The following is a 71,236-nucleotide window of genomic DNA, read 5'->3' as shown; positions in this document are numbered from 1 at the left end:
TTAAAGTTGGAGAATACCTGGAGTCCTGAGCACAGGGTTTGGCACAGAATAGGGCCTCAGGAAGGGAAAACTCACTCTCTGGCTCACCCCCGGTCCAGTCCTGGACCTGGGTCATCAGGCTCCAGAAACCTTGCCTGACCCGAGGAGGGGCTGGGCCCCGTGGGCCTTGTCTGGAATTTGAGGAACCAGGAGGCGGCCCACACAGTAGTTGTGGGTCCTTGTGTCCCAGGGCAACCTGGGGGCTGGCCAAGCCTCCAGAGCCATACAGGCTTAGGAAGAGCAGCTGGAACCCATAGCATCTTTTTGGCACTTTCCCTGTGGGGAGAAGTTTCCATCCCTTAGATCCTACTCTGTGCCTGGGCTGGGCCTTGAGCTACAGGCAAGTTTTGTTTGGTCCACATGAGATTAAAAATAAGCCAGTCCTTAAGAGTGAAGATATTTCACATGAAAATGTGGGTTTTCAATTTCTCTTGAATAATCAGGAGATTTGGCCACATTGGGCTCATATTACTAGGTGGCAACTGTGGGCTGTTGCTGAGCAGCACAGGCCCCTTTGGGCAGGACATGTGCTCTCCAGTTTACCACAGTCTCCACCACACCCTATTGCCCCGGTCCTCAAACTTTTGCATGCAGGAGAATCACATGGAGGCTTGTTAAGCACAGCCTGCTGGGCCCTACACCAGGTGCTGCTGTTACAGTAGGTCTGGGTTGGGCCCATGAACTTGCATTTCTGACCAGTTCCCAGGTGCTGCTGCTACTGGTCGAGGGACCACGCTTTGAGAACGTCTTGTCTCCCCGATGCTGAGCTCAACTGCCTGTTGCCATATATTCTCATTCCTGACCTGTTGTTTATTCGCATAGTAGGGAAATATTTCTCTTTAGGAACATCAAAAAGGACATTGAGTATCATCTGTTCTAGTAAAATGGAGATGTGTACATTTCTTTGGGGATATGAAGAATATTCCCCCATGTTACCATGGGAACAATTTGCATTTATGTCAAATAAACACAACTTAAGGTGCCATCGTTATGTCACCAGGAACACAGCATGGGGAACGTGCCATGTGGTGGTTGTCTTACACCTGCCACCTCATTTATTTACTTTATCTGCTTGACCCTGGTGTGTGGCCCAGCCCACTATGGCTTACCCCTTAATTAAACAGTGTTTGAGCAGGTTGTATTACAGCCATAGATCAGGATTTGGAGAATAAGAGAGTCATAGTGTCTTCTCTCATGGACCAGTGGGACAGACGGATAAAACAAATTGAACAGATATGTAAGTGAAGGCATTTCAAATTGCAATAACAGTCAGGGTGCTGAGACGGGATAATAGATATGTAGGGATGTCTTTTAGTCTGGGTGGTCAGGGAGGCCTTTCTGGGCTCCCCAGACTGTTGGATGAGGGATTGGGAAGCAACAGGGATCCTGGACCCAGTCAGCCAGAAACTCTGCTCCATGAGATGGAGTGTCGACTATGTAGGGAAACATCTCGAAGATCCTGTGGTAGGCAATGGTTTCTTAGACTTTACACCTAAACACAAGCAATGAAAGAAAAAATAGATAAATGGGACCTCCTCCAAATTAAAAACTTCTGCACTTCAAAGGAACTTTGTCAAGAAAGAGAAAAGGCAGCATATGCACTGGGAGAAGATATTTGGAAACCACATATCCAATAAGGGTTTAGTATCCAGAATATATCAAGATAGCCTACAGTTCAACAACAAAAAGGCAAACAACCCAATTAAAAAATGGGCAAAAGACTTGAATAGACATTTTACTAAAGAGGAAATACAAATGACCAAAAAGCACATGAAAAGATGCTCGGTATCACTAGCTACTAGGGAAATGCAAATCAAAACCGCAATGAGATATCATTTCACACCTCGTAAATGGCCACTATTAAGAAACCAGCAAACTACAAGTGTTGGAGAGGATGTGGAGAAATAGAATACTCGTTCACTGTTGGTGGGAATGTGAAATGGTGCAGCTGCTGTGGGAGACAGTTTGGCCTTTCCTCAGGAAGCTAAGTAGAGAATTGCCATATGATCCGGCAATCCCATTACCAGGTTACCCAGAAGAACTGAAAGCAGGGACTTGAACAGACATTTGCACACCTATGTTCATAGCAGCATTATTCACAATTGACAAAAGATGGAAACAACCCAAGTGTCCACCAACTGATGAATGGATAAACAAAATGTGACACATACACACAATGGAATATTATTCAGCTGTAAGAAGGAACAAAGTCCTGATGAATGTGACAACATGGATGAACCTGGAGGACACTATGTTGAATGAAATAAGCCAGACATAAAAGGACAAATGTTGTATGATCTCACTAATATGAACTAAGCATAATGAGCAAACTCATAATTAGAATCTTAGAATATAGGTTACCAGGAGACAGATTGGGGGTAGAGAGTGGAGAGCAGATGCTTAATTTGTGCAGAATTTCTATTTAGGTTGAATGTAAATGTTTGGACTTGGATGGAGGTGATGGTAGCACATAACTGTGAGTATAATTAACAGTACAGAAGTGTGTGTGTGTGAATGAGATTGAAAGGGGAAGTTTAAGTTCACGTGTGTCACTACAAGGAAAGCTAGAGGATAAAACATGGGACTGTATAACACAGGGACCCCTGTTGCAGACAATGCATATGGTTAATAGTACACATTTAAGAATATTCTTTCAGGAACTATAACAAATGTACATCACTATTACAAGGTATTAATAATAGAGGGGTATATTGAACAAATATACCTAATGCAAACTATCGACTATGGTTAACAATAATATTTTAATAATCTTTAAATATAAATAAATCTATAGAGACAGGATTAGATCGGAGGTCATGTAGAGGTGGGGAAGGATGGAGGGATTGAGAGGTGACTGCTAAGGGGTAAGGGGTTTTTCTTTATGGAGAGTAATGAAAATGTTCTAAAATTGATTGTGGTGATGAATGCACAACTGTGATTGTACCAAAAGCCATTGAATGGATAGTATGGCATGTAAATACATATCTCAGTCAAACTGCTTAAATCCAAAAAAAAAAAAAAAAAAAAATGATGGTGCCTAGGCTGAAGGTCAGGAAGCAGGAAGTCTGGGTTCTAATCCTGACTGCATGGTCACTGTTTCCAGGCTTTCCCCAACTCTACAGATTGTACTCCCTTGAAAGCCAGGGCCAAGGAGCCTTCCCGACCCTTTGGACATAGCCCCCTTTGCTCTCTCTCACTCGCCTTCTCCTGCCCTCTGACCTCCAGCTCTGACTGTCGTCTCCTGCTTCAGGGGCCCACACAGGGGCTTGCATGGGTGCTTTGTGGCTTCCTGAAGACCCACGAATGTCTCCAAGAGGCCGTGCAGGCCCTGGTGAGTCACTAGGCCCCCTGGACTTCAGAGCCTTTGCGACCATTTTGTCCCACCCTCATTTGCAGATGAGGAAACTCAATAAAGGGCCCTCCACTTCTCAGTTGGTCAGCAGACATCATGGGTCACTGAGGCAGGGCCTTTCCTTCCTCTTGGCCTTCCTAACAGAGTCTAGTCCAAGGCCGAGCACAGAGCAGGGGTTCTGCATATGCTAACTGAACTGATACTTCTCATATCTGCGGCTCCTAGAACGGCTAACGAATCTTGCACGGACATAGCAAACCAGTAGCCAACTCCTCCCTATCGTGCTCATGGCAGACATCACTAATCATTCAGGACACTTTCCCATTGAGCCCACACATAGCATCAGAATCCTTCTCAACACAGTACTCCAGGAAGTGGATGCCAATGAACTAAAGTGACTTGTGGGATGAAGCTCATGAGCTGCCCCTGTGGTAGGAACAGGTATGACATCATGTGCACCTCACTTGACTTCTTGCAGAAGCAGAAACCTGCTATATGGACTTCAGATGGGGTTGTAGGTTTCTGAGCTGGGCACACACAGTGGCTGGGGCAGAACTGGTCTGTTGGCTAATGAAAAGGGAGCTAGGGAAAGTGGACAGGCAGTGGGCAGGGTGACATCGAACTCAAGTCATCCCAGAGTCCTGCAGAAGTGTCCATCAGAAGAAGAAAGCCTGGGTATGAGGTATGGGGCCAAAGTAATGTGTAGGGAATGCAGAGTGGGCAGTGGGTTCTGCTGGGGGGCTCCCAGGGGCTGGCAAAGGGCTACTTCTGCCCCTGGAGCATGAGGACATGAGGAAGCAGAGCCAGCTGAGCCCTTCTCTTCTGCCCCACCCAGGCTGATGGGGGCTGGTGTCTGTCACAGCTCCCATTGGGGTCCACGAGGAATCACTGGGGCAGCTTGTAGCCCTGCTCTTAGTGAAGTCCCGTGCTGTGGAATGGGCTGGGGCCCTGCTCCCAGGGCTCTGCACCCCGGGGTGGAAGTCAGCACAGTGCAACGGCAAAGGCCTCTGCTTCCTTCCAGCTTCCCACGTTCCCAGCCCCCAGCTCTGGGCTGGCCTGCAAGGGCACGTGTGCAACTTTGCAGAGACTGTAAGCTCCAGGAGGACAGCTGGCACCATGTCACTTTCCCCCGTGAATCGCAGCACCTGGCCCTTGAACGAATGAACGGCTGAGTGGCCAACTGAGTGAATGGCACTTCCCCTTTTGCAAGCTTGCCTTGCTTGGATGCTTGTTGGACATTTGTCATCTCTGCTACACCGTCCACTTCCTGAAGGCAGGGGCTGAGTCGGGTTGGTTCACAGGTGTATCCCGGAGCCAAACACCATTCCCCCTTGTAGTAGGAAGCCATCAATGACTGTGGGGTTACGCTGAGCCTAAGCAAAGGCCATGTATTACTGCACCCTTGGGGCTTTGTTAAGTTCTGGGTCTGGGATGCTAGCAGCCTTAAGCCATCTGGAGCTAGGGGTCCTGGCGGTCCCTGACACTCTGGCTGCTTGGCACAGCTCACCATTCCCCAAATGCTGCTGACACCCCTCTGCTGCCCTGTCTCTGCTCACCCCCTTCTCCACGCCTGGAGTTCCCCTTTCCGCCCCATTGCGGCCCATTTGAAATCCTCTCTTTTATTCAAGGCGCAACTCCAGGGCCACCTCCTCCAGGAAGCCTTGCCTGGAGAATACCTGTAATTCTGCATGTCCCCAGCTCTCTCCACTGCTCTCCCCGAAGCAGTGGAGACATCGCAGTGTCTGTGAGAGCCGGCAGCCACCACTTGGGGAGATGCCTGGCCCACTCTGCTCTGAGGGGCTGCTCTCCCCAAGGGCAAGGGAACACACCTGGGACCTTACCTCTGCAAGGAGGCACCTCGCAAACAGACCCTCACTGCCACCACAACCTTTGCCTCTTAGCAGCACGGCTCAGGTGCCAGGCTTTGGGGACTGCACATGTGCAGCGGGTGGTGTAGAGTCTGGGTCAGACACTCCCTGGATGTGTGGGGTCTTGGGTGACTTGGTTTCTCAGAGTCCCATTTCCCTCAACTCTAAAATGTGGTGCCTCTACCAGACTCACGAGGCTGTTGTGGGAACTGGATGTGCCCATGTGATCCACTCCATCCTGCCTCAGCTTCTCCCTGCCTAAAGTGGTTCTCCCTTCCTCATTGCCCAGCTAGCTCCTATTTATCCTTTAGAAATCTGGGCCCAAGGCCACCTCCTGCAGGAGGCCTTCCTTGATTACCACTAGTGGTCTGCTTCCCTCATCTGGGTCTTGTTCAGCAGCTCCTACCTGCCTAGAGTCTGCCTCCTCGCTAGACTGTGAGATCCCTGAGGGAAAGACCTCGTATCCTTGCTTCTCCAAAGCAGCCCTGGCACCCAGCCTGGTGCCTGGCACTTCCAAGGCACTCAGTGAATATTGGCAAAGTAGCTAAGTTTAAAGAGCCTGGTACCTAGAGAGGACCCCACAAATTGCAGTTTTTCTTGTGGTTCCCACAGGCCACATAACTGCACCTCACTTCATGCTGCCAGGGGGCGGTTACATTGCCAGAAAGCTCTGTGTCTGGCTGGCACCAGCCTGGCCTCCCTGGGAGCTGCATGTCCACGCTGGGCTTTGCCAGGTGAGCAAGGGTGGGGCGGGGCCCTGTGAGGGGTTCCTGAGCCCCCACATCGGTCACTGCCTGAAATGAAGCCCTGTGGGCCAGGGCCTCCTGGGATCCAGCTGGGCTTGGAGGGAGGGTGGGAAACCTGTGTCTGCACACAAGCTGGCTGGTTTACTCGGCTTGATAACAGGGCGTTGTCTGTCCCCAAGTCCACAGCTCCAAGAGAGGGTCTATGCTCAGTTTCGGCCACTGTGCTCAGTCTGGTTTCTGGAATCCTCATCCATAAACCCCAAACCATGTCTGGCTCTTGAGCCCACTTCTCTTGCCCTTAGCCTGGTGCTCGTGTCTGCGTTTCAAGCCACCAGGTCCTGAATCTTCTATTTCAGTCGTCTGAGCCTCTGTGTCTTCATCTGTCAAATGGGAATAGGAACCTTGAGAGATGTGTGCATTTTGAGAATCCAAGTGAATAATAACCAGCATTCCCAGCACTTTGCAGTTTGCTAAAGCCTTTCATATAGGCGTCCCTGACAGAATGCAGAGTGTCTTCTTTGGGGGAAATGAAGACAAATGGGTGCTGGGGAGATGAGATGCACAATGGGGAAGCCCTGGTGTGGATACAAGTCTGAGGGTACCAATCATGCTGACGTAATGTACATCGTGCCCTGAGAGAGCCTGCTGTGGGACTGTGACCTGGGACAGACAGACAGCGACAGTGAGTCCTTCCCGGGGTTGGCAGAGAAGTGTCTGCAGCAGCTGGCTTGCCTGCAGGGCCACGGCTTACCTGCCTCTCTCAAATCAGAGTGTCAACATGCACGGAGGGTAACAGCCTTGGAAGCCCTTTGCCCTGGGCCTGCTGGGTCCACAGCCTGGTCAGCTGGAGGGATGGACATTCCTGGGAACATGCACGCAGGCAGGCACGCGCTCATGTACACACACTCACACATGCACACAGGCACACAGGGCTCTGAGCTGACTCCCTGACTTGTGTAAACCTGGGTGTCTCATGTCTCTATGTAGGACACATGGAAAAATGATTCCCGAGCAACTTCTGGACAGAATATTCTATCTAGTTCCCTCTTGCCTCCCACCACATTTTACAAACTGGGAGACTGAGACCAGAGAGGGTAAGCTGTCTGCCCAGGGCCTCACAGCAGGACAGTGGCTGAGCCAGTGGCAGCAGGTGATATAGTAGGATGCCCTTACCTGTGAGTGGGGCTCGTCAGGGAGGTTTCTGCTGCCCTGCCAGGAGGTGGGATTACTGCAAACTCTCCTTGCCTCAGTATCCCTATTTTACAGACAAGGAAAGTTGCCTTGGCAACCGTCTTGCTCAAAGGGCTTTCCCATCCCAGATCACTTAGAGACTCCGAGGCTCTGAGTTGGAGGCCTGCACTGTGGGTTTTGCTCCACATTGCGGGGAAATTCCAGGTCTGCAGCTGCTGCTACCAGACTCATTCAGGCTGGAACTTAAAAATAAAAAAGGGAACTTTCCAAACAGCGTTCTGTGCAGAGGCCCATGGTACGGCCTCTCCCCGTGGCCACCCACTTGGGGCCGCCCACTCTGCTCACCGTATGTATGTGGGGCTGTGGCCTGCTTGGCTGGACACCCCTCCCCCTGTCTGCCCCCCAGTCCTGCTCACACAGGCTCCCACCTGGCCTCTCACCTCCCCAGCCCTCCCCTGCCTGCTGGAAGGCTGCGGTAACAAGATGCCCTTTGTGTGTTCTGGGCAGGGGAGGGCCTGCCCGTTCTCCTGGCCACTGCTTCTTGCTGCTGAGTCACAGCTCCCCACCAGGCTCTGAGGACAGAGAGCCGCAGGTGACTGGCCAGGCAGCACAGAGCCCAAGACCTTGGAGATGACCTCAGGCAACCCCTTCCTTGTACCGGTGGGGAAACTGAGGCTCAGGGAGGGGAAGGGGCTGCCTCATGCCTTCCTGGGGACAAACGTCAAGACTGGGCACCTCATCCTGTGGTCTGTGGGTTTCCAGGCTTGTCACAAGGCTCTAATGGTGTTCTTCTCCCTCCCCAGCATGTCTTGGATGTGTCTGTGTGTCCATCTGTGTGTGCACATGTGCTCGAGTATGTGTCTGAGTGTTCATGTTCCCATGCATGCGAGAATGTGACTGTGTATGTGTGTTTGTGTGAGTCAGTGTGTGAGTGTGTTTGCTTTTCTAGGGCCCCTCAGGCCTCCTCCAGAGGCATCCCCAGGCCTGTCCTCGGTGGCATTGACTTTTTTACCTCCCTCTTTGGGCTTACCTGGACATGGCCTTGCCCACTGCAGGAGGCCGGTGGCTCCTCCAGCCTGAGCAGGTGAGTGCCTGTGACAGGCAGCTCACTACCTGCCAGGTCATGCCCTGAACCTAAGGTAGGGTGTCTCCCTGCCTGCCTGCCCTGTGCTGTGTGGGACTTATTGGTGGGGGCCCAGCCAGGACTGTGGGGTGCTTGAGCATGTGGACTCTGGAACCAGGCTGCCTGGGTCTGAATCCTGCCTTTCCATCTCCTCTCTGTGTGACTTGGTCAAGTTACTTCCCCTCTCTGAGCCTCCATTTCGCACCTTTAAAGTGGGGATAATAATAGCCCTGCCGCACAGAGTTATGATGGGGTTAAACGAGTTAGGATGTCTAAAACTCCTCTTGTGCAGTGCCTCGTATGTAGTGCCTTGTATGTCCGCCATAAATATTAGGTACTGTCATTACTGTTTCAACTCCTATTTGTTCTTCTCGATCCCAAGAGTGCTATAGGAGATCCAAAGGCCTGAGGGCGATTCCGAAATCTGCAGCCTGAAGCTGCCAGCAGCAGGAGAGGCCCAGGGCCTCAGGTCACTGATGATTAGGCCGTGAGGGGCAGGGGACTCTCGCCACTGAGTGGTGCCACCCTGAGCGCTGGCCCCAAACCAGGAGGGGTCTGGGCAGTGCAGGGCTGAGCCAGGCCCCAGGAGGCAGGGCAGGGCGGGCCGTGGGGCTGGAGCCGGCACTCCTCCCTCTCCCGGCAGCCTTGGCGGGCAGTGGGGGCTTCCTGTTGCTGCAGTCATGAAGCACCCCCCTAGAGCCTTGGACAGCCATCTGGGCTGCGGGCTCGGCGAGGAGGCCCCGCTGGCCACCTGCCTGCTTGGCGTGGGCTGCTTCCGAGAGGCAGCAGGGGCATCTGCGGGGAGCTGCGGCTGTGGGAGGAGGGCTGAGCGGCCGGTTCTCTGGCCTGGGCAGCCTGGCAGCCCCAGACGGCCGTGGGGAGGCCCGGTCAGACAGCAGCTTCCTGCCCTGATTCTCCCTGCACGTACCACACCCAAGCCCAGAGTCGGAACACCCGGCTGCTCCTCCCAGCCACTGCAAGCACTACTGTGTGACCTTGGGGAGGTCGCTGTGCCCCTGGCTTCAAGTTTTCTGTCTATACAGTGAGCAGGCTGGACGCTCGGGCCCAGACCTCTGTCCAGTCAGTGCTGCTGTTGCTAGGCCCAGGGTTTGCCTGGGAGAAACGCTGGGTCCTGGGAGGGTTTCTTCCTTGCCTGGTGGGCGAGACTCCCAGAGTGGCAAGGTCCTGAGAGACTGTCTCTCCAGAGAGTTGGAGGCTGGCTAGGCCCGAGGTGGCAGCTTCTTATTCATTCGTTTGTTCATTTTGTTCATTCATTCATTCATTCATTCAACAGTTTACTGAGCATTGTCGTCAGGCCTGACACTGTTCTAGGCTCTGTGGAGACAATGGAAATCAGAGTCAGAGATAAACCTGCAGCCCATCAATTATAATACATTGTAATCAACTCTTGGATGGGCAGATTGAGTCCGGAACTTGATGCAGGCTAGGGAGGCAGAACAAGCTTCTGAGAAGATCGGAGGCCTAAACAGAGATCTGAAGGAGTTGGAGGGAGCCAGGGTTGTGGGAAGTTTAGAACATCCCAAGCGGCAGGCACTGGCCTGGGAACCTTATTCACATCCCCTTCCCCATGCTGTCCTCAAGGAAGCTAATGGGGTGCCACTGTTTCGATCCCCATCTTGCAGATGAAGAAACTGAGGCACTGAGAGATTAAATGACTCACCTGACATCAGTGGAGGGCAAGAATTCAGATGCAGGCAGCCTGGCTCCAGAGCCTGTTCTCTTAATCACGGCCCACGTGCCTCCATCACGCCCAGCTCACCCCAGGCTGCACCCCAGCAGGACTTGGGGTGTAACGAATTGCTCTCTGGAGGCCCATGGGGATAGAGCCCTGGTCTGACGACATGTGGGTGAAAGGACAGAGCCAGCTCAGTAACTGCTGACAAAACCCAGGCCCCTCCTCCCCTTTATGCCTTCTACCCCTCCATCAAAAGGGTGGTAGACTTTCTGCTTCCTTCTCTCAATCAACATCATGAGAGGAACCAGTCTGTGGTTTTATCCAGAGATTTTGGCTCCAGATGCACCTGGATTTTACCAGCTCTACCTTTCACCAGTCAGGCGGCCTCGGCCAGAATATACCTCATCTTCTGGAGCCTCCATTTCCCCACCTACAAAATGTGGACATTACCCCCTGCCCCTCTGCAGGTTGCGTGGGGATAGGAGATGTGAGCTGTGTAGTAGCCAGTGTGGCATCTGTGCTCCGGCAGTGCCAGTGGCCCCGTCCCCTCCCACCGGCAGGCCTGGCCCTTCCTTCCCGTCTGGGTGTGGGGGAAATGCAAGGGTCGAGAGCCCAGCGGGCCATGGAGGGAGGACAGCACTGCCTCATCCGGGAGCCCAGGGTTGCCTGCTCGGGGTCTTCCCTGCCCCAAGAACCCCCAGGCTGTGAGCCACCCCATCACAGGCTCAAGAAGGTCCAGCTGGGTGGGGAGGCTCCCTGGGCCCTGCCTCCAGGCGTGCAGCTCCACTGGGATGCTGGGGTGCTTGGGGGGGCAGCAGTGGAGCCTGAATTGGAACCCAGACCTGTATGTTACCAGGGCCATCTGGGAGGAGGAGTCCGGGCCGTGGGCTGGGGACCCCTCCTATGCTGGCTCCACCTGCGTGACCTGTGACCTGGGGAAAATCACTGATTCTGTGTGTGTCTCGGTCCCCTCATCTGTAAAGGGGGCAACAATGCTGGTATCCCCCTCGTAGGGTATGCTGGCGGCTGGAAGAGAGGGTGGCAAGTGGCCGGCAGATAGTATCAAAGTGAACAGTTACTGTCTTCCAGCCATGCTCCTCCAACACATGCAAGTGCCTGGGACAGATCAATCAACCTTTCTCTCCTACCCTCACAGAAAATTGGCAGACGAATGTGTCCCCCAAACTTCCAAACATGTAGGTTTCCTCCTCTTCTTATCTTAAACCACTTAAATTCCTCACCAAGGCATTCCTGGGGATAGTGGATGTGGGGACCAAGGGGTAGAAGTGCCAAAGGACAAAGAACTTCTTTAACAAAATCTGGTGGTCACAATTGTGTGACCTTTGGAGGTAGTGAGCTCTCCATCCCTTGGGGGTGTGCAAGCAGGCTGCATGGCCTCCTAGTGGGAGTATCTGATGGTATGAATATTTTTTGAGTGCTCACTGCATCCTGGACCCCACACTGAGAACTCTGCATCTTCTTCATTTGTTCCTCATAATTACTTCATGAGAGAAGCAGTGACTATCCTACTTAATGGGTGAGGAAACCAACGCTTAAATGCATTCCTACCTAAATACATGTACATGTGAGGCTTTCCTGGGGTCACGCCCTACGTAGCAGAGCTGGGATTTGAACCCTCATCTGTTTGACAAATTCCACGTGGCCCCTGCATTCTCTAGGTCCCATGGGATTCCGGCTAGCCATGATCTGCTGATGCTCTCCGGTGAGGGTTGGGTTGGGAAGAGGCCCGAGCAGGGAGGGCAGCACCTCCTCTGATCGCGTGAGGGGGATGGGTGGTGGAGAGCATGAGCCCTTTCCTTAGCCTTGTTGTCCAGGACAGGGCAGGTCAGCGGGCAGCGAGGCTTCTGGCTCCTGGAAGAGCTTTGGCTGGAGCCAGGAGGCCTTCTGCGTTGCTTTCCATTGCCTGGGGCTGGGCCTGGGACTCGGCTGCCTGGGGCTGGGGGTGGGGGAGCCACTGGCCAAGGCCACACGGTCAGCTGGAGGACAGGTCTTCCAGTCTCGGTTTACTGGGGACACCTACCCAACCAGGCTCCGTTTAGCCCCTTGATTTCTTTCACTGGGAGAAATTCACTGGGATGGGTTGGGCAAAGGTGTTGCCAGCCTGGTCAAGCCAGCATGCTCCATGAGGGCTCAGAACCAGGTCGAATTAAAGCAGGCTCCCTCCCTGTGCACCCCCCTCCTTGCAGGGGGCATTAGGCCCCACGTCTCCTGGGTCCCGGGTTGGGGGGTGTTGACTAAGCCCGGGTGACTGGGCAGATCCTTGGTGGGTATTTCACCTAGAATGATCGCGGCTTAGAGCAGACCCTGCTTTCTCCCACAAGCCAGGCTCTGAGAACGCCCCCACCATCGTCCTGGGTTGCTCTGGATCCCTCCCTTTCCTTCACCCACCTCCAGCCAATGCTACTGACGCTACCTAGATCCTGAGTTTTCTCCACTGTCACCTTTCCCATCCAAACCATCACCTCCTTTCCACCGGCTTCCTCAATGAGTCTCCCAACTGCTCTGCAAGTGTCGTTCCTGCTTCCCTCCCATCCCTCCCATCCCTCCCCTATACAGCTGCGAGATGGAGCATTTAAACACAAAATCAGATCCTGGAACCCCCTTTGTGGGGGCCTGCACTCCGGACCCAGGGGGCCGCCCTGGGTGACCTGCCTGCCCACCTCTCTGCCCTGTCCCCATCCCATACTCTCCCAGCCCTGCTGTGCATCATCTCCTTTCTCCTCCTCCTGCTGGTTCCCACCTCTGGGCCTTTGCTTGGTGGTTCCTGCTGCCTGGAATTTTCTCCCCCTAGGTCTGCATGGCTAGCTCCTTTTCTCCTAGGCTCAAGAGACACTTCTCAGAAAGGCCTTCCCCAATCACATGGTCTAAAACCATCTCTCTATTCCATGACTGCTCCAATATGCAGTTTCCCATCTTGTCCCTTCTGTATCTCCAGAGCCCCAGTGGAGCTGGTACAGAGCAGATGCTCAAGGATCATTTGTTGAATGAATGAATTTTCATGGTTCCATAGAGTCCCAGTCAGAAAAGACCTTGGTCTTTTCTTTGCTGGACCTTGGAAAGTCCTTTGCAGTCCCAGAAGCTTCCTGGTTAGCCCCAGCTTGCACCCCCCCTGGGGACAGGATGCTCATCCCCACTGAGGCAGCACTTCTCATCTCTGAGCAGCTTGGACCATTAGACTTTGTACTTATTCTGATCTGAAATCAGCTCCCCAGTGACTTCCACTTAGCTCAGCTCACTGAGGCTGACACCCCTTCTGCAGGAGCTTCCATCCAATAATTGAAGAGAGTGCAGCAGAGTCACGGGTTAAGGGTTTGAATTCTCTCTATTCTACCTCTCCAAGGTCAATTAGAAGTTCCTGAAGTCTCTGTCTCTCAGTGTCCCCTCCAGAAAGGCTGGGGTTGCACTGGGATCAGAGAAAATACTTGCAGGCGTGCTCATCATGGTGTCTGCACAGGGCTGCTGCTTGATAAGTGTTCGAGTTTGGAAGAAATGTCTCCATGATTCTTCATTACTCCAGGGCATCCAAGCTCTCCTCACTGCACCCCTCTTCCCATGGGGGACACCTTCAAAAAAAAAGAAAAAGGAGACACAAAAAGACCGTCCTGCTCAGGTGGGCCTGGCAGCAGGGTGGCAGGGAGGAGGGGAGGGGCTGCCAGAGCTTTCCCATAGTGATTTATAGCATTTTGCCTTTTGGAAAACATTGCTGTGCAAAGTTGTCCAAGGTCAGTGCCTCTGTTTTGCAATCTCTTTGTGAAAAGGGAGAAGGGAAAGTGGGCAGCGTTACCAGTGTTTTAAGGAGCTGGCTCAGAGGAAGGCAGCTGACTGCAGCCACCACCTCCCAAAAGGGCCTGGAACAAGAGGGAGGAAACCACCATTTCTAAAGGCCCTACTGTGCGCCCAGCCTTGTGCTAGGCAGGTTGCAATAGGGAACAAGGACTGAGGGCTGAGGGCAGGCCAGCATGGTTCCTAGCACTTTCTTTGGATTGACTCCTTTAATGAATTTAATTTTCATGACTACCCCCATAAGTAGGTTTTATCACTCCCATTTTAGAGATGGGTTAGTTGAGGCAAAGGGAGGTTAAATTACGTGCCCGGGGTCCCACACAACTACTCGGAGATGAGGATAAATACTACCACCGCTTTAGGGATGAGGACGCTTGGCTTGGAGGGGGTAAGCTGCGTCCGAGGTCATGCAGCAAGAGGAGAGGGCAGGGGCAGAATTTGAACTCTGGTCTGGGGGGTGCCAAGCAGTGTACCATTCCCTGCTGTGCCACTGGGCTGCCTGCCTCGCCTTCTCTCCTTTGTCCCCTGAAACGAGGAGGACCGGGAGGGATGGTGGGAGCTGGGCCACCCCCGAGCTGCCCGGGGCCCCTCTGTTTTCTCTGTCGGTGGTGCCCATCTGGGGCTTTGTGTCAGCATCTGTGTTTCCAACACAGACCTCCTAGAGGAAGAAGCTGAAATCCCCTGTAAACTTCCCGTTCCTCCTTAAGCACCTTTCTTTGTTATCAGAGGGGTTTCAGGAAGGTTTCAGATAAAGAGGTGATGTCTGGGTCCTGTGATTCTGGAACAGACCCCCCACGCACCATGGGGCGAAGTCAGTTGGGGAGAAGTTCCTGGGCCTGAACCCAGGCTCCAGGTCCCGCCCAGCCTGCCTCTGGGTCCCGCCTGCACTGCTCTCCCATCCATTGGCAGCACCTTCTCCCAGGAAAGGTTGGGATGGTCCCCAGATCCTGGAAGCCCCCGGAAGGAGGGTCCCTGTCTTTTCTCGATTATGCCCAAGGGCCCAGTGTGGCTTTGCCAATGGAGGAAGGTCCAGTGTTGAGGGCTCAAGTCCCAGGCTTAACAATGACAATCTCAGGAGATGTGGTGACATCATCTGTAGAATGGGTATCATGAGGTCGCAACCCAGCTGGCAGATGACGATCCAGTGGGGCGATGGATGAGAAAGCCCTCTGAAAACTTTGGTCACACCTTGGCCAGTGGTTCCGAAAGAGTACATGGCATTGGAGTTGCCTGGGGACCCTGAAATGTACTGATGCTTGGCTCCTTCCCCCAGGGCTGCTGGTGTGATTGGTCTGGGGTGCAGCCAGGATGGGGAGGTGTAAAAGCTCCCCACGTGACTCTGATGTCCTGCAAAGCCCGGGAACTCCAGCAGAGCCCATTCCTTTCTGTGATCTCACTGGCTTGTAAGGCAGGAAGGGAGCCTGTAGGTCAAAAGCAGGCCCAGATTTTGCTTCTGGACACCTGTTTTGCCCTCTAGATTTGTCCAAATGCATCCTGCTGAGAGTTTTGAATCCTAAACACCTGCTATTTGCAGTGTGAGCCTCTGGTAGATGCCCTGTGATTTTTGCTGCTCTCATTTCAGATAATGAGCCTGAGTTGTGGATGGACAAGAAGTGGGAGGCCCAGGCCCAGCCCAGCCCCTCCACACACTCGCACAGGTTTCCTTCCCTTCCCAGTTCTCACCTTAAAGGTCAGGGGAAGGAAGGGGCCAAAGCATCACTGAGCCCCGACCATCACTCAGGGCTTGCACAGGGATTAGCTTAGCTAACCGAAGAATAATTGGGTGAGAAAGGCATTATCATCTCATTTGCAGAAGAGGAAGCCAAGGGATCGGCCCACAGTCTCCAGGACTATGAATGGCAATGTGGGATATGAGCCTGGCTCTGTCAGCCCACTAAGTCCATGCCATTGCAGGGGGCAGATGGTGGGGAAGTGTGATTTAGTAGAGGTGGGTAGGTTGGGGGCAGAGGTCAGGATTTTGGGGTGCAGAGTGGGCCCAGGCTCTCTCTCTGCTTTTCTTTCCCCTGGTCACCAAAACTGAGGACAGCTCTGGGTGTCTGGGGGCAAAGGAGGGTGGATGGTTTTGAACAGGTGCTTCCTCTGTTCTCCTGGGGTTGAGCTCTGGGGATAGTGGGTCTATAGTTTTAGTCTCATAGGGCCAGGTTGGGGAAAGACCTCTGACTTCAGTTTCCTTGCTGGTGGAGTGACTGTGTGGGAGTTGGTGATGGGTGAGAGAGGGGGTGACATTCTCAAGATACCCCGACAGGCAGCTGTGGCTCTGAAGAAGCCCAGGCAGTCAGGCTGGGTCAGGATTCGTGACCACCACACATCTGGAGCCTAAGAGTGAGGCAGCCACAAATGGGGCCTCATCGGGGAAGACTCCAATGCCACATGTTGGCAATCCAACTTGAGTGGGGAGCCAGGAATGGTGGTCCAGGCCCTGCTTATCCCATCCCCTCATTGAATTGGGGGTGAAGTCTCTATCTCACCCAGGCTCACTTGTCCCCATCTGTAAAATGGGACTTGCTGTAAGTGATGGTTAAGGCAAGCACAAATTAAGGCCTCCATCCATCCATTCATTTGTCCGTCCATCCATTCATCTCTGCTTCCATCCATGCCACTGCCAAATCTTACTGCGCTCCTTTGGCAAGCTAGCTCCAAGCAAGATGCTTGCATGCAGAGATGAGTCAGAATTCTTCCTGTTTCCATGGGCTCACAGTCCCAATGGGGAGGTCAGGATGTGGATAAAGAGGTGGCACTTAGTTCAGCCTGGGCTCTGGGGTGGGTTTCATGGAGGAGGCACGTTTGACATAAGAGTGAGAGCCCCTGGAGGGAGGGGGAAGGGTTTCCCAAGCACAGGAACAGCCCAACAAGGGCACAGAGGCCCAAGGTGGAGAGGGGTATTTAGGGTCCCCTGGCTCCTTGTTACAGCTGAAGTTTCACAGTCACCACCATGAGCTGTCAGTGGGGGTTTCTGAGACAAGGCAGAACATGCTAAAAGATGCCACTCTAGGAAGCTGAGTCTGCTTGACTCACGGGGCAGGGAGGGGCTGTGAGCATAGCAGAGCAGGGCAAGGCAGGAGGCTGGGGCGGCTCTGGAGAGGCGAGTTTTGGGCCTGTCCGGCTCTGCCCCTTATTAGGCACCTCTCCACCTCTGCCCAGTGTCAGTTTCTCATTTGTGGGTCAGGAAGCCTGTCCTGCCCAGGTGTGGAGCAGCCGGGAGCTGGCAGCCTGGGGACGCACCCAATCTGGCCCTCATCCCCGTTCAGCCCCAGTGGAAGGAGGGATGCTGTCATTTGCATCTCAAAACCTCTATCTCCCTGCGTCTTCCTTAATAAGGAGCCAATTACAGCTCTGCCCCAATCTGCAGGTTGCCTGCGTGTTATTGGACTTTTATCCTGTTTGGGGTCTAGAGGAACTGCTCCCTTAAATGTCACATTTAGCATATGCAAATAAAGAGATAATTGTCTCTAATGGAAAATGAACCCACCTGCTTGCTGTGAGCACCAGACAAAAGCAGGCATGGGTGACACGGTGACAGGCATTGCGGGGGTGCTTGTGCATAGATGCCCCAGCCCCTGCCTCAGCCGAGGGCCCTCCTGGCCTGCCCTTCTCTCTCCATCTACAAGATCATCCCCCTAGTTTATAGATGTGGACACAGAGGTCTGGAGAGGCGGAGGGGCTTGTCCGTGCTCACGGGGTGAGTTAAACTTCTTTGGGGAAACTTACTGCAGCCTACCCTGGGGCCAGTGAGAGCCCCTGAGATGGGAAGTTTCTCCAACCAGACAGAGGAGTCACAAGACAGCCCTGGGCTCTAGCTGGGGAATTTGTATTCTTGGTGGCTAATGGTTTCTAATCTGGGAGCCATGCTTGGTAATCTGGAGGCTCAAGAGGAGAGGGGAAGGGACTTGGAGGCCACCCCACCCACCTCCCCCAGAGCCTGCTCTCTCCAGCCTTTCCCTGGTATCTTTCGCTCAAAGCTAGGAGTGGAGGTGGAACCGGCTGTCTCGAGACAGGGAGTGATCCCGATGTCACTGGCAGCAAGCAAGCAGCAGGGCAAGGCCCTCTAAGTGTCAGGTTTCTAGGAGAGAAGCTCTCGTTGGGAATGAGCCCAAGTTGGCCACTTCCTCTGTCCTCAGCTGACAATACTAAGAGGAATTTAAGGAGCCCCAGGCTTTGGAGGGACTCCCTCCAGCCATCAAAGCCCCTGTGTTGTTCTCTGACACTAGCGTCAGGGGTTTGGGCTGCCCCTCAGCCCTGGGTCCCAACCCTGGGGTTGGCCTGGGGATCCTGCCTGGAGCCTGGGGGAAGTGGTGGTATCTCAGAGAATGAAAACCTGGAGTCAAGCCCCAACAACTCCCCTTAGGCTGCATGACCTTGAACGTGCCCCTGATCCTCTTTGAGCCTTGGGCCCCTTGTGATTAGGCTGGTGAGAGGGACACCTGCCATCTTTTGGAATTTTGGGGATGCCACCAGGTGAGGCCCACAGGTGGCCTCAGCATGATGCCCAGCACACAGGAGGGACTCATTAGGGATCTATTTTGAAAAATCACTTGCTCTGCCCCCCTCCCCTTGCCTGTGGGGGGCCTGACTCCTGCTGCAAATCCCCAGATGCCGACCAGCATCTGCCTGGTGCTGCCCTGGCTGCCTGTCTCTTGGTGCCTCTTGCAGGACCCCCAGATGGCCGGCTCAGCCCAGCCCACCTCTCTGCTGGCTGGCCCAGTGATGTCAGTGACCATGGGGGAGAGGTGACCTTGGGGAGAGGCACCCGAAATCTCAAAGCTCTCTTTCCCCAGGTGTCTTGGTGGGAACACAGGTGGTTCAGAGAGGTTAAGGACTGGCCCAAGGTCACACAATGAGTTCAGGAGTCAGCTGGCCTGTCTCCAGCTTTGATGATCTAAGTGCTTCTCATGATCACAGGGAGGGGTCAACTGCTCCAAGATGAGGCCACAGCCAGGGGAGAGGATCAGGGGACGGGGCTTGGTCTGAGCAGGGTGGGTGGAAACCTACCTCCTGGTAGATGTCTGTCCTCACTCCTGCCACTGCCCAGGGCTCCTCCAAGTGCCCTGCTCCCCACCAGCTGCACAGCTCACTCTCACTGTTATGCCTGCTCTGGAAACAGGCACACCTGGTCTCAATCCTACCTGGCCCATGGTCCTGCAGCTTGTTTAGCACTTGGTCTTGGGTGACCTCTCTGGACCTCAGTTTCCTCATCTGTAAACAGGAATGGAGATGATTTTGCGGAAAGTTAGATAAAGTATCTATGGAGATAGATACAAACACACCCGGGTTCCAATCCTAGCTTTACTACTTTCCACCTGTGCTATCTTGGGCAATTGTTATCCTCCATGGGCCTCAGTTTCCCCATCATAAAATGGGGCAATAATAAGCTCTACACCACAGGGCTGCTCTGGGGCATAAATGTGCTGACTGAAGTGGTATCCTGGGTGTGACATCTCACACAGAGCAAGTGCTCATGAAGGTCCTGGCTTGCCACGGTTCCTCTACTCTCTTCCAAGCTTAGGATCCCACTCGCAGAGCTCATCCGATCGTCCCCAGGATGCAATCCAACAGGAGCTGGCTCCTTCGTTTGACATTCAAGGCCCTTCTCATCTTGGCCCTGTCTTCCCTTCCCTCTGGATTCCTCTCTCTGTTACCCAGTGCCTGCTTCCCTGCCCTGACTCCTCTGTGCCTTTGCTGATGCTGTTCTCCACATTGCCTGCTGGTCAGTACCTCTTAGGGGGCTTGGTTCTGAGATTGTTTCTCCCCTGCCCCCTGACCCCACAGCGCTTAATCATGTAACAGCCTCTTGGACAGAATCTTAGTCTGAAGTGCTCTGTGTTGCAATGTGTGTCCCAGCTAGACTGTGCGTTCCGTGGCAGGAACTCTGCCCCACTGTGACTGCTACATCCTCACCGGGACCCAGCACAGGGCTGGACCCAAAGGCAGCCGCTCGGGGGATGTTGGCAGAGGCCCAGGGACCAGCTGCCCCGTCTGTGCTCCCACCGTGTGCAGCTCTGGGCCTCACTCCATCCAGCAGAGGCTGCAACTCAGATGCCTTCTGGGTGTGGTCATCATTACAGGACTGGCCAAGCATTCCGGTTGGTTCTCTCTTTCGGGCCACATGGTTGGGTTGCCCTTCTCGGCCTCCTCTGAGGTTAGCTGCGGCCATGTGACTTGCTTTGGACAATGAAGTGGGAGCAGGCTCACAGGATGCCACCCCTGAGTGGAAGCTGTAAGGGCCAAGAGCCACTGGCCACTTTTCTTTCCCTGCTTGGTGATCACGGCAGCACGTGGAAGGATGGAGCCTCTGTCGGCCTGTGTGCTGCAGGGGCCCTGTTGACCTAGGGCAGACATGTCCCATGAGTGAGTAAGTAAGTTTCACTTGGTTAAACCACTGAGATTCAGGGCCTGGTAATTCCTGCAGCAAACTGTAGACCACCCTGACTGATCCCAGGGGCTGTGAGGTGGGGCCGTGGGCATCTGACAGAAAACTGCACGCACCGTACAAAGACATTCAAATGCCTTGTTTTTAAAAACACCAAGCTGGTCCAATACCACATCTACCAGGGACATCGCTCGGGCAAGGGCCATGTCTGACTCTCCCTTCTGTGGGGCTGCGGATGCAGGGAAGGGGCCTATTCCGGGATGTGCTTGTAGGTAAAGCCAGAGCTCTTTTCCCAATTTGCAGAAACTGAGGCCCTGAGAGGTTAAAAAAAAAAACAAAAAACCCTTGCCCAAGGTCACACAATTAGCCAATGGGCAGGCAAGGAACCAAGAATCAAACCCAATGCCGTGGCTTTCTCCACTGCCTCCATGAGTGAAGGAGGGGAGGTGCCATGTCAGAGGGACACGGCAGCCCTTCTCCCCATTTCCAGGTCCACCGACGGGCCTGGCTGGCTCTCAGGGTGTACCCCGGGTACACCCCGGGCGCCCGAATGCAGGGCCGCCAGCTGACGGAGCCTGGGCTGGGTCAGCGTGGGAGCCTGCCGTCCCCTGAGAGTTTGAGGGGAGCTTCCTCCCGGCTCAGGTCTCCCCGGCTTGTCTTCAGGGCTGCCCGGAAGCTGCCTCCGTGTGATTAATGAGTGTCTCCCCTCCCTTGGGCCCCGTGCTGAGGGATGGACAGCATGTGGCTTTGGCTGTTGTGGGTCGTGCTGGGGTTTGGGGAGCCTTGGGGTGTGGGCTGCAGCTGTTTACTTGGCAGGGCTGCACTTGCAGATGTGAGCCTGCCGGGGTGGGCGGGGGGAGCTGGGGGGTGGAACCAGAGAGAAGCCAGTGCCATTTTTCCCTCCTCTGCTGCTGCCCTGGGCTTGGAGGCTTGGCTGGAGGGGCCTACCCCCTTTGCCCCATGTTCAGAGCAGTGGATCTCAGAACCGGGCTGCCTGACATGCGGCCCCCTGATGTCTGGCCACCTCCAGCTGTCTGCAGATGTTGGTCAGTTTGTTCCTGCCCCTACCCCTCTTGGATGCTGATCCCAAGGCCTCTCCTACTCAGGCCAGTGTGGTTTTGGTTTGGAGGTTGAAGCAACATTGGGCTTAGGCCCAGGCCCCAATTATCCTGGGCAGTGGAATTTGGAGCTGGGAGGGGCCAGGTTTGAAAGAGTTCTTAGCTAATGGAGAGAAGGAATTGTGGGCTCCTCCCTGCTTAGCTCATTTCAGGGGACGGGGCAGGCCCCTGCCTCTTCCTAGAGTGCAGTCATAGGTTACCAGAATGCGTGCCCTTTTCCTTCCCATCCGAGACTCTTTCCTGTTCTTTACCCAGAGGGGCCTGCCTGGTCTTTTTCAATCTGGGACAAAAAGTGGCAGGGGACGCAGGTAGGGGAGGCTTCTAGAGTTACTGGCTGAATGAAGTAAGATTAGAGTAGAGAAGGCACTCACTGTACTTGGTCAGTGCTGAATAGCTTGTTAATACAAGTCATCCATTCCTTCTTCTTTCATCCTTCTAAGCACCATCCATCCCTCCACTTATTTACCCTTCTACCGGTTGTCATTCATCCATCCATCCATCCACCCATCCATTCATTCACCCATCCATCCATCCATCTACCCATCCATTCATTCACCCATCCGTCCATCCATTGTATTATCCATCACCTGTCTTTCCATCCAAGCATCCATCTATTCTTCCTTCCTTCTATCCATCCATCCTTCTGTCCATCCATCCATCTATCCATCCATCCATCCTTCCATCCATCCATTCAAGCACCCAACAAACTCTAGGTGAACATTTGCTCTGGGCCAGGCCCTGTGCCAGCTACAAGGTACAGAGATAAAAAATCTACTATCTCTGCCCTGAAAGAGTTCTCAGCCTGGTGGACAGATATTCAAAGAAACATCATCATCTCCCCAGCATTGTCCCTCTTAAGTGACTATAAATGCTGTTTCATAAATCCAGAGGATTAACTGACTCCAACTCAAAGACGTCTCCTCTCGGTCACTTTCTTTGCTTCCCCATGTGGCAGGGGTGTTTGACAGGCAGAGAAGAGGAGAAGGGCGTAAAGGGCATTCCTGGGCAGATGGACCAGGTTTAGCAAAGGCCTGAGCTCTGCAAATACATAGCATGTTCAAAGGAATGGTGAGCAGTTTGGTGTGGCCGCAGTATGGGGCAGTGGTAGAGAATCAGCTGGAAAGGCACATTGGGCCAGCTGTGGAGGCCTCGAGTGCCAGGGATGGTTCTTGGCCTTGACCCTGTAGTCCTTGAGGACCCGGGGAGAAGAGTGAAGTTGGGGAGGAGCAAGGAGACATGCGTTTTAGGAAGTGCATCCTGGTGGCCTTGGGGTTTTGGGGGCAGGCATATCTGGGGTTAAGTCAAACTCTTCCAGTTTGTAATTTTGTGGCCATTGTCAAATAAATTCACCTCTTTGAGCCTGTTTCTTCCTCTCCTAAATGGAGCTGATGCTGTCTACCTCACTGTGTGGTTGTAAAGGGTAAATGAGGTCCTACGTGGGAAGTAATAGTGTTGCTTCCAGTATAGTAGATGCTCAATAATTCCCCTGTCTTCCTTGGGCTTGCCTGGGAGCCAGCTGGAATTAGAGCTTGGGTCCTCTGCTGCTCATTCCAACTCATCATGCGGGTTTGGGCCAGTATCCATGGGCCTGTTTGCTCATCCACAAACTGGACATATAAGTACCCCCTCCTAGGATTGTTGCGAGGGGTGGACTAGGTGAGGAGTGTGCTAGCACACCCCCTGGGTGGAAGGCACAGTGGTGGAGCCAGGCTCAGCAAACCAGTGATGCTCTGGCTTGGGGGAGGTGTTGGGGACCAGACCTGTGACCCCAGGTGCCCTGGCACGGGGCCACCTGAAACTCTTCCCACACATGAGTTGCTCCCTCGTCCCTGGCCTGCCTGGCCCTGCCCAGCTGTGCGGTGGAGATGGCTTCCTGGTGCGGTGACTGCAGCAGGCTGGGCAAGGCCCGACACGTCTGCAGAGCTCGGCAGCCGGCCCTGGCCAACCCTGTGGCTCTGGGCCATCGCTCGTTGCTGCCCTTGCTTGACCCTGGGACCCTGAAGAGCCCAGGAAGATGTCAGGGAAAGACGACTCCAAGAGAAGGGTGCATCCAGAAGGGCTCACTCACCTGTCTTTCTGCAGACAACCTGGAAGGGGAGGTAGAAAGCTCTTGCACCCCAATCCCCCACTCTCACATGTCAGCCATTGTGAGATCCCCAGCTGTCTCAAGGACAATGAGATCCTTCCAGTGTGGCGGGCAGGGGGAACACCTTCCAGAAGAAAATAAAGGATCTGGGGAGTCAGGACCCAGGCAGATAAAGAGCCACACCCAGGGCCCCTTGAGGGCCAGCCTTTCTCACGGCCCTCATTGGGCTGCACACAGATGCACCCACACACACACATGCTCACACTCGTGTGTGTACCCACTCAAATGCACACAAACATGGTCAACTCTCTTAATACATGTATCTATGTAAGCACAGCCACACAAATGCCCACACGTAGGTGCACTTCCCTGGGATCTGTACACACCTTCATGAGCACAAATGCACATACCTGCAACCCATGTGCACATGCGTATTCAAAAATGATGGCTTTTTAAGGGTGAAAACATCTTGCTTGATAGTACTGACTCTGACATCTCTGCGGCAGTGAGGCCCAGACCAAGCATCACACTGTAAAATCGAAGTTCTTTAGCTCTGGAAAGGAAGGCAGAGATGTGAGAGTATACCACCACCCTGCCTCTGCTTGCAGATGGGGAAACTGAGGCTCTGTGAGTCAGGGCTCATGCCTCTGCTAGTTCTGTGACCTCAGCCAAGGTGGAATTCCTGTTGTGCTCATAGGTAGTCCCTTACAGCCGGGACCCTCCTCGTCCCTTTTCGGCTCTTGTCCTGGGACCTAGCAGCCCCCCTTGTCCTCCAGCCCCTCACTGGGCTCTCAGCTTCTTGTTTGGGGCAGGACAGAGGTTAAGCCCTTGACTTGGGAAGCAGGAGCAGCCTGTGCCGAGGAAGGGGGTGTCCCGGGGCTGGTTAATCCAAGGACACCCCCAGCGTGGGGTCTGTGTATTACAATATTCCCTCAAATATTTGACACCTGAAAAGAAATTATGGACTCCACAAAATGACTGCAAAATCAAAGTTAATTGATGTATGATTGAATATGTGCATAATATAACATCATGTCAACTTGTTAAATACAACTCACCTCAGCCTCTATGAAGTTATATGTAAATGATATTTGAAGTGGGATGTCGATGAATCCTGATGTGCTTATTAGGATGTGGGTATGACATTAGAGAGTAAGGGGGTTGGGGAGTGTGTGTGTGAAGATTTTAAAACAGCTGTATTGGGGTGGTGTGGGTTGGGGGCTGCTGCCCGTACCAGCTGAGTTGCCAGCTTCTGACAGATCTGCTGACACCCGCTAGGGACCTTGAGAAGCTGAGCATTTCTGGCACCTACCCGCAGATGGAGAAGCCAACCTCCAGAGAGCTAAACTCTGTGTTCCAGATTCCTCCTGGACAATCAGTTCATGCAGCGGTCGAGCGTGCTCTGGGGCTGGGACCCAGATAGGTAAGGCAGGACAGCCTGGAGGAGAGGACAGTCGGGGACTCCCCTTTGCCTCCATAGTCGAGGCAGCCCAGGGACCCATGGGCCAGTGTTTGGGATAAGGGACCACCAGATTTTGGATGACTGTAAAGAAGAATGACAGAGCGGCCCTGCTAGAAAGAATCATAATACCTCTCTTTTCTGTACAGTGTCAGCTATTTGCAAAGCATTTTTAGGACTTGATCTTATTTTCTTTCATGACAACCTTGGGAGGTCAGGATCGGTTTACACACCTGTGCAATGGGTCCAGCAGGGCCCAGGAGGGTGGAGTGAGTCACTCAGGTTCTCACTGTTGAGAAAGGACAGCTCTGGGACTCGAGCCCAGCCCTCCTGACTTTGGGATAGGGTGGAACTCCCCTGCCCCACCCTTGTAAGGCACTTTGGCAGAAACCCAGATTCCTATGGTGTCCTGAGTTTGCATATGGCTTTCACCCTCACTCTCTGGCCCTCCATCACACAGCTGTTGCAAGCACAACATACTGTGTCAGAGACCGTGAGTGCTTTCCAAAGAACCATGGGCCCCCTTATACATTTCCTAGCCATCCCAGCAGGAGACTGGGCCCAGGTTGATTCTGACCAATGGACTGTGGGCAAGAGTGATACATCCCTTTCCAGGTCCATTTTAGGCAGATCTACCCTGGAGCTAGTGATACCATCTGGGTGTCAGTGGGAAGCAACTCCAAGTCCCTGCTCCTCCCCCACAGCTCTAGGATCAGCTACACTGAGGACAAAGCCTCCGGCTCCCCCTGTGTGAGACAAGAGCAGGTGTATAGGTCAGCACTGGAGGTTATGCTGCGTAACAAATGCATCCCCAAATCTCAGTGGCTTCCCAGGATAGCTTTATTCTCACTTCCATAAAGGCCTGCATTGGGCAGATGCATGGGCCTCAGTTTCTCTCACTTGCATGGGCCCCTCCTTCTGGGGATCCATGGGTGTGTTGTACTGGTAAATCCACGTGCAGTGATGTTGGAGTGGCTGTGGGCATTTTTACATTTATAATTTTGCATAGCTTTTCTTAGAGAGGGTCCCCCAAATTGTGTAAGTTTCAGGCCCATGAAACCTCAATTTGCCCCTGAGGCCAAGGCAGTTGTGACACATACCTCATCCATGACTCTCTCTCTCCTGTTCTAGAGTGGGCTTGGAGGCTGCATTAGTTAGGGTTCTCTAGGGAAACAGAACCAACAAGAGATATCTGTAAATATAAGATTTTATAAAAGTGTCTCATGCAACTGTGTGGATGTATGAGTCCAAATTCCATGGGGCAGGAAGCAAACTGGCAACTCCGATGAAGGTGTTCAATGAACTCCTCAGGAAATGCTTTGCTGGCTAGTCAAAGAAGAAGTGAAGGTCCTTTCTCTTTCTCCCTTAAAAGTCTTCAACTGATTGGATTAAATCCAGCTGACTGCATTCTCTCATTGTGGAAGACACACCCTTCATTGATGTCATCAGTCACAGCTGCAGCCAATTGACTGATGACTTAATAAACCAGCCTTCTGGTTTATTAACCAGCCGTAAATGTCCTTGCAGTAAGGGTTTGGCCAGTGCTTGCTTGACCAGATACCTGGCCACCATCACCTGGCCAAGTTGACGCATGAACCTAACCAACACAGAGGTCAAAGCCACAAGATGGGGGAGGGCTGTCTGCCCAATGCAGGCCTTTTTAGAAGTGAGAATAAAGCTATCCTGGGAAGCCACTGAGATTTGGGGATGCATTTGTTATGCAGCATAACCTCCAATGCTGACCTATACACCTGCTCTTGTCTCACAGAGGGGGAGCTGGAGGCTTTGTCCTCAGTGTAGATGCTCCCAGAGCTGCGGGGGAGGAGCAGGGACTTGGAGTTGCTTCCCACTGACACCCAGACGGTATGAACTCTGGTCCCTGGACTCCAAATTCAGTGCTCTGAGTTTGGGACTCAAGATGTCCCAGACACTTCATGGAGGCCAGGTGCATCTCCCAGGGGAACTTCTGCTTGGGGGAGACAGAGCAAGGGGCCTGAGCTCTCATCCTGGAGATGTGGGGTGTGGGCGACTGTGGTGCGTCCACAGAGATGTCTGACTCCTTGCCTTCCCGCACCCCAGTGCTGACCTCACAGAAGACAGTTGGAGATACCTGGTGTCCAGGTATCTGGTCAAGCTGCCTCAAGGCAACTTGTCCCTCACAATGTGAATGGGATTTGGGAAACAGACAGACAGCCCTGATTTCTGAAGTAACTGCTCTAGAACCCTGCTCAGCCCTGGCTAGGGAGAGGCCTCAGCTATGGAGACCCAGTGCACGGAGGCAGGAGAGCAGCTGCAGGAGGGTCAGGGGATGGCAGGGGTGTGCATGTCAGGCCCGGAAGGGCAGTGGTGAGTTCTTGCCACTGTCGTTAGGGCAGTGTCCTTCATACACTGTCCCATGGACATGCAGAGTAGAGCTCTAATTCATAAACCTCGGAACAGAGAATTGTGGGACTGTTATGCATGTAAATATATTAACCTGAGGATACGTCTGCACATATATGCTACACATGTGAGCATGTGCACCCTTTGGCATATAAAATGGAAACCATAATACTTACTTGGTATGGTGAGAGGATTAAACAAAATCATTATATGCAATGGGCTAGCACTAGGGGTGCAACAGAATCAGCCCTTGATATGCTAGTTACTATTACAATTGCCCTTGTCTTTCTTGTTAATCTTTTTCCTGGTTTGATAGCTCTGGTGCCACCCAGGTAAGGGCTTTGTGATACCGGTGAAGTCCTTGGCCTCTTTGCCTTGTGATGCTCTCTCTGGTCTGGGTTGTCCTCAGCCCCATCTTCAGGATGGGCTGGCCACCAGCTGACCATGCCAAAACTGGCTAGCAGCACCTGAGCCCTGGCGGGTCTTGGTTTCTTGACGCCTTGAGTGACCTCTGAGGCACCTTAGAGCTGAACTGCATGCTCTGGCCTTATCTGCTACTGCTACCATCCGTGCCAGTCAGCTCTGCACCAGTAAACTCCGACCCTGCAAACTGCCAGCTGGCAAATGCCCCCGGCTTTCTGTGGCTTTGGAGAAGCAGTTTGGCTACACCCTTGGCTTTAGAGGGGAAAGGATGTTCCCCAGGCTGGGTCTTGTCTGGAAGACTGTCCTCATTGAGTTCTCTAGAAACAGAAGTTGCAACAGGGATCCCTGCACAAGGGCTCTGTTGAGAGAGGGTTCTTGGGAGAAGGCTGTGCAGCAGTGAGGGCAGCTCATGAGGGAGGGGAAGTAGCTAAGCAGAGATGTGACCGTCGGCCTTAGCCTAATCCCCTGGGAAGCTCTGGGGAATGAACTGCCCCAGAGAGGTCATCCCAACTTGATGTAAGGGGGCTGGGATTGAAATTCTCCCATCAGTTAGTTATGGGCGGAGGGCTGCCCCCTGTTGGGGTGGGCAAGTTCCCAGGCATCTTCAGGCCAGGCAGCTGCCATCAGCCAAGGGCAATTTTCCAGAGAGGAATGGAGTGTCTGGTGTTGGCAAAGACCCCCTCAGCAGCTGGGGGATGGAGACACGACTCGGGCAAGGGGAGCTGAGTGGGGACCAGTTACATCTGCTTCCACTCCACCAGACTCCATGGCCATTGCTTCTCTTCATTCCCTCAAGATTCAATTCTGCTTGGCTTCATAAACATCGGTTTAGCTGGCCCTACCCAGCCAGGGTCTGGGCATGCTGCAGTGTCTGCAGAAACTACAGGCTCGCCTGTAGGTATCTGCTGATGTTTCTGCTTCCAAGTGACTAATGTGTGTCTTGTCCCCACATTCACCACATCTAATCCCCTGGGCATTGCTTCTTTGGTCTATGACCACCTGCCCAAGGCCACGTTCACAAGGGCTATGTGGTGGTGTCTGCTCGAAAACAGAGGCAGTGTTTTCTGTTGCAAGAGTAGCTAGAAAGCATTCTGTTTTCCTTGGGATTGATGGGGTGAGGGTGGAGAAGGGTCTAACTCATATGCATGTTTTTTTCCCCTTTTGCAAACTTTCCGAGCCAGGCAGAGACAGCACAGAGAAGCACTCTCTCCTTTCCTCCTCCCCCGGAGGCTGTCTCCTGCAGCCCCAGCTCTGTAGCTACTGCTGGAGAAAAACAGAAAACCACAGCTACGCAGCCCTAAACAGGCCTGCATCATGTTTACGCAACGACAGAGTCCTGGGCCTGTCTCCAAAGAGACTGGGCTCCCTGCGGCAACTCAGAGGGTTTTCCTGTGTCCAAGGCCCTGTTTCAGAGGCTGCAGGACTGCAAAGGCCCTTGGCCATCGCTGTGTCCACTTCTCTCATTTCACCAGGAGGCCCAGAGACACGAGTGAATTGGCCAAGGTCACACAGGGCACGGAGATCCGGTTAAGGAAATGGGTGATTTTGGCCCCGCAAGATTCATTTTGGCCTTCCGAGCTCCAAACCTGTAAGAGAGTAAACTTGTGTTATTTTAAGCCACTGAGTTTGTGGGATTTGTTGCAGCAGCCATAGGAAACAGAAGTGATCCTGGAAGCTGCTTCTCTATCACTGGCCACATCCATTTGGTCCCCAAATCCTATCAATGTATTCTCCAAAATAATTTTTAGGTTTACACCCTCCTTTGTGCCATCAAACCCGGGCCTTCCACGTTTCTCCTAAGAGCTTCTGTGATGATCATTTAACTGATACCACCCTGTCTTTCTAACTCATCTCTTCCATTGTTTCAGGAGACAGGATCAGATGTGTTTCATGGAGAAGATGGTTTTCTTGATTTACAGCTAAAGAAGGGGGTTCAGTTATTTAGACTGGGGGGAGCCATGGAATGTGCCCCATGATCAGGCCCTAGCCCCTTTCTCCTGCCTGTTTCCCTTCCTCACCCTCTACCATTTAGCCACACAGGACAACAGCATTAGGCTGTTTGCCCACCCTGGAACACCCTTCCCCAATGTGATTTGCTAATGCTGCCAGAATGCAAAATACCAGAGATGGATTGGCTTTTATAAAGGGGGTTTATTTGGTTACAAAGTAACAGTCTGAAGGCCATAAAGTGTCCAAGGTAAGACGTCAACAATCGGGTACCTTCACTGGAGGATGGCCAATGGCATCCCAAAAACCTCTGTTAGTTGGGAAAGCACGTGGCTGGCATCTGCTCCAGAGTTCTGGGTTCAAAATGGCTTGCTCCCAGGACGTTCCTCTCTAGGCTGCAGTTCCTCAAAAATGTCACTCTTAGTTGCTCTTGGGGCATTTGTCCTCTCTTAGCTTCTCCGGAGCAAAAGACTGCTTTCAAAGGCCATCTCCAAACTGCATCTGTAAGCTGCAGCTCCTCTCTCAGCTCCTGTGAGTTCTTCAAAGTGTCCCTCTTGGCTGCAGCTTCTCTCCAAAATGTTGCTCTGAGTTCCCTCTGTCAGCTCGTTTATATGGCTCCAGTGATTTAATTCAGACTTACTCTGAATGGGCGGGGTAACACCTCCATGGAAATTATCCAATCAAAATCTTGCACACAGTTGATTGAATCAAATCTCCATGGGAAACAATCAATAGGTTCCAAAATCTACTCAACACTAACACGACTGGCCCCACAAGATTGTGTCAAAGAACATGGCATTTTGGGGGACATAATACATTCAAACCGGCACACCCAACTTATGCTAACTCTTTGGGAGATTTAGCCTCCTTTGGCCTCAGCCTTCTGCACCATTAAGAGGTCTGTTGAGAGAAACTCCAGAGCTCTATGGGACTCTTCAGCCTGAATAACTGTACTAAGGAGATTTCATCAACCATCAGTGCCCAGCAGGTACCTCAACAGGCTTTTTAAACCACCCCTGTCTTGGGGATAGCCTGATGGATTGGGGTGCCTAATGGGCTGTGTTTCCCTTTTGAGGTTTGTGGGGTGTGCATCCATGTGCTGCATACACAGGCACGTGCTTGCATGTTTTAGGGGGAACGGCAGAATTTTAAATAGTTCATTAAAGAGCCACTAAATGCGCCTTGGATATGAAATTTCTCCAGGAAAAAAACAACTCTATTTTGACGATTTACGTGTTAATGATTCAAAACCATATGGATCACATTTCCCTCCCAGCCACAGGGTTTGCAAAAGTATCAGAGAAACTGCTTAGAGCAAAGTGCGTTTATGATTCTGTCGATCCTGCAGCATTGCAAGGGACGGTCAACAGATCCGAGGGTGTGGAGAGCCTGGCAGGACCAGGGTGTGTCCAAGTGGGCTGCTGTCCACTTGGTCTCCAAGGAAAGCGGGTCCCTGGCTTCTGGGGAGAGTTTTCAGCACACAACTCGGTGGGAAAGAAATGCTGCATCCCGGTGGGGATTTTTTGCAAAACCTCCAGAACTAATTTTAAAATGACTTAGGTTTTGGCAGACTTAAGAGGTGTTAACTCAAACTCGGGTGTATTTCAAGGGAAATGTAATTAGAAAAATGCTCTCCTGGTTAGCTGGGAGACTGTGCTGAGCCGTAAGGATTCTTGTCGGACGGTTGTTCAGTGAGATAAAAAGCAAGCTGCCAACAGGGTCAACTTGCAGACACACACATGGGCTCTTGCCCCCTTCTTCCGCCAGGCCCTGGCACCCATGCCCGGGCACTGGGGCTGCCAAGCCCAATGTGCAATGAGCCATGGAGGGGCCCTGTCAACCAGACCAGTCCTACCCATAAGACCAGACCACAGCTGAGTTGGTTACCACTGGCTCCCACCATTAGCTGGAGTGGGGTGGAGTTGGGAGAGCTGGCTGGTGGCGAGGGCAGGTATTGATCCATAAGGATTCCTGCACCTAACCCCTTCCCAGTCTAATCAGGTCATTCTAACTGGCCAGATTTGGGTATCTCTGGTCTAAGAGTGGAGGGCCACCTCCCAGCATGGCCATCAAGGCCCATGAAAGCAGGCTCCTCTTGCTGGCTTTATCTTCTTGCCCTCTTCCAGCATATTTCCTCTGCCTGGCCAGCAGCCCTTACCCCAACTCTCCATGGTCTCATTCACCCCCACCTCCCTGCCCAGCTCAGGACACCAGGCTCCCTGCCTGCTCCAGGAGATCAGTGCCTCCCTTAAGAACCCAGCAGCAGTGCTGTTCCCCTGCCCTGGAGGATCCTGGGAGGAATTTGTCTCTCCTTTTACTATGACCCTGGGGCACAATGGATATGCATCTCTGACTGCATTGCCTGGAACACTGCCTGTTATCTCCCAATTGGGCATGAATTTTGGCCCCAGCTTTGAGCTCCTCCAGGGAAGGGACTTGTCAGAATCTCATATGCATTATGTGCAGAGCTTAGCACAGGGATTGACATGTGGTTAAGTGCTCAATAAATGTGGAATGAAGAGGGGGAAACTTAGAGAATCCCTAGAACTCTTTCTGCCACCCATCTACCTGATCCATCCACTCATCAATCCACCCATCCAAGCATCTATCCATCTACCTGCCCTCCTTCCATCCATCTGTTCATCTGTCCACCTATCCATCCATCCATCTTTCCATCCATCTGTCCATCCGTCCATCCATCCGTCCATCTATTCATCCTCACTTTCATCCACCCATCCAAGCACCAATTCAACAGATAGGGGGTTCTTTCTGTAATCACACTACATTTAATATAAAAGGATCTTGGAATATTTCAAACACATATCATATTATAACAAATAACCAAGGACCACCCACCCAGCTTTATCTCATCTTAATATTATGCCATATATACTTCAGATTTTTATTTTATGAAATAAAACACTATAGATAGGTTTGAGGCTGAATATGTGGACCTCCCCAATTCTAAACCCCTTCCTCCTTCCCCAGAGACAGTGTTTCTCATTCCCATGCATGTTTTTATTCTTTTACCATGTATTTATGTGTTCATAAACAGTATATAGTGTGGTTTTCCAGGTTTTAAAGTTTTATATAAATGGTGTCCCACCATATATGTTATTTTATAACTTGATTTATTTTTGCTTATTCTTTTGATCCAACTGCATTTTTAATGTCTATCTCCATTAAGACAAGTGGCTTGTTGTCTGAGCATCTTTGTCTCTCTATTCAGATTGTGAGATCCTGGAGGGCAGGAAGCTCAACTTTTCATTGCCATTTCCCCAGACCTTGGTATGGTCTTTGTTGCTTGCCTGCATGGCTAATGGGTCAAGTGTTACTGAGTACCAAGGCCGTATCCTATGCTTTGCTCTGTGGCGGGCACCGGCTGTGACTCAGACATGGCCCTAGCTCTTGAGGGGTCACAGATTAAAAGGCAGTACAGATTAAGAGCTAGGCTAGAGGTCAGAATGGGGGTTCACAGAGACACAAAGTAAGAATGAGAAATTTGTCGCAGGAGGGGAAGAGAGTCAGGGAAGGCTAGCTAGTGGATGACAGGTGAAATGTGGCAGTATGAGCCATTTATTCCCATTGCCTTGCCCAGGAAAAATGCCTCCATTAGAACCATTTCTTTACTTCAGGCCTTGGGTCCTCTTTTAGGGTAAAACTTTGTATCAAATGCCAACACAGGCCTTATAATTTTTTTTTTTTAACTTTTTTTAAACTTTTTTAACATATGTATACGTAGTAACATATACGTAGCTCAACATTTCCCATTTTAAGTAGTATTTCAGTAGTATTAATTACATTCACAATATTGGGCTACCATCACCAATATCCATGACCCCAAATTTTTCATCATCTCAGACAGAAACTCTGCACCCATTAAGCAGTAACTCCCCCTTCCCCTCCCCCACCTTAGCCCCTGGTAACCTATAATCTACTATCTGTCTCTATGAAATTTTCTCCTTCTAGGTATTTCATATGAGTGAGATCATAGAATACTTTCCCTTTCGTGTCTGGCTCTGGCTTATTTCACTCAACAAGCTGTCTTCAAAGTTTACCCATGTCGTTGCATGCATCAGAACTCCACTCTTTTTAATAGCTGAATAATATCCCATTGTGTATACATGTCACATTTTGTTTATCTTTCATCTGTTAATGGACACGTGGGTTGCTTCCAGCTTTTGGCAATTGCAAATAATGCTGCTATGAACATTGGTATGCAAATGTCTGTTTGAGTCCCTGCTCTCAATTCTTTGGGGTATATACCAAGAAGTGGGATTGCCAGGTCTTACGGTAATTCCGGGTACAACTTTCTAAGAAGCAGCCAAACTGATAACCTCAGGGGCTTCAATGGGGGGCTTGGAAGCTTTAGCTCATTTACTCATTCAAACAATTCTAGGGTCATGGATAAGCTACTTCTCTCGGGTGGTTGGGACCCTCTCACTGAGGATGGGATCTTTTACCCTGAGACCTGAATAAGGAGGAGTCAACCATGAGAAGACCAGGGGAAGAGCCCACGGAAGGGAGAGAACTTGGCCCATTCAGGGGATGGACAAAGGCCTGTGTATCTGGGACAGGGCCAAGGGAGAGCGGTAGGACCAGGGGGAGTTGTCAGATTGCTTTGTATGGCTATGTAGAGCAGGTGAGATGCTGTTGCTTTATTCTAACTCAGATGGAGACTTGAGAGGTTTTAAACAGACAAGTGATATGATCCAAATACTTTTCAAATTAATTAAATGTAGGGGCCTAAGAGTGGAAGTTGGAAGGTAAGTCAGGAGGCTCTTGTAGGGTTTAGATCAAGATGGTGCTATGTGGCCCCAGTTGTTGGCAGTGAGGATGGAGAGAAGTGGCTTTGGGGTGTGTTTCCAAGGCAGAGTTTGATGGGACTTGCCAAAAGGATAAATGTAGGAGGTGAGGGAAAGAAAGCAGTCAAAGAGAACATGCCTAATTTTGACCTGTGCCCCTGCATGGACAGTAGAAGTAGCATTTGCTGGGGAGGTTGAGGGTGGGAATGAAGAGTTCTGCTTTGGCCCCACTGGTTTTGAAATGCCTTTGGGCTGGCCAAGTGGAGCTTCCAATCAGGCATTTGGTGATTTTCGTCTGGGGTCCCAGGGAGAGGTGGTGCTCCATCACCTTGGGTGTCCTTGGAGCAGGGAGACGCCTGGCAGCCAGCAGGTGCTTCATCCTGCCTACCTGCCTGGTGGTGCAGCTTATAGTCTCCTTCTGCGGGTTGGGCAGGGTAGGAATCAGAGAGGATTAATGGGCTCCATTTTATTGCCAGGGAAAGTGAGGCCCAATGAGGGCAGTGACTGTTCCAGCATCACACGGGACCCTCCTTCCCTGCCTGCAGGCTACCTCCACATCCTGGGCTAACAAGGGCGCCTTTGGCCTTCTTTGGGCCTCTGTTTCTTCCTCCATAAAAGTGGATGTGGCTGGAAAATGCCAGTGCCAGGCCTGGGCCCAGGCTCCCCTGTGCGTGCTCAGTGTGTTCTGGCTTCTGTGGTAACCAGTGCCGGCCATGTGCTGACCATGCACCACGCTGTGAGCAGCTAGATTCATGACTGTCTTCCACTTGGGAAGTGGAGACGCTGGACCCAAGCTCCTTGAGGCAGGGAAAAGACTTGTAAAAGTCGTGGCTGACATTCACATGTGCTTACTGGGTTTCAGCATGGGGCTAGGTACCTGCAAGTACTACAAACCTGGAGAGTGAGTCCTATACTTAGGCCCATTCTACAGAGAGAGTGAGGCATGCCCGGGCAAACAGCCTGCCGAGGCTCCATGGTGAGAAGAGCAGCTGGGACTCAACCCCGGGTAGTCGGCCGGCAAAGCCCTTGGCCACGGCATGTGGCATTGGAGGGGAATCAATTGGTGGCTGTTCACATATTTTAGGGGCAGGAGACGGAGGCCCTCCCTAGGAGCAGTCTCCTGCGGGAAGACGTGGGCACTGCAGGCCCCAGCTGCCTAGACCTGTGGTGTTAGGAGGATCTGGGGACAAGATTCCCAAGGACACGGGCCTTGGCCTGCCGGTTTGTGTTAAGGCCTTGACAAGTAAACAGCGTGTCCTGGGGAAACAGGAAGTGCCCACAGAAGGCCACGGTGTGCTGGCCATGGCCAGACTAGCCACTGGCTGGGAAGGAGAGGCCCCTGTGTCTGGGCTGCACTTCCTGCCCCCCAGCAGGAGCTGCTGACAGCCAAGGGGAAGGTCAAAGGGCCCCTCCAGGGCTGGGCAGGCAGGGCCTCCGCTCTCCCACCAGCTGAGCCCCTGGGGGATGGGTCAGGTCCCAGGCCTCATCTGGGCTGCTCTGACTTCCCCAAAATGGGGGCTGGGGAGAGGTAAATGCCCCATTCAGCCAGTAAATACTGATCAGACACTCTGTGCCAGGGAAGGGGCACGGCTGTGGCTCAGGCCTGCCCTCGGCCAGCCCTCACCATTGTTCAGTGAGGGTGCCAGTCATGGACAATGGCCCTGCGAGAACACAGCGCATTAAGGAGTGCCTCCTTGGGGGGTCCACAAAGATTCCTGGAGGAAATGATTCCCAAGATGCACCTGAAATGCGAGCAGGAGTTAACCAGACCGAGAGAACAGCTGGCAAATGCTCAGAGGCTGGTAAGCAGGTCACATTCGGCATGGAAAGCCCCTGGCTCGCTTGTGCTTTTCAGCTCTGAGCTTGATGTTTTAACTGCCAAGTTCTCAGGATTTGAATGGTAAGAGGCAGGAGGGTCTGGGTCATGACAGTATGTACTTTGGTCACAGGAGATGTTATATCATAAAAGGTACTGGGAGGAGGATGCAATGTTCCCATTTTATAGATGGGGAGACTGAGGAAAACCTAAGAGATTTGCATAGACAGTGTTGGCACATCCCAGGCTCTGTGGCTCCCAGATGGACCAGCTGGGCCCCTGGTTAAGAATTCCGATTTGTATTTCTCAAAACTCCCCACCACCACCACCCCAGGACGCAGAAGCCCCCCACCGTCCTAGGCCTCAGTGACTCAGGAAGAGGCAGCCGGAGCCTTGTCCGGCTCAGGCCTGAGGCAAAGGGAGCAGGGGCTGACGGCCTCAAGGAGGCCATTCTGGGTGGCAGCTGGTGGCCGGCTGCTTGTAGGTGGTGGGTGTGTGGGGGTGGCGAGGAGGGCAGGTAGGGCTGGGAATTGGCAGAGCCAGCCTTGGGACAAAGGCCTCAACACCCACATCCCGGGGCTGGTCCTGATGACAAATGTGCCCTTGCTTCTCTCATTAATTTGTGGAGTGGTGTGTAATTATAAAATGCTCCTTAAAGCTGGGATGTGGCATAAGTGACTGCTTTTTCAAGTCCTAATAAGGATCATTAACTGCTTATGAAAAGGTTTCATAAACATTTGTTAAACCCTGCGAGCTGACTGGGTCCGTGGTTCGCCGTCCCTGGGATGTCACGGGCAGCTGGAGCCAGCTGGAAACTTAAAAACTCAGGGCTGGGACTCAGGTGCCCACTCTCAGAGCCCAGCCTTCTCCTACCTCAACAAAGCAGGGAGTGGCAGCCCTGGAGCCCCATTCTGAGCAGGGCAATAAATATCCTTTGAATGAATGGGAGGAGAAGGGGATGGAAAGAAAGCTGGGTCCACTGCTTCCTAATCCCAAACCCGTGGGCAATTCTTTTCATCATGCTGAACCTCCAGCTCCTCACCTGTAAAGTAGAGTGTGCTGGTTTGGATGTGTTATGTCCCCCAAAATGCCATGTTCTTTAATGCAGTCTTGTGGGGGCAGATGTACTAGTGTTGATTGGGTTGGAATCCTTTGAGTGTTCCTATGGAGATGTGACTCAATCAACTGTGGGTGAACCAGTTGATTGAATTATTTCCATGGAGATATGGACCCTGCCCATTCAGGGTGGGTCTGGATTTAATCACTGGAGTCCTATAAAAAAGCTCACAAACAAAAGGACCTCAGAGTAGCTGAGAGAGACATTTTGGAGACAGCCGATGAAAGCAGACTTTTGCTGACACTTTGGAGATGCTAGACCAGAGTTTGCTCCAGAGAAGCTAAGAGTGGACAAATGCCCAAGAGCACCATTCTGAAGAGTGCACAGGAGCTGAGAGAGGAGCTGGAACACAACCTGGGATCAGCAGATGCCAGCCATGTGCTTTCCCAGCTAACAGAGGTGTTCTGGATGCCATTGGCCTTCCTTGGGTGAAAATATATGCAAGTTGATGTCTTAATTTGGACATTTTCATGGCCTTCGAACAGTACATTTGTAACCAAATAAACACCCTTTATAAAAGCCAATCCATTTCTGGTATTTTGCATGTTGACAGCATTAGCAAACCGGAACATAGAGATACTATTTATTCTACCTATTTCTGGGGAAGATTCGGTGGAATAAAGCACACAGGTAAGTGGCTCCCAGTAGATGCTTCTTATTTTCCAATGCTCAGTGAGATTCTCTTACACGTAACAGTCTGGTGTTTGTGGCCCTGGGGAATGAAGGAGTGGCTGGTACAGGGCTGTGAAGAGGGAGGACAGTAGCCGCCACTGCCACCAGACGGCAGTGGACAAGCAGGAGTCAGCAGGCAAGGCAGGTCCGGGGCAGTCGGGACCCCCCTGTAGTGGGGCAGAGCAGGGGCTGCCTCAGCCTGGAGGGGCCGTGCAGGACCTGCCCCGGGGTTTCCACCTGCCTCTTTCTTGCCTGCAGGATGGCTCAGCAGCCCCTGGAAGGAAGGGCCTTTCCTTGACGCTTCCTGGGTTTGGGGAACACTCTTCATTCCCCATATGCAGTTCCAACACAGACCGGGGGGCACACACGAGAAGCTGGACCCCAGGGATCCTGCTCTGCCTTAGGGTCCTTCTCCCTGCTCCTACCCCTCTTGCCCATCAGCTACAGGAGTTCAGCTCCTACCTTCATCCGTGCCCAAGGAAACTCACTTAAGAAACCACAAACACTGGTCTGTGGACCAAAACACACAGCCTGAGCACCCCAGTCCAAGAGAGAATGTCCAACTGGATGGCCAGGGGCTGGGGACAGAGGTGGGAGTAAAGCTCTGAGACAAGTCCATGAGCTGGGGACATTTGCAGGGGAAAAGCATTATCAGGGAAGATTCTGGTGAAGCTGGAGCTGGGGGTAGAAGCAGGAGAGAGAGTGTGTGTGTGTGCACGTGTATGTGTGTGCATGTATGTGTGTGCACACGTGCTTGGTGAGTCCTGGCAAGGGGGACTTGGTCAACACATTTAGATTCACTACCATGTTCCCAGTACAGCTGCACCAAGAACTGTGCTGGGTACGTTTATGTCCTTTGGGCCTCGGATCTGTACACCAGTCCCCCTGAGAAGCTTGCATTCTGCTTTTTTCCCCTTTTATGCATGAGAAGAGTGAGGTTTTCAGAAATTGTGTCTTGCCCAACATCACACGGCCGGGTACCTCTCTGCTCGGTTGCCCACGGCCTATAGAATAAAGTTCTAACCATTTAGCCTGGTGGTGAGAGCCTTGCCGGGCTACCCAGGCCTCTGTGACTTTGTCCCTGTAGGCCTCTCTCCAGAGGAAACCATTGTCCCTTCTCCAGCTGGGGAGCCCCGAGACCTTCCCTCTAAGTTTTGGGTCAAACTGTTCTGCTTCTGGGATCTCTTTACCCGGACTCAGTGGGAAATGCTCCTTCTATGCTCTCACCTTGGTGCTGCCTCCACCTCAGCATTTGTCACACGGCATTCAAGTGACTGGCCACAAGCCCGGGTCTGCCCCTTGCTCCTCAAACACAGGGGCCATGTCTTGTTCACCCTATCGCCTTAGTATCTAGCTCAGGCCCCAGAGTGTGGGAGGAGACAGTACTGGTGGCTCAATGAATACATGATCCAGCTCAGTTAGCTGCCACGCCACATGAAGGGCTCTGCGAGGGTGTGACTCGCAGCGGTGAGCAGATGGCCCAATCAGAACAGGGCCCGATCCCCGGGGAGCTCTACTGCTTCCAAACTGGGCTGCCCATTGGAATCCTCTGGATGTTCTCTCTTGCTTGTCTGCCCTGAGCTCCTGGGATGTAGAGGTGGAGCAGCCACTTAGGTGATGGAGAAGACCAGCTTGGCTGCGGGACCATGATCCCACTGTCCCCACAGACTGTGCTGGGAGTTTGGGGGGCCTCTGTCTGACTCAGTCTCAAAAAGAGGGGGGGACAAGCCACCAAAGCCATTGCCATCTGAGAACCTCACAGCCAGGACTCATGGGAGAGATGGGGGCAGCTGAGGCCCAGACAGGGGACAGGACCAGCCAGCCTTCCAAAGGGGAGGGCGAGGGAGCTGGGATTAAGTCTCAGATGGCTTGTCCCTGGGACCCTCAGTCCAGTCTTGTCGAGAGAAGCAAAGTTGGGAATTGTGAATGTGCTGATGGGATGGGAGTGAGGTGAGGGCCAGTCTACATGATGCTGTGGGTGTTTGCTATGAAACCCACTAGCTGTGTCACTTAGTTAAATTTATTTAGTTTTCCTCTCTTTCAGTCAGTAGCACACACTGAACCTTAGGCATCTCTCATGAAGTTAAGAAGGAAGAGCGGGAGAGAGTTATAAGATTCCATTTTACAATGAAAAAAAAATTCTTCTTCGTTCTTGAGCTCCCTCCCCTTCCCTTAAGGGAAAAATATGGATCGGAGATGTTTTTTGTTGCCGCATTTCCTTGCAACTCCTTTGGCTGTTTGTCTAGCTTCTGTTGGCTGCCACAAATTTACAGCTCTTCCTCTCTGGAAGTAGCTTCAGGGAGAAAGATGGTGGAATTTCATTCTTGCTAATTTAAAACCGTAATAATTGTTCACACGTTAGGGAGCATTCCTATTAAATCAGTCCAATCTTTTGGCACAACTGGAACATAATGAAGCCAAACTTGCTGATTGGGTTTCCTTTAGCTTTGTGATATTCATTTGTTCACCCAGCCTTTTGTTTTAGCAAAATGGTGCCCGGGAGCCAGCCTTGTGCCAGCCCTGGGCAGGCAACCACAATGATGTGGGGGTACCTGGACACTGGGTGTTATTATTCTTATAGGGGAGAGGAGGACGGGTGTGCAAATCTCCGCAACATGGCTACAGCTTTGGAGGCCCCATGAACAGGTGTCTGGTGCTAGAATCAGGAATCCAGAAGGAAGATTGAGCTCCAGGGAGAGGTATGGGTTCCATTTGGGCATGTGTGTCTGTGTTGGACTTTTGGTGAATGGGGGTGAGCATGGGGTGAACATGCTGGAACCAAGTCCAAGGATGGGGTGGGTGAGACAAGGCTTGGGTCAAACACGGGATAGAGAGGGGTTTGGCTACTCAGAGAAGTCAGGGGCAGGAAAACTGAGACGTAGACCCAGGATCAGGCTGAAAGGGGAGAAGGAAATGGGGAAGGGCATCCATCTCCAACTGAAGAACAAACCCAAGGTGCCTGGCAGGGATGATGCAAGCAGCCAGAATAGATGAGCTAGGAGGGAGCTTGAGCTCAAGGTAATGAGTCTGTGCTGAGAGCTGGCCTTTATTGCAGCAACTTGTGAGTGTTGTGGGGCAGATCAGGTGCCCATGAGCAACCAGGAACTGCACAGAGCTAAGTTTGAGGTGCCCATGGGCTATGTAGGAGCAGATATCAGGGAGCAACCAGCCTCACTGCATCCTGAAAGGACTGAGCTAGAGAGAGAGAAATCTGCAAGATGCACAGTGATGCAGCTGGGTAAGTGGTGCCTTCTGATCTGTTCTGCAAGGTGGGATGATAGAGCAAGAGGAGCGCTGGCTCAGGACAGGACCAGAACTGGGGCCTCCAGGGCAGGAAGACGGTACAATATGCCCTGGTTTGCCTGGCATGGTCCCTGCATCCTGCATAAACGTTGACAGTGCTCGCCTTCACTCCTGAAGACCCAATTTGGATGATAAGCGATGCTGTGTATAATATCACCCCATCTGAAACAGATCCAGCACCCTGTCGGCCTGCTCCTCTGTCCTGCTCCTCCAAGGGCTCACAGGGCTTTGCGTTTGGGAAAATCTGTCTCTTCTCCCAGCACCTACCTTAGTTTTCCTGGTGACCTCAGCCTCATTGAACTTCAGTTCTGTCCCCAGTGTTGCAAAATGGTCATCCTATAAATAACACAGTCGCCTGCTTCCTTGAGTTGTTGTGATATTGATGTGGATGAGAAAGACCTTCGGAAGCCCTCAAGGGTCTACAAGAGATCGTGATCCTACCTCTCTCTCCCGCCTCCAGAAATCAGGCCACCATGCCTTTGAGGCTGTGCTCAAAGGCTGCGGGCTGGAGAACCCAGGGCCTTCCCTTTCTCTCTTCCATCCCTTCCAGCATCATCCTGGAAATGCCCAAGTTCCTTCAGAGCACTGGGTGAAGACCTCAGTGAGGACAGATGAGGGGCTTCAGGGTATGGAAGGCACTGGTGATTATACTTGTGCCCAGTGAGAGCATTTTCTGCTTTAGGTATAGAAGCCAAAGAACAGTGCAGGCTCCATGAGCAAAGGTAGATTGTTTGGAAGGAGGGAGGTAAAAGTCTTGCTTGCTCTGGACGCAGACACCACAAAGGGAAATGTTGCATTTATGCAAGTTGATATGGAGGATACTGAGGATTGACTCCATGTCCAACCCAGTGTGGTTGCAGAAGCAGGGATATCTGGCCTGGAGAAGCCTTAGAGGCCAAGGGTTACCACTCATATAAGAAAAGATGCATGTGCACGTTTTCTCTTTCTAGACTTGATGTCAAATTGACAAGGTGGCCTGAAGAGGTACTGAGCTCCCCATCCCTGGAGGAATGGGAGCAGATATTGTCAAGTTACATAGAAGGGATGCTGTAGTAGCAACAAAGCATGTGCAGAGGACTGGACAATTGACTGCCAAGGAACCTCCCAGGCCTGGGCTTCTAGGATTCTCCAAACACTAGCCTTTCTGCAGCCTTCTGGATGAGTCAAAAGTCCACCCAGCTCTGGCCTCCTCGCTGGGTGGGGCTCCATGGGAGCCGCCAAGGGCTTCCCCTCCTCAGTATTGGGTCGCTGCTTTCACGGCCTCTGGGGTTGCCTCTTGCAGCCACCCTCCTGGAGTCAAGAACTGAAAGAACTGAATAAATTGGTTAAACAAGGAAAAGGAAAAAAAAATATGCACGCATGCAGACACACATACACAAAGAGAGGGAGTCTTAGTCTGGAAGGAGAAATGCCATCTTGCTCTGGCCTTTTATCATCAGCCCATGGAGAAGAATATTCTGACCTAATAATCCAAACAAGCTGTAATTGCAAACAGACCCTCTCCAGGCTGACGCGGAGGAGAGAGCAGATGATACCTGCTGAGCACAGCAGGCCTGGCCCGCCGGCCTTCCTCCCACCCGCCCGCCGATCGATGCGGCCGCCCGGCCGTGTGCACCATTTTGCTGGCCTGGCCGGTGGAGCCCTGCTCACATGCTGCCTTCTCCAGGGACCGTGGGGCTCCCTTTGCAGGGGAACCTGCTCAGAGGCAAGCAGCCCCCCCCCCCCACCTCCCAGCACAGTCCTTACTAACTATGAGGGAGAGGGAAGGAGATTTGTTCCCACCCCACCCCCAACTCCACCTCCCCTTGGCTCGGGAAGATGTTCTCTTGGGTGTAACACCGAGGCTGGAAGTTCTTCATGTCCCCTCCTTGCCCCCACCTCCTTTTGTGTGTTTTGTTTCAGACACACCCTGGGCTCAAATTTACTTTGAAGGTCAGTAATTTCCACTCAGTCTTTTCAAAATATCTGCTCAGTTTTTCTGAGACCCAAATGTTGATTCTTTGCACTGAGGAATGAGTCTCCCTCAGCCACAAATACATTCCAGAAATATCCATCCAGCAGCTCTAATGGGCAAGACTTATGGGGGGCAAAGGTGAACCTAGCCTGGTTCTCGTCCCCAAGGCATTTGCACTGGCGAGGACCCAGCCAGCCGTGTGCCACACACCCAACAGGATAAGCTGGATGGTTTGCGCCCCTCTTGGGCACTGACTTCCCAGAACAACTGGGGTCCAACTGGGTGGGGTCAAGGTAGAAAAGGAATTAGAGCTAAGTCTTGAAGGAAGAGAAGGATTTTGATGGACAGGGTAGCTGGTACAGCTTGGGCAGAGGAGAGGCTGGACAAGTTGGTTGTGTCTGGTGGTCTCCTGAGGCTGGTGCATGGAATCTGTGGTTCAGTGATGGTGAGGCCTATGTTGGGAGTCAAAGCTTGAAGTGCATGTGGGTTGAGACCAGATTGTGATGGGCTTTGAAGAGCTTGCTAAGGAGCTTGGCTTCATTTCAAAAGAAATGGGGGAAACTTGGAGGGTTTGGAGCAGAGCTGTGGCTTAGAGATGTGGTGGTGGGGTAGGGGTTGGACTCGAGAGGGAGAGGGTGGAGGCAGGAGGGTAGCTGGGAAGGGATCAAGAGTTCAGGTGAGAGGAAATGCAGGAATGACTCAGAGCAGGGGGATGGAGGAGGAGGAGCAGAGCCTGGGGATAGTTTCTTCTCAAAGAGGTTCTTGCTGGGTCAGAGGCCTTGCTTAGGTGGGATGGTTGAAGGATGGCCAGGTTGATGGCTTTAGGTGCTGAGGACCAATTGGGTTTTGAGCCCAATGCCTTTTCTTTTAACTTTTTAATTTGAAGTAATTATTGATTCACAGGAAGTTGCTAAGATAGCATAAGAGTGATGGCTTCACCTGGTTTCCCCCAGTGGTTACATCTTGCAGAATTACTGCACATTGTCAAAAGAGACCAAGGCCCTTGGACCTTCAAGCCAACATAGCCTCTGCCTAGAGAGCTCATGGGTCTTCATCAAGGCTTGTGTGGCCTGAGCTTTCCAAAGCACTGACCTGTTTCAGGCTCCCAGGTCCTTCCCTGGAGACTGAGGGCCTAGGCAGGCTAGACAGGGCAGGGAAGCTTCTGAAGTATCCGCCCCACCAGCAGGCAGGCTTGGAACAAGGTGGGCAGCTTTTGGCTCAGAATTTCCAGTGCTGGAGCAAGTGGTAGTGGCTCAAGCCGCATTGTAGGGATCCTATCTTGGTTTCCCTTCTTAGCAGCCCAGGTACTGGCTGAGCTTGGGCTTGGCATGAGCATCAGCTGGCCTGGCTGAGCTGTGCTACCCCTCTTTATCTCTTATCAGACACACCTTGGAGGTATGGACCTCCCCCCGCTTCCAAATTCTAGACTGGCTCCAGAGGCTATTCATCATTGCCCAGAGGTTTCCGGAGTTGCCAGGAGGCTACCTCTTGGAAAGAGGAACCAACCCCAAACAAGGCCAAGATGGATTCCTCCACCCTCTGCACAAGTCCCCCTGAAACCCACTTTCTAAATGGTCTCTCAACCTTGTTCCCTCCAACCCTCTGGCTCCCTGGAGTGTTCTGCTGAGAAGATGGCCTCTCCACCAGCTCGCTCAGCTGTCTCTGTGCCCTTTGGTAATGGCCTGGGCAGCTCCAGGCTGCAGTCCAGGCACCTGGCTCCTGAGTTGGCCCACCATGGATCTCAGGCAGGCGGGTAAAGCCCTCTCCTGGGGGAAGTTCAACATCGACACAGGAGGCCTGGATCCTCCCAAAGAAGTTACAGGCATGAGCATGCTTTGCAAAGTAAAGTGCTGCAGCAATGCTAGAACCCTTTGTTCTGGACATTCAAGCACTGGCTAATTTCCTCTCACAGTTTCATTTCTACTGATCACTTTCCTGACCCATGAAGTAGAAGTAATAATTAAACCATTCTGGAGCTTCTACTGTGTTCCAGGTACTTTTCAGATAGTATCCCAAAATCCCTTTTACAGATGAGGAGACTGAGGCTCAGAGTGGTAGAGGAGAGGCTTTGTTCAAGAGACATTTATAAAGCTGCCACTTGCCATGGGCATATTGTTAAACTTGACACTGTGGCTTTGGAACAAGCCCGTTTCTCCCTACACAGAGCTCTGAGCCTAGGGGATGACAACCTGCTGAAGCTCCAACCCAGGTCTGTCTGGATCCAAAGCAAAATTTGTCCCTAATACCTTGCTCATTGCACGAAAGTTTTTCCCAAGTCAAGCAAGGGCCTAAAAGTGCTGGTTTCTGATCTCACCAATGATGCGATGGAGACCCATGTCTGTAAAATGCCCCCCCGGAGAACTTGGCACTCACCCTACACGGTTCCAGGCTCCCCCTCAAGTACTCAAGTGCAGTCTCACCTCCTACAGGTCTTCTCTCCCAGTCTCTCTCACCGTCCCCCTGATGTGGATATCATTCACTTCCTCTGCTCTAGAAGCTTCTGTGTTTCCCTGGGCCTGTTGAATTCAGTCAGACTCCTCAGCCTGGTGTTTTGGCCATCCTCACTCTGACTCCACCACCCTTCCCCAGCTTTCCCTTCTCTTTCCTCCTGTGCCCTGAGCTGCTTGCCCTCCATGGTGCGGGCTCTCTCTGCTGGTTGTGTTGACGGCCTCTCAGCTCCTTACATCCTCTCTGCCTGATCCCTCATCAGGCTCCCAGAAGTCCTCCTTTTCCCGGCCCCTGTGCACTCTCCCCTGCAGGGCATTAGCAAGCCAAGCCGATGGGAAGAGGAATGAGACATTCAGTGATAAGAAATGGAACTTTCTGGGCTTCCTTTAAGAGCCTGAGCAGAGGCTTGGGTCATGGCTACATTTTACTGATTTCTGTCTGTCTAAAGATAGTATTTTCATACTAGGAGAAGCATTTCATAGACCAGGACGTGCACCTGCCTCAGCCAGAAGCTTGCCAGCAGCCACTGGAAGCAGTGGGCTGGGCTGGGGGCAGAGGACATGTTCTTAAAACAGCTGCAGAAATGGGTCCCCCTCATGAAAGCTTGCAATATCCTTTATCGAGAACCTTCTGGGGTGCTAGGTGAGCAGCCACTTCCCGAAGGCCTGCAAAGGACTCAAGAGATCCTTCCTTCCTTTTTTCCCTGATAGGCCTAAGTGGAGGGAAAATAAGATGCTCCCTGGTTTGTTTCTTTGGTTGGTCCCATTTTCCTTTCTTACCTGTCTTTCACCGTTGTGTCCTGGAAAATAAGCCCTGGGAAACTTCTCTTTTAAAGGGAACTGATGGAGGCCATGAAAGCCAAGCGCTGATCTTCCTACTCCCTGGGGATTCTTGCACACGGATCCTGGTTCATTTGCTTGTTCATCCATTTACTCATTTACTCATTCACTCACTCACTCACTCACTCAATCATTCACCAAGTGTGCATTGAACACTTACTATGTGCCGGGTAGCATCCCACTGGGGCGTGCTCCGCTGAATGAGATGAGGATCCTCTGCTCACATGCCTTCCCACTCTACCACGCATGGTGCCCCCACTCAGCCATGTGTGGTGCCCCCACTCTACCACATATGGTGCTCCCACTGTACCCCTGTGGTGCCTCCACTCTCCCATGCACCCACTGATTGATGAGCACACTATGGGCTTGCCCCACCCAGCCTCTCTTCCTGAGGTCCCTCTTGTCTCCTGAGGGTGAGGCTCAGCCTGCCTCCTTCAGGTTCCCACAAGCCCTCGCTCTCCTGCCTCCACCCTGCTTGGCCAGTTCCTGACCCGCTCCTCCCCTGGGCCTTGGCGGTGCCAGCTGCCCGACCAGTTGCCCGGGTCGGGGCGGCTCTCCTGGTGGCACTGCATAGGACCCCGACGGCAGCTGCATTCACGAGCTCCCCACACGGCTCCACGGCTTCCAGTTTCCCCCGGGGAATGACTCACCCATCCCTCAGAGCATCCGTTCATTCCTCAGACATGGGCTGAAAGTCCGCCACGCGCCGGGCACTGCACTCAGGGTGAGCTACGTGAGGGCCTTGCGTTCACATATCCTGGTTTCCAAATTCCTCTTCAGTGTGTGTCAATGTGTCTCCCTCACTATCGATTCCTGTATTGTTCACACCCGGACTGTGGGCCCAGCAACAAATATTGTATTGACCGAGTGGATGAAGACTTTTGGGAGAGGCTCTTTGAGGGATAAAACGTTGAGCTGGGTCTTGAAGACGAGCTGGAGCTTCCCAGGTGGGACAGGAGGCTGGGGAAGGGCATCCAGGCAGGGGAGCGGGATGGATGGAGGCTTGGGGGGCGTGAAAGAATGTGGCGTGTTGGGCAACGGCGAGAGGGTCCATGAGCATAAAGGTGAGAAGGGGGCATCCCAAGGCTGCAGTGAGCCGGGCAGGACAGAGACCGCCGAGTCAGACAAGCTGCAGAGCCTTGGAGGCCACCCCAGGGGTTTGAACTTCAGCCTGATAGGGTCACTGTGACTTTGAGAAAGGAAATGCCGTGATTATTTATTTCTTTGTCCATTTCTTAGTGACTGTGGGGGTCAGTGACTGTGGGGGTGAGTAGAACATGAACTCAAGAGGGGATGGTAGAGACAGGAGTATGTTTAGAATATTCAGAAACCTCTGTAACAGCCTCTTTGAAAATATATATTTAATGAGGCCCAATTTAGTAACTCGGAATCATCTAACCTAAAAGCACACCAACATGGAGCGAGCAAAGGGCTTTCAAATTGTTCTGTTATTTACACAGACTCAAAGAGGCCACCTTCCCGGAGTCTAGTGGCGGCTCTCGTGTGTATTTAATTCGAGTTTTCTTTTGGCTGTATAAAAATAATTTGATTTTCTCCTGGTCTGTCCATGCAGCCTTCAGAATATAATTATTCAGAGAAAAAGAGAAAGTTATTCTCAGAGGCTTGTTTATTAGATGGCACATCAGGCCTCCTGGGCAAATGAGATGCCTGATTTTTGTTAAGCAAAGCTGTATACAATATTTGTCACACAATTATGTGGACATGTTTAGCATACCTGCCAGGAAAAGGAGAAGACCTTAGGGACTCCAAAGCTTACCAGGCATAATTATGCATGTCAAAGGTGACTTGCTTTTCCCAGAGTTCTCATCTCTTTTGAAGGCAGTAGATGCTAGAAGTTGCCGTGATAGTTTGCATTTATTGTTGGCATCTAATGTGAGACATCATCAATCCAGTTAAAGGACAGCACAAATGTGCACACTCACACATACGCACACACACCACTGCCTGGAACTAAAACCTTATGCTGATGGTTAGTCCTATGGATATTATTGCTGAAAAGATTTTGAAATGGTGTAGGTCAACCCTCTCATGTTATAGATAAGGTATCTGCAGCCCAGAGAGGGCGAGATACTTACCTACAGTTACTCAGCAAAGGAAAGGCCAACAGGGGAACTTGGAACCTTGGTGTCTAGGTTCCCTTCCAACAAGCACATAGCTGGGGAACAGTCCTTTATGACGAAATTTTCCCACCAGGCTGTGCACTCAAGAAGGGCTGCTCTGTCTTGGGCAGAGTCCAGATCCTATCCGGGAACAGCCACTTTAAACAGTGTTGGCAACGATGGTTAATTTTATATGTCAACTTGGCTAGGTTATGGTGCTCAGTTGTTAGGTCAAACACTGGCCCAGGTGCTGCCACGCAGGTATTTTGTAGACTGGATTAGCATCTAAAATCAGTTGACTTTAAGTAAAGGAGATGACCCACGGTGGTGGGTCATCCAATTGGACCCTTGTCCAATTAGTTGGAGGCCATAAGAGCAAAGAACTGAGAGTTCCAGAGAGAAGAGGAAATTCTGCCTCAAGTCTACACCCCTCTACTTATCTGAGTTTCCAGGCTGTTGGCCTCCTCTGCAGAATTTGGACTTGCCAGTCCCCACAAACATATGAGCCAATTCCTTAAAATAAATCTCCTTAAAATTCCTTAAAATGAATGTATATATACACACATATATATACACACACACATACATATATCCTGTTGGTTCCCTTTTCTCTGGAGAACCCTGACGGACATGTTGGCCTATATCACAATTCTTGTTTAATAAAAGGAAGGAGCTGGCTATATCCTCAGAATTGGTTTTGATATAGGCCCATTCCATCACACCCATCTTGTTCTTTGAACGGTATTTGTGGGTTGGCAAAACATGTGGATTATTTGCGCTTGGAAAGCAGTGTCCGCGAGCTCCATGAAGCTGGGCTGGTTTAACATCCTTCCAGGCATATGGCTGTGATTCCCTGGAGTTTGGTCTTTTTTGGAGTCTGTTCCCATATAATACCAAAAAACAGCCCCTGTTCCTTCTCCTTCTTCCTTCTTGTGGACCAGAGTTAGCAATATCTGTTGGTGTTTAACCAGTGGGAATTGACTCAACACTTATGATGGACAAGCTCACTTGGGGTGGACAGAGAGAGCGGTGCTAAGGAGGACAGTGAGGGTTTGGCTCAAGGCAGGCCCTCACTGACGAGTTTCATGATTTCCCGGAAAGCAGGGATCGTCTCCTATCATTCATTCATCCATTCAGGAATCCTTTTATTAAACTTCCTACATGTCAGTAAGTGACATCTCTTGCATTGAAACCCAATTTTTCATTTGCTTATGTCATAGACTATACTTTAACATGCTTATGCATACTATATTATTCTCTAATTAAAATTATGTAAACACCTATTGGACTCTCACCATATGGCAGACAAATGATCCCATAGATGCTTTTTCTTTCACAATACCATTGTGTTCCTGCTGCAGTCCTGGGAGACGCTCATTATTGTGTTTGTCATTTTGCAGATGAGACACCTGCATGTATTTTGCTTGAGGTTACGCAGGCCAGAAATGGCGGAGTCAGGAACCATTGCCACATGTGCTGGGTTGTGTGGTCTGGAGACCTGGAGGTGGGTGGCCTTTGAGTTGGACCTGGAAGGAGTTGAAAAGGTAGACAACAGAGGATGGAGCCTTCCAGAAGAGAGAGAAAGGAGACTTGCAAACATAAGCAAGGAGAAGGGTGTGTCTGCCAGAGCAGTTGGTTGCAAATACCAGAAGGCAAGTCTAGCTAATTAACATTAAAAGAGAAATGAGAACCAGGCTCGGAAGCTTGGCAGTCAGAAAGAGCATGCCAAATGTACAGCAGAACTGCTCCGGTGACCACTCCGCAGCACCCCTGCCCCCTGCCGCCCGGGGGGCAGGCTCCCGAGAATTGCATGTCTAAGCTCTAGACATCATTGCTAGGACCACTATGACTGCTGTGTAGGGAAATTAGCTGCATCTGCTTCCCCTTGTGCCCAAGACTGTCTGCTCAGTACCTGCTTCTTCACGTCCTTGCTTCCAGGTTGAAGTCTGGCATGGATTTGTCTGATTGTCTAGGTCACAGGTCTCCACCTTGTCTTCAAACCCACAGGGAAAGTGGATTTCTGGCTTCTTTTCTCTGGTGGGAGGGAGGGACTTGCAAAGTAGGGAGTGTCCCAAACAGAGGCTCGCAGGGTTGAGGAGCTTGTGCACCCATCTTGGATGGCAGCTAGGGGACCCGGCTCTGCCCCTGCTGTCTTGTCACTCAACGCTGCTGGCTGTGCCTCCGCTTCATCATCAGTAAAATGAGGCCGACAGAAGCATTTGTCACAACGGAGAATGGTGAGGTTAGATAAAGGACCGTCTAAAAATGGTTACAAGAGTGCCCGGCACCCAAAGGCTCTCAGCAAATGTTAGTTGTTATGAACTTGACTTTGGCCATGTTGGCTGGAAGATAGGCTATGTGATGTGTGTGTGCCTGTGTGTGCATGCACGTGTCCCCAGGGGGGAGGGCGAGAAGCAATGCTGGGAGACGGGGCTGCCGGAAGCCGAGGCCATCTCCTGAAGGGGTGAAGGGCTGTCCCCAGGGGCCCCTGGAGTCTGGATTTCTCTAAGAGGATGTTGAGAAAACACTGCCCCCTTCAAAGCAGGGGAGGGGCCTGATCGTGTTTGTGCCTTAGGAAGTTGCTGGACAGAACGGGCATGTCCAGAGGGGAGCGACCAGTGAGAAGGTGGGTAGCAGGGAGGGTCCTTGTCAAGCTAAGGTCAGGGAGTTAGAGAGTGGGACCAGTGCTGTGAGGGGTAGGACCCACTGACCTGGACCCCTGATTAGATGTAGGGGAGGACAGACCAGTTTTCTTTCTATCTGAGCAAACGGTGGCCCAGACCCAGGGCCCATCCTGGAGAGGAGGAGGAGGAGGAGGAGGAAGAGGAACAGGGGTGGGGGTTGGGGATGCGTGGGTGGTGTGGGAGTGGGCCATGTCCCTCCTTGGGGACTCACTGCATCTGGGGACCATCCAGGAGCAATGTCATCGAGCAGGTGGCTCGATGGGATGGCTAGGGGGCTTAGAGAGAGGCCTGGGGCTGGAGCGGGAGATGGGCCTCCCTCGGGTTTCTGAGACCCAGGAAAGCATGCCTGTGGTGACAATTTTGCTCCCCAGGGGACCTCTGGCAATGTCTCAAGACAATTGTGATTGTCATGACAGGCGGGTGCTAGTGGCATCTAGTGGGGGGTGGCCAGGGATGCTGCAAAGCTTCTTACAAAGCCCAGGACAGCTGCACACAGCAAAGAACCACCCCATCCAGAGTGTCAAGAAATCCTGACGCAGATGGGAAAGGGGGAGCCCCCACGGTGCAGGAGTGCGGGACGTCAGGGAGTTCCTCTGACACCCCGGAGGGGTTAACGCCTCCCTAGGCTGTACTGATCGTGTTACAGCTCCCACAAGTGACGGATAACAAGGAGGCAAAGGGGGCTTTCTCTTTAACTGGGTGTTCATTGGGGACTGACACAGCACCTGTGGCACCTCAGCTCGGACTGCTGGGCCGTGGGACGCTTCAGCCACCACCAGCTCTGTTTCCAGTCCCTCTCTTTTCTCCCACATCCTGACACCCCCACCCCCTCCTGGTCACACCAGCCACCTTCAGTGCCTTTTCTCTGCCCACACTCCAATTTACTGCCGATCTCACAAAAAGCAAAACTTGGGAGAGAGAAGATTGAGTTTGCTTCTCGCAGCAGAATTTGATTTAGGGCCGCGAAGGTAGCAATTGCTGTAAAGCAGAAATCGGCTATTTCGGGAGGTCTGGGAATGATTCTTTCCCATCTCCAAATGACCTTACATCTCTTCTGTCTCCCACCCACCCCTGGGCTGGGATTGATGGTGGGTGCTGTGACTGGACTCTGATGGACCCTCACTGCCGCTCCTAATAAATCTTCTGATGGACACAGGGAGCCCACTGCCCTGCAAGGATGGATGGCTGAATGGGTCGGCGGTTTAACCCCATGGGGTTCGGGTAGATTTCCGGTTCCAGCAGCTGCTGTGGATGCCAGTGCATGCTAACTTGAGCCAATGGGGGCTGTACTCCGTTGCTGGGGTCTCTGTCCACCAGATGTGGCAATCTGGGTGCATTTGTCAGTGACCTCTGAGTCAAAGTGAAGCTCAGGTTCTAGGGAGTCCAGGGATCTTTGCAAGGGATGTCTCTTTAAAGCCAAGGGCCTGGAAGAAGCTAGATGGGCTGGTCCACTGCCCTCTTGGGACAGAGTGACTTTCCCAGAAGCACAGAGCCAGGGCATGGCCAGGGCAGATGGGACCCAGCTCTCCTGACCCCTGTCCAGGGGCTCCTCAGCCCTGCACCTGCCCTCGCTCGCCGTAAGTGGATCTTCCATTTCGTCAATCTTAAACGATGTCAATATGCAGATTTAAAATGTTTCAGTCCTGTGGGTCTTTAGGTGTGGACAGGCCCAGCATTTAAAGCAGGCAGGGAGGAGGGAATGGCATTTATGGTGTGCCAGCTGCATGCCTGGCATTTCCCATGGCTTCTGTTATAATCCTAAAAACCAATGCTTGAGTTAGTTACCTAATAACTAATCTATCCATGCTCCTATTTACTGATGAAGAAACTAAAGCTTAAATACAGGAATTTACTTGTCCAGGGCCACTCAAAAAATGAGGAGCAGGTGGGAGCTGGGGTCCATGGTGTTCTGTAGCTGAGCTTAAGAGCTCTGCCGCCAGGAGCTTCCATGTGGAGGGGAGACACTCAACAGGGGCTCCCTCTCCCCAGGCCTCCCTCTTTGTTCGTTATTCATTCATTCACTCACTCATTCATTCATTCTGTTGATACTCACTGAGTAGCTTTTCTAGGCTGGGCACTGTTTGAAGCTCTGGAGATACAGCAGTGAGCAAAACTCAACTTTTAATGGTTCAGGGGCAGGAACAATCAATGAAAAGGAGGGTGAACCACACAAGCATGCTACTACGCCACCATTTTGACCTATAAAAATGGCCATTTCACAATGTTCCAAACCTAATAAGTAAAATATCCAGATGGTACTAAAAGGGCTATGGAGAAAAGGAGAGCAGAGGGGAGAAGATGTTTGCTTCCTCCATACTGCTGCTAAAGGGAACTTTCTATCATGCTTATGTGAGCGTATCACACCCTCGTCTTGCTGCCAGTCTTGAAGAAGGAGCCCCAACCCCTCCCGGCCACCCAAAGCCCTCCGTGCTCGGGCAGTGGGCTCTGGGTGCCGAGCAGACTTCCGCTGAAGCCACCCTCTGTGCCGGGGCCTGCCGGGCCTTCAGGACTTTGGCAGCAGCCCCCGATTGTCACCCTCCCTCTCCCAGACAGGTTTAGTTGCTCCCTCCTCTGCACTCACACGCCACTTTATTACAGCACTTAGCACTGCTCTTGTCTTTGGAAGACGCGGTGATTTATTCCTGCGCCTATTAGCGGCTGGTGGTACTCCGTGGCTGGGGCAGGGCCTGGCAGGCAGCAAGGGCTCAGGCCAGGTCTGCTGAGTGAATAAAGGAGGGAAGGACGAGGGAAGAAATGCTGAGTGAGATGTGCAGGGCATGGAGAACCAGAAAAGGCAGGGACTTCATGGAGAGGGTCAGTGGAGGCCGACCTTGAGGATGAAGGGGTCCCCTGCCTGTCCCCACCTGCCTCCTTCCATGCTGTCACCTGGCACCTCTTCCTGTCCCAGCCACCGTGGACCTCAGATCCCCCAGCAGCCCCCTGCTTTTCCTACTCCCTCCATGGCTCTGTCCTCCCTTGCAGAGCTACCCCTAAGCATCCGGGGCCGGGGAGCTTGCCCTGGAAGGAAAGCCCATAGCACTGGACTCTTCTCCATGTAACGCCCATCACGGCTGTGATGCCTGCTTGCAGCCGAGGGCAGAGGTGGAGCTCACAGTTTTTGAAGCAGACTGCCTGTCTGTCTGAATCCTGGCTGTGACCTTGGGCGAATGCAATGATTTTTTTCAGTTGCTCCTTGGTAAAGTGGGGGCTCTGATGGTCCTGACCGCGGAGGCTGTTGGGCGGCTTGCAGGAACTAGTGCCTGTGAGTTGCCAGCTCAGGGCCGGGCCCACGGTGGGCTCGGTTTGCATCGGGCCAGGGGGGCCTCTGGGCCTCTTTCTCACTTTAACCCCGGCACCCAGTACAGTGCCTGGCACAGAGGGGCAGCCCGTCAGTGGCTGTTGGGTGAACGGTTCCAGGAGGGAGGCACAGAGGGCAGTGCACAGAGGGGACCCGAGAAAGGGGACAGGTCACGGGGCATTAAGTGCCGGGGAGAGGCCGAGCCCCTCGTCTCCCGTGAGATGAGCTCCAGTCTCCACCCTGCACGTGTGACCAGGGACTCTTGCCCACCTGGGAGCAAGGTGGACAGAGACACCGCAGAGGCCTGCAGCCCACCCTTGGCCTCTCGCCGAAACACTTCTCTCTGCAAGATTCTATATTCTGGGCCACGTCTCTCCCATCGACACTTCCTCCCTCTCTTTGCTCCTTTTCTTACTCCTCCATCATAAAAATCTCCAGAAACAGGTTTTGTTCAAAGTGAATGAGGCAATAAATCCTCTGTTTCTGACAGGCAGACAAGAGAGATAAATTCTGTAATGGGAGATGCAGCCTGCTCTCTGGCCCTCTGGAGCTGTGGCTGATGTTAAAGTCTGTTACGGGCAAGAGGGAGTTGTGCAGGGGGGAGAAGGGAGAGGCAGCTCCAGGGGGCCCCCGGGTCTGTCTCGGGAGCCTTATTTAATGGGGGCAGCTACAAAGCACAGGTTGGAGCTCAGCCAAGGCCACTTGCTCAGAGCTGGGCACAGGGCTTTGGTTTTGGTTAATGGCCTAACTGAGGAGCTGGGTGGGAGGAGTCTCGTTCATTCATTTGTTTTTTTGTTCGTTCATTCGTTCATTAATTCATTCACTCATTCAATCACCTGCCCATCAATTCATTCCGTTGTTACTAAGCATGGAGGAGAGGTACCTAATTCTGCTTAAGCATTGCTTACCTTAAGAAGCCTTCCTACAGAGGACCAGAAATGCTTGCGATTTGAGTCATAGCAAAGGATTGATTTCCCTGGTAATTAAGGAGCGCCTACAAAACATTAAGAAAAATAAACAACCCAATAGGAATATGGGTAAGGGAATACAGGACAAACAGCTCACACAAAAGGAATGCAAATGCCTCTAGAGCCCATGATGTAGGAAAAACTGCTCACTCCCCTGTGCAATGAGGGAAGAGTCCAGGGGGATGTCCCAGAGACACCACCCCGCACCCCCATATTGAGGAAGGCTGGGGAGCGAGGGCATGGGGAGCAGGCAGGCTCCTATATTGCTGGGGTGGTGAGGGGAAGTGTGGGTGGATATAGAGTATCATGGAGATCAGTGTGGCCCAATTCCTTCGGAGGGTAGTTTGGCCATATCTTGCAACCCTGTGTATACACACAGTTGTGACACAGCAAATCCGCCTCTAGAAATTTATCTCACCTCCACATGCACAAAATAACATGTGCAAGATTATTCACTGAAGCATTTTCTGTATCGCTGAAGACTGGAAACAATCTAAATGTCCATCACTAGGGGATTGGTTAAATAATTTGTGGTGGACTTGTACAATCAAACACGACATCATCACACAAAAATGGTAACAGGAAATACCTTTATGAGTTAACATACACTGAGTTCCAAGAAACATTTTTAAGTGAAAAAGACAAGGCATGCAATGGATGGATGTCAGTTATGCTATCTGTGTACAAATGAATATATGTACATGTGAATATATGAATATGTGTATATGTGTGTATGTATGTACATATATTCATACACATACATACACACGTATATGCTTCTATATGTTTACCTCTGGGAAGACAGAGCTGAAAACAGTGGCTGCTTCTGGGGAATGGGGCAGGAATTGGGAAGCTGGGAGATATGTACAGGAGGGAGACTTTTGATTATGTGTGTGTCTATGTACATGTACGTGTGCATATATATATGCATACAATTCACATATCCATGCATATATACACACACACGTACACACACTATATATATATACCTGTGCATTGATTTTGAATGCTGTGCATGTATTACCCATTCAAAAAAATAAATATCATTAACATTTTTAAAAAGAGGGACTCCAAGGAGAAGCTGGTGAAGATGAAGGAAGGGTGGGCAGGGCGTGGGGGAAAGTCATTGCCCAGGCCAGTGCCTGGGAAAGCAGCACCTTCTGGAAGCACATTATGGGAGGTGGCTGGAGCATAGTTTGGGGGAGTCTTGGTTAGAAAGTGGCTGGAGAGACACAGGGGATGAATTGAGATAGACTTATATATCATGTTAAAGAGTTTGGATTTTATTGCAATGAAAATTGCAACAAAAAGCCATGGATGGGTTTTAAGCAGGGAAGGGATATAGTCAAGTTATATTTTAGAAATATCTTAGAAAGGGAGAGCCAATGTGCCTGATTCTCTGTCTGGACTTTCCCTGCATGAGCTCATTTTTTCTTCAATAATTCCAATAGCTAGTTGGAATGAACAGTATTACATATGGGGAAACTGAGGCTCAGAAAAGTTAAGTAACTTGTCAAGGTTCCCACAGCTTCTAAGGGGTTTCAAACTTGGGTTTGTCTGTCTCCAGAGCCTGTGCTTTCCTCATATCCCTCCTGTGGCTCAGTTACGCTGCTGGGTGCCATCATAGGTATCTGGTGGTCACTTAACTTCAAGTATTTGGCAATTCAGTCAATGGATACAACTGCAAGATCTTATCAAAGGGCTCTCATCAACTCACTGGCAACTTCAGCTGCTCCTCTCCCTGCAAACTAGGATCAAACTAGGATCAGCGGCTCCTCTATCTTATCCACTGGAAGAGGAGGACCAAACTCTTTCATGACTTATCCCCTCTTCCAAAGACAAGTCAAAGGTCAAATAGAGGCAGGCTTGTAGGCTGTGACAGGGCAATAAGGGGGCTGCCTCTGGAAGGGGAGACCCATTCGGCTCCAAGGAAGCTGAGCCTTCTCAATGTCATGGCCATTTGGTTTGCATTTTCCTGTCATTTCTTTGCCGGCGTTTTTCTACTATTCCCATTTTGTAAGTGGGAAAACCAGACTCAACGAGGAGACGATTTGCCTAAGGCCTCATTGTTTGTCAATGATAGACTCAGATCTTAAACCCTTGTCTCGAGACTCCAGATCTTTCTATCAGGGAGTGTTTCCTTTTCTTACTGGTAATATGGGTTTATTTGATTGCTCATGAAACAAACCCATAAGTGGCGTGCTTTCTTTCACAGACGCTAAGGCAAGAGGAGCGTGGGTTCTCCTTGCTGTGACGCTGATATTTTCAAGGCTTCCTGTATCCCAGTGTTGGGGCTGTCAGATGCTGGGCCCTGGGGCGAAGTGGGTGCCCGCTGGAGGCTGAGCCGGGTAGCCAGGGCAGGACAATGGGCGTCTCAGGAACAAGGGCCGCTCGGGCCTCTGCTGTGCAGGCTAACCATTGGCCTGGTAATTAAGAGCTGGGGGAAGGGTGCATGGAGGAGAATAAGGGTGCATTGTTTGCAGAGAGCTGATGAGGTCAGTGGAGGGGGTGTTGGGAGGGGTCTGGGAACCAGAGGACGTTCTGACTACCCCTGGGGACGGCCCAGGCTCCCCGTGTGAGCTGGTCTGCTCAGGACGCTGGCCGGGGACTTCCAGTTTCCCTGCCTTCTTCATGTGGGGACCCTCCCTGGGTTTGAATGGAAGGTCTCCCGGCTCCTTCTAGGCTTGCAGGGGTTTCCTCCTGACTTCTCCCAAAGCCTAACACCAGGGTTCACATCTCAGTTCTACCACTAACTTGCTCTGTGACCTCGGGTAAGTCACGTCAACTTTCGGAGCCTTAATTTTATCCTATATAAGGAGCTTTCTTTACCTCTATAGCGTTTTGAGGGAGGACCCATGCGCTAAGTAGATGAGATGAACTTTAGAATTATAAAGCCCTAAGCAAATGCATGTGACAGCGCAGATAATGACACAGCTACCTCCAACACCACTTCCACCACTGTCACCACTGCAGCCCCGTGCCCTCCTTATGGTGTTAATAGGCTCCTCTTGCATTCATTCAATGTTCCAATTATTATTTTTCTAATTCCAAAAATAGTACAGGTTCATTGTAAACCATTCAGGAAATATTAAAAAGAAGGAAGGGAAGGAAGGAAAGAAGGGAAGGGAAGGAAGATTCTAGCTTTGATACTGTCACCAAGTGAAATTTCTCCTCATGCAACTACTAGAACCAGGATGACACATGCTGCCCCTATTCCGTCCAATGCCCTTGGCAGACATCACTAATGGATTACAGCACTCTTTCCTGCTGTGCCTGGATGCTGCTTCAGAATCCTTCTCAACACAGCCTCCAGATAGCCACTATCAATCCAGGGAAGGAATCTATTTTCTACTGATGACTAGGTGAGCTCTGATGTTCTCAGACTCCTTGGATGGGTTCAGGCCCGGAGAGTACCTCAACCTGTCCCAGCCCAAAGGGAAGTTTCTTTTTATCTGGTTCAAGCATCTGAGGCATTGTGCTTTATCTCTGGAAGATAATGGCTTCCACTGGGGAGTTTCCTGCATACTTTTAAGAAGTTAAAAAAAATAATAAGAGGAATGAATCTTGCAAAGTCAATGGAATGCAAGTGAGTGACTTAATAAATTCACACCCACACAAATGCTTGTGCTCCTTCAGGACATGAAACTGGGTGGGGTGGAATATTTTTGAGGCACTAGCTTCCAAAGAAAGTGCAATGTGGGGACGGAAACTGACATGGCCAGTAACCTACTTCCCGTGGGCTTTATCCCATATTTCTCACAGCCACCTTGGAATGTGAATTTCCACAATCCCCCATGTTACAGAGGAGGCAACTGAGACCCAGAGAACAGAAGTAACTTGTCCAAGGTTGTCTTGGCGAGATAAAGCAGGGACCCGGGCCCAGCTCCCAGGGCCCACACTTTCCCCTGCCAAGCGAGAGTCCCCATGACTTGGAATCCTTCTGTGCACTACTGGGAAGGAGTGTCCCCCTCTTTGAGGCTGGGAAAAACAAAGTTTCAGTGTTTTCCCCTCTTGTCCCCGTCCATCCCTGAGTCAGACGTGCGCCCTTTCCTTCTTTGACACAGAGAGCTGAGAACCAGGCAGGGCAGGGAGCCAGCAGACTGGGTACTGATCCAGTTAGCAGTTCCTGCGCCTCTCGGGGCTTCAGCTCCTTCAGGAAACAGTGAAAGAGCACCTCCACACAGCAGCTAGCACAGCGGTTGAGAGAATGGCTTCCAGAGCCAGCCTGCTTGGGTGCTTTCCCCAGCTTTGCCACGTGCCAGCTGTGTGACTCCCTAACTTCTCTATTAAATGAGAATAATAAATAATAATACCCCCTCCCTCGTAGGGTTGTGAGGGTGAAACGAGTCCATCCAAGTGAAGCAACCAGAACAGTGCCTGGTGTGTAGAAAGCACTTAGTAAATGTTAGCTAGGACAGAAAGGCTCCCACATCTTGTGATTTGACCCAGGTGGAGAGACGTGAGGGGTGAGGGTTGACTTGGCGCGGGTCCCTGGTGGATCTCATGGTGGAGGCAGACCACCTGGTGCAGCAACTTTGCTCTGGGGGCTCTCTTCAAAACAGCTGGAGAGCTTCATTCCACTATTTTCCAAGTTCAGGGACATCGGCGCCTCCTCCAGGAAGTCCTCCAGGTTGGGTGGGCCGGCCTGCTCTTTCTCTGCCGTGGGCTTCCAGCCCCTGCTGCTGATGCCACCCTTTGGCCTCAGACAAAGCGGGCACCAGCAGCAGCAGCCGGGCTGGCTCGGTGGCTTTCATGAAGCTTGAGCTCCCGGGAGCCTGGGCCGGGCTGGTCTGCTTTGAATGCTATTTTGCATTGCAATAGGCAAGCCTGGCCTTCAATACAAGCCCCTTCTCTTTTGACAGAAACAGCCTCACAATCGCCTATTGACCGGGCACCTGTTCCTGCCCCAGACATTATGCAAATGCCGTCCAGGAGCGAAGCCGCCAGCCCCCCGGGCCATTGTGCATTGAACCCTGATGGCGCCCTGCCAGCTCCCAGCCGGCCTTTGTTCCCTGGCTCTGCCGCGCCACCGCCCCCCGCCCGCCTGCCCGAGGTGCCCCGCCGAGGTGCTGCCTGCTGACAGCTACTTGGGTCCTTGCACCTGAAGAAAGACCCTCAGCTGGAGGCTGGACCCATGCTGAGGCCGGGCTGGGGGCCCTGGAGGCAGCCAAGGCCCGGCCGGGGCCCTTCACGTCCCCGGGGACCACCGAGAGGGGGGGCCTGGAAGGCGGAGGAGGGGGCAACAGGCCCGTGCCATCTGGGGGAGGGAGGGATTATAATAATCGCTTTCACATCTGCTGAGGGCCTTCCAGTTTGCAAAGCCCTCTCCTGGCCACCCGCTAGCTGCAGGGCCACACCTGCCCCTTGGAGAGGTGGGCAGGGCAGGGGGATTGTGCGCCTTTCACCCAGGAGCAGACTTAGGACCCCTGGGGTGGCGGGGCCTGGCAGACGTCGTGCAGAGAGCCAGGGGCAGAGCTAGGACTCACACCCAGGGCTGTCGGTGCCTCTGCTCCCAGCTTTTGAGCCCAGGGCGTCTCTTGTTTCCTTCCTCTTTTCTACCTTTTTCTCTACTTGTCCTCGTGGCTGTGACTCTGAGCCACCATTTAATGCCCTGCATAGCACGGCTCCAGCCCACCTGCTCCTTCTGGTTTCTTCCTCTATACTCTTGGCTTCACCTGTTCTCAAGGTGGGGTTCCCAAACCAGCAGCAGCAGCACCTGGGACCTGTTAGAAATGCAGATTCCTGGCCCCACCTCTACCCAGGTTCAGATGCCTGCTAACTAACGTCTGAGAACCACACCCCTCCGTGTCTTGCCTCACACTCCTTCTTCCTCTTCCTACCATGCCATTCCCACCCTTCCTTCGGAGGCTGCTTTGGTTGGGTTGAGGGGATATTTTTTGAGCACCTGCCTGGTTCCTTGGGGCACCCAAATGAATGAGGCACAGCTCTACTTTCAAGACACTCCTGGTGAGGGCACAGCCAGCGGGTCCACCTATCAGTGCAGAGCAGAGAGGTGATGCTTTGACAGAGGTCAGGGGTGGGTGAGGTGGGGTGCAGGGGGAGATGCCCAGGGAAGGGGCAGCCTGGGGGATTCCTGGAGGAGATGGTGCCCGGACTGGGTCTTAAAGGAGGAGTATGAGCAGATGTTCCCTAATAATTCAAACAAATAATTTCAGAATTAAAAGGCGAGGCCCCTACTAAGCGTGCACACTACAGGCACTGTCTGCGAGGGCTGGGGGCAGGGGAGCCAAGGAGGAAGGCGGTGGGGGGCTTTTAGGGAAGTGAAGTTGAGGTCGCTCGAGTGGCCAGATGTCTCACCACAATTTTTATGTGCTCTTATTCCATGTATGTACGTGAGGAACACACTGGCTTCTTTGCTTCTAGAAGGGGGCCACACTCCAGCAAGCAGGGTGGGTGGGGGCTGCTAAGACATCCTGAAGGTTGGGGGTGTCACAGTTTGGGAGGGCATGTGGCAAAGGTCATCAAGAATGGGGCCTTCCAACTGCGCTGGGCCCACCACCCGGCAGCCCTAGAGGCAGCCAGCCCCCACTGCACCCCTTGGGCTCAGCCCGGCAGCTTCTGCCCATTTCTTTGCTCCAAAGAAGCCTCCGGGATAGAGGAATGAGAGCGGGAGCAGGGAAAAGCACTGGCCGTGACCCTCTCCCGGTGCCGTCCAAGCTGCCACCCCCCAGCCCTCTGGCCCCGACAATCTTTCACCCCATGCCAAAGCGCTTTAAAGAATTTGGCCCAAAGCAGGGAAATCTGATCTCATGAGAGGCCAGGACAAGGTTTTCAGAGCCAAGTGTTGGTCTGGCCTCTCAATTTGTCTTCCTCAAGAGCTGTCAGAGTGCTCAGTCTGAAAGACAAATCTAAAAGAAAAGTAAACAGAGTCACCCCCCAACCCCTCCCACCTAAGACCAAGTTCCTCAGGGTGACCTTTGAGGCCCCCTGAGACCCCTGCCTCTCCGCATGTCCCTGCTGTGGCCTCAGCACCCGGAGACTCCATCTCACCCCACGGCTCTGCCAGGTGGGTCCCTCTGCCTGGGGGGCGGGGGTGCCGTTCAAATGCTCCTTTCCTTCTGTCCAGTGGATAAGTTTTTACTTGTGCTTCACTCCTTTCAAACATCTCTTCCATTGTGAAGATGTCCTCATCTCTTCCGTTCAAGAAACATGTATTAAGAACCTGTGTATCAGTACTCTGGGCTTTGGAGATAAGGTGGGGGGTGAGAAATCACCCCTTTTCTCAAGGAATGCCAGACCAGCAGGGAAACAGACCCAGGCACGGTGAAGCCTGAATGAGGGTTTAAGTGGGCGTGGAGGAGATGGATGGAGAATCGAAGGGATACAGTAGCCCCCACTGGTCACTGTCTCAATTAGGAGGGTTAGGAGAGAGGGGAGGGACAAGGAGCTCTTGCTGGGTTGCTGGATGGCAGGGTGGGATGGTGGAATTATTCCTGGAATGGAGAATGTAGAGGCAGGTTGGGAGGTTAGACGTCAGAGGGGAGAAGGGTTTTGGCTGAATAGGTTTGCGTTGTCTGCGAGGCAGGCAGAAGGGATGCCCACCAGGCTGATGGATGAGGCTCTGACATCCAGGGACTGACCGCCGGGCACCAGAGTGCCAAGGTGGCTGGGGGGCCTGGGACAGAATTCGTGGGCAGCCCTCTGCTTTTTTTATGTTCCCCATGGTACTTTCTTTGCACCATGACATCATGGATCAGACTGTGCTGTGGTTGACTGGTGGGTCTGCTGGCCCCACTGGGGCTGCTTCCTGGGACCCCGTGGTGTCAGGAGGCCTTGATCCCTTTGCAAGTCTCATCTTGTATAACTCATGAATCTCTGCTTGTGTCTGAGGAAATGTCTAAGAGTAGTGTTGGGAAAGAAAGGGGCCTCTAATAAGACTCATGCTGCCAGTGCCGTGTCCACCAGTGAATCCCCAGCAGGCCAGGCTAGAGCTGCCCTGAGAGGGTGGCGATGTTATCCCCATTTAACAGATGAGGAGACTGAGGTTCAGGAAGAAGGAGCAATGTTTACTGACAATACCACCATGTTAGAACAGCGACTGCACTTATAGGGGGTGAAAGACAGTGACTTCATTTGCAGATTGGAGAAAGGAGTCCCAGGGAAGGGAAGGGACTTGCCCAAGGTCACAGGATGAGTTAGTGTTGGGAAGGGTGTCCTCACTCCCAGCTCAGTGCCCGTTTCACTGCGCTATCCCGGACTCTCGGATACTTGGATCCAGGCCTTCCTGGGTCTGACCATCGCGAGAAGGTGCCCCACCAGGGCTTGGCAGATGACAGACATGGGCATCCTAGCCCGCCTGAGCCACTGGTCTCCGCAAGGCCTTTGGAAACCATTGGTTTGCAATCTGTTGTCCTTCACCACGTTGACTGGGAACCAGGGCACAGGGCTTGCTTTTGTGCAAATTATCCTAGTGAATCTGCCCAGCAACTTTAGGAAGCCAAGAAGCCTTGTTCCCTTTTGGCAGATGTGGAAGTGGAGGCCCTGACAGTTTAGTGACTCATCCAGCTTCATCTGGTGGTGGAGGTGGAAGCAGGGTTTGAACCCAATAGTCTGATGTCCACTTCATTTCCCCACCACTGAGCATATCCCATGACCAATGAATTTTGGGGGTGATGATTGCTTTCACTTCTCAGGCTGCCCAGGAGAGCAACAGGATGGCTTCTCCTTCTCAGTCCCCACAGCTCCTGGCGTCATGAAGGTGGCACCTGGGATTCCCGCAATTCACAGACTTGCTTCTGGAGCTCCACTGTGGGAGCCTCATCTTTTTATGTATTTCCATTTGGCCTGGGAGACAGGAAACAGCATAGGGCTTGGAGGCTGGAGAACTTGGTTCTAGACCCAGTTCTGGTACCACGTCCCTGAGACACCCTGGCAAGTTTCTGCTCCCTCTTGGGGCCTCAGTTTCCCCATTTGCATGATTTTGAGGGTACAGTAGTGTTATATTCGCAACTTCTGCCTTCAGGTCTGGAGGCCCCCTCCTTTGCTTTGTCAGTTGTCCACGGCTGCAGAAAATATCTCTCTGCTGGCTTTGTCAAATGTTCCTTGGGAATTGAGATTCAGCCTTCCCCCTTCCTTGGTCACCAGCCCCCTGATTTACAATCCAGATATATTTTATTTTCTTTGTGGATCAAGAGTGGGGTGGAAGATAACAGAGCCGGAATCCCTTCACTCAGCTGTGGCAGATAAAATGGGCCGGTTGAATGGGACTCTGGAAGGCTCTTGGAAGGCGGTTCAGAGCCAAAGGTAACCTGTGGGCTCATGGCCACGTTGGCTTTTGTGCCCTGGAGGCGTTGCCCCTCCCCTTCCATGGCTTACACATTTTACCACGAGCCTCGCTCTGTTCTCTTTCCTCCTGGCTGGCTCGCCTGCACTCCTTGTCTGTTTTTCAACCACCCTCCTCTCCGTGGGGCAAAGAACTGAGGCTTTGCTTCCAGATTCAGATTTAAGCACCATTTAGCGAGGGCTGACTAAGCTCCAGGCCCCGGAACAAGCTCTTTTGACACTTTATTTCAGGGAGTCTTCACAACCACCAGGAGGTTGGTTTTGTTATTGTTACGTTTATTATTTTCATTTTCTTCTTTATACCTTATTTATTTACTATTACTTAGCAAATAAAGAGATGGAGTTGAAGCTCCCAGACCTGTGGCCTTCCTGCCTTGTCACTTGTATAATTTCCTTGTAATCCTCCAGTTAAGTTTTGCTATGATACAAGAAACAAGGGCCCCGGTGTGGTTTCCACTGGGTCTGTTTTGCTGGACTGTAAACTTCTCTTCAACCACCTGTGCCTGGTGTATTTTCTTCTCAGTTCTCAGTGCCTTGGAAGGGGATGATCTCAAAGAGAGATGACTGAAAAATCCTTTGACCATGATGGCGCAAATGTGATGCACGGATGGAGTTTGAAGAACCCAACACTGGCCACGGCCTTTTGCTCTGGCTTTACTGCTCCTGGACTATTCCGGAAGCAGCAGAGTCTGGGGCCAGACTGCCTGCTGGGTTTGAATACTGGCCTTCACATATAGCTGTGGGACCCCGGGCAAGTTTCCTAACCTTTCTGTGCCTCTGCTTTCTCATGCCAACAAGGATAATAATAGCATCTACTCTCTAGGGCTGTTGTAAAGATTAAATACGTTTATACATGCAGAATGCTTAGAACAGGTTCTGGCACATTGTAAGTGCCAATTCATAGTTGTAGCGAAGGGCACTGAGTTTGAGGAAGGCACTGAAACATTATTCCAGCCTCTTTTTTTTAAGCCCCTTCCATGAGCTGCAGGGCCCTGGGCCCTGATGGGGTGCTGTGGATGGGGCACTCTGCCTGACCCATCCTTCCCCTCCTCCTGCCCTGGATGGCTGTCACCAGCGGGTGCAAGGAGAGCAAGCAAGGGGGCCGTTGCTGTGTCCTTGGTTCCTGGAACGAGCTGGGGGACACATGCAAGGCCCTAACATTCCGAAATCATGCCAGCCAGATCCGTGCTAAGGGCTGCCTGCCTGCAACGTGTTCCAAGTGGTGCCCAGACCCTTGGCACTGAGGGGCAGCTGGGGCATCTGTGCTCCTGCCTCAGGCCTGGGGACTGTGAACTGAGCCAACATGAAGTTCGGCCCAAACCCCCTGGGAATGGGGCCGGAACTTGGGAAGCCCATGACTGCAGGCCCCCCCCCCGTGTCCTCACTTCCTCTGACTGCCCCTCTGACCACGCCATGATGCTCCTAGGGTAGCCAGTGGCCCGAGCGGTGGTGCAGACACTTTTGTGGGGGCCCCTAACCTTCTCTGACAATCTCTCCCTTCTTATGGTCAGGATTGATCTCTAGAGTTGTGGGTCTGGCAAGACAACGAGGGCGGCCTCCAGCCAGGCCTGAATCCCCTCCTCTTCCCTGCACGTAACCAGTGATTCCTGAACCAGTGCGGTACAGCAGTGTTCGTGGGGCCTGGGGACCTCTAGTCCTGTGCCAGTCGCCAGCTATGTATGATACAGCCACTGTGGGCCTTGAAGAGGAACATGGGCTTCCCACTGGGTGGGTGCGGCATACCTAGGAGGACTTTCTGGGAGAAAGGGGGGAGCTCTAGCATGATGGATACATCAAATCAGCCAGGCAGGGATGCAGGTGCAATAGAGAGCGTGGCAGGTGAAGGAAGTGGTGTCTGCAAAGCTCGAGAGTGGTGGGGGTTGGGGGAGGTGGAGGAGAAGCTGCAGGGACTTCGGTCTGCTTGGACATCACACTGGGGAGATAGTCAGGACCAGGGGAAAAGGGCCTTGGTAGCCACACTACGGAGTTTAGTCTCTATCTGGAAGGTAACGGGGGCCTTGGGAGTGTTTGTGATGGGTGAGCAGAATGAGCTGATCCCGACTTTACGAAGGTCACTCTGGTTTCCAGGTGGGAGATGGATGAGCGAGAGGAGGCAAGACTCGATGCAGGAGAGCATTCAGGAGCTGCTGGTGTCACCCAGGCAGTTGAGGATCGTGGCTGTGGTGATGGAGGGAATCAGATTTAAGAGTGACTAAGTACTTTGTGATTCAGTTAATGAATCAGTTAATGTGTTAACAATGGAAAGGAAGAGGGAAGACTCAAGAAGGACACCTCTCTACAACATTCCTGCAAACATTTGTACAGCCTTTTCTTGCATACCTCCAGTGATGGGCAGCTTACTACCTAATTGGCCACCAGGTAGTGCTTACATTCAGTTTGAGTCTGACTCCGTACAGTCGTAAGGCTGCAAAAACTGACATAAACCTTATTCTATAACAGCCTTCCGGATGTTTGAAGGCAATGTAGTTAAAATGAATGTCCTTAGATTTTTCCATCCAGTTGGGACATTTTATCTTATTTTCTATTTTATTTGTAGTAAACAAGAATACCAACCTATGGATTTACAAAGAGAGCTACAACAGTAGAGTTGCCTACAATACCCTCATCACCTGCTCAGGATATTCTCTTCTTCTAGATGAGTCTAAGAGAAAGCCAAATTATAACTAGAAGATCGCTTGATAAGCATGAGTTCAGAAAGTTATCCCACTGCGTTAAGATGCTCAGAAAGGAAGTACTTTGCCCAAAGTCACACAGCTAGTAAAAGTAGCAGAAGGATTCCAGTCCAGGGCTATCTGCCTGCAGAACCCGAGCGTATGCCCTCCGTCCTATTCAGGTCCTGGGCAGTGGATGGAGAAGCTGGGGGCAGGAGGAAAGGCAGGAGCCTGGGTGGGAGGAAGCACAGAAGTCCAGAATGGGGAGACGGGAGTCTGTTGGAGACCTGTTCGGAGGTGGCTTTCATGGCACTTGGTGAGGGGCTAGGACCCCAGGTCACTGGCCTGGTTGCAGGTGAGAGCTGGTGGTCTTTATTCTCTGACAGGGCATCCGGGAGGAGGAGGGGTTCTGGGGGAGATGTTGTCTCAGTTTGCACACGAGGTGCGCCAGAAGGCAGCGGCTCCCGTCTCCAGGCACCCACCCCCCATTCCGGCTTCCCCAGAGACTGTGTGCATTTGGATCCCCCCTGAGCCGTGGCCTTTGGGGACCGACCGCTCTGCAGCTGGCTGTGCTCCAGCCCAGGACAAAGGATTCCCGTCGCACTGTGGCACAGGGCTGTCTCTGTGGGAGATGCTTGCCAGTGCAGCAGGCTGCTGCTCTCCCTCTCCCCGCCAGACCTGCTGCCCCTCACCCGCCGCGGGCCAGGCGTGGTCCCCCGAGACCCCCTTCCAGGAATCTCCATGCTGCCGGTTACCAGCTTGTCGGGGACGATGTTCCCTCTGGAGCCGGGCTGGCTGAGCTGGAAGGATCTGGGTCAGAAGGAGCCCAGAGCCTGGGGCTCCAAGGCAGCGCATGGCAGCTGCATAAGGAGGTGGCCACGTCGCGGTGAGCCAGGCCCAAGCTCACCCTGCACAGGCGCCGTCATCCGCATGTGCTGACGCTCTTGTCGGGAAAAGGACCCTGAGCTGTGTGACCTGACGCAGCTACTGGAACTCTCTGAGCCTCTCGCCTTCCCACTGGGTACAGAGAGAAGTGACAGCCCCTCCCTGTTTTATTTGATTTCCCTGCCTTCTTCACAGAGTCGTCTCAAGAGCAAATGAGGCAATAAAGGGGAAAGTGGGCTCCCAGCTGCACCCGCGACTCGTGAGAGAAACAAACCCACTCGCAGGCGATGCTGGGCTGGGGCAGGCACAGCCAGGGTGGGGGTGGCCCTTTCTCCAGGCCGGTGCTCTCTGCTTGAATCCCCCCCAGACCACAGAGTGTCAGCTTGAATGGGGATGTGGGGAGAGGGATGGAGAGCAGGGCATGGAGGCAGGGGAGAGAAAGGAGGGACAGACGGGAAACAGACAGACAGACAGATGGTGGGATGAGGACAGCATGACAGAGGCAGCATGAACTAAGAGTGGAGAGACCCTGGAGCACACTCAGCGAGAGAAAGAGGCACGAGATGGAGACCTACAGAGACAGAGAGAGACCAAGAGGCAGGGAGACAGACAGACAGACAGACACACACAGATAACAGAGAAAAAAGAGGGACAGAGAGAAAGAGGGGGATAAAGAGATACACCAAAATAGAGACAGAGACACAGAGAAAGGGAGAGAGAAGGAGAGAAGAGAAGGTTTGGAGAAAGGAAGAGAAATGGTGGCTTAGGGGTTGGGAAATAAAGAAGAGATGAAAACAGAGAGTACGGAAGTAAATGGGCTGAGGTGGGGCCAGCCAGGTGGGGGGCTGCTGACGGATGGATAGGTGGGGGGTGCAGTCGGGGAAGGACGTGGGAAAAGGGCCTGTCTGAGAGCTCGGCCAGCCCTCCCTGCTGGGGTCAGCCCTGCCCCGCAGCCCCCGGCCCCGGCTCCGAGCACAGGGCCACGTGTGTGTCCCGAGGCCGCCCCGGGGAGGAAACTTGCCCAGCGCCCGAGCCCTCCATGCCCTGTGTGGGCACCCATTTCCTGTCCCTCAAAGAGGCCCAACGAGGGGCACTGAGCTTGGAAGTGAAGTCACAGGCAGGTCTGGGAGCAGGGTCTGGGTGTTGGCCTGGCCCTGCACCATGCCTGCTGGGCCTAGCAAAATTCTCCTCCTCCCTCAGCCTCAGTTTCCTTCTGTAAAATGGGCGTGACCTCAGGGCCCCGCGAGGCTGACACTGTGCTCAGCCCTCCAGGCTTTCTGCTTCCATGCCCAGTTTTCTTGGATGAGGACAGTCGTTACCTTTTTTCCGTCACGCTGATGATTATCTTCAAAGCTGAACTTAATGGTCCCTCCAGCTCCTCCTCCTATGTGGGGGCCCCTATACCCTGGACTTCCTGTCTCCTCCCTGCATTTTGCCCAGGAGAAGCTGGGACCTTTAATGATGCCTCAGGGAAAGAAGCACATTGTAAGGGACTGAGCTCCAGGCCCCAAGACGGCTGAATGGCTGTTGTCTGGGCTGCTGAGGTTCTGGGAGTCCAGAAGACAGACAAACAGCTGGAAGACTCTTGCTTAGTGAGGAACCCAGCGTTGAGCCCGAATGGGCTGGTGCTTTGTGCAAAATTCAGGCGAGAGGAGTGGGGTGGGGTGGTTGAGCATCCCAGTTCCCCCCACTGCCCCAACCCCCAGCTGAGCCTGCCTCCCTGCCCAGGGTTGTGGGGGGCCCTGCAGACAGGGCTAGAGAGAGGTGGTGCCCCTTCCCGCCCATCCCTGCCCAGGCCCCTGGGCCCTCCCAGATGTGGCAGCCTGCAGCACCTCTGGCTGGAGGTCCCCTGGGCCCCTCAGGAGTAGGAGCCTAGCTACGCTTTTAGGTTTGAGGGAAAGTGACCATCCCACCCTCCTTTAACACAGGGATGCAGAGGGCATCATGTCTTCTGTTCAAGGTGGTGGTGCAAGGTGATCTTTCTAGAGCAGGGCAGAAGTGCTGGTCTTTTGACCTGAGAATGCTGGGGACAGTTGCCTGCTCCAGGGTCTGTTTAAATAATAAGGGGCAACTTTCTCAAGGAGTGGTAGGTATATGGAGGTCCTGGTGCAGCAGGTCCTTGGGGCATAGTCAAAGGGAGGGCCTAGTGGGGAAGGATGATTGCTCTTTGCTCCACAATCCAATTTAAAGAAAGAAGGATGAGGCTGAGTCAACATCTGTTGAATTCCTCCACCTGTGATAGGACGTGGTGCTTAGTAGGTGCACAATAAATATTCGTGAGTGAGTTAATGAATTCATCCACTTCTCGGAGAGTCTGGTGCCAAAGGTGAGAAGCTCAGGTAGTTGGTAACATTACCCTGGTCTAGGATCTTGTCTGCCATCACCCATCTGCTAGCTCCAGCAGTCCCACCACCAGACAGATAAGAGTGGTTGAGTTTGAAGAGGGACCAGGGAAGATGAAAGACCTTCCTTTCTCTATGGGGTGACTTCCGTGGCCTCTCCTGTTCTCTGGAGTTCGGCATTATGGGAGTGGCTGATTCAGCGCTGGGCTGGGCTCTGGATAAAGGATTCTGGTCCTGTTATTGAGACAGGGAAGATGGTGATGCTGATGATGACGATGATTGATGGTGTTGGTGACAGTGGTGATTGTGGTGATGATGGTGGTAGTGATGATGGTGTTGGTGATGATGGTAGTTATGATGGTGTTTGTGGTGGTGGTGATAATTGTGG

This window comes from Choloepus didactylus, chromosome 15, assembly GCF_015220235.1.
Source record: "Choloepus didactylus isolate mChoDid1 chromosome 15, mChoDid1.pri, whole genome shotgun sequence".
Classification (NCBI taxonomy): Eukaryota; Metazoa; Chordata; class Mammalia; order Pilosa; family Megalonychidae; genus Choloepus; species Choloepus didactylus.
The sequence above is the reverse complement of the archived record's forward strand: the minus strand, read 5'-3'. Positions refer to the sequence as shown.